This window comes from Amblyomma americanum, chromosome 1, assembly GCF_052857255.1.
Source record: "Amblyomma americanum isolate KBUSLIRL-KWMA chromosome 1, ASM5285725v1, whole genome shotgun sequence".
Lineage (NCBI taxonomy): Eukaryota > Metazoa > Arthropoda > Arachnida > Ixodida > Ixodidae > Amblyomma > Amblyomma americanum.
In genome coordinates this window covers 62780730-62852002 of record NC_135497.1, presented here as the reverse complement: position 1 = coordinate 62852002, position 71273 = coordinate 62780730, and the positions used below count along the sequence as shown (strand labels likewise).

The window sequence follows — 71273 nt, the reverse complement described above, 5'->3', positions numbered from 1 at the left end:
TGTTCTTCACTCATATCCGTTGACAAAAGGCACATTCACCAAACACAAGGCAACGGCCATGTCTACTGTTTAGAGAGCCTTTTTTCATTTGCTTTGTTTACAACATGGCCGCACTGCGGGACTCGACGGTGGTTTCAGCAAATTCTGTTTAAGAACTTCAATTAAAGATAACACAAGAGATTAGCAAGTTGATTTGCCTAATATAGCTTTCAGCTCTTTTATTTTCGCTGTTTTCCTTCCATACTTTTTAACACAGAATGTTCAACTTCGAGCGTTTGTTAAACACAACCTGTTCGACTCTCCCATGCGCACGGAGCTTGCACCATTTAGCACAGGGCAGAAGCAACCCAGTAAATATTCCAGTAACAAACTAAAAGCACCAGAAAGTTTAATCGTACGTAGTCAAGGGCTCACAGACCGGTTCGCATGAACAACATTAGCTTAGAAAAATATTTTGCTAGATTGGTATGGAGACGTTCGCTTCAACGTCACCATGGCAACAGCTGCGCCGATAGTGGAGCTTAAAGAAACTAACTGCATCTTAAAAGAACGTAGGCGTCTGGATTCATTTATGCCTTTTCAGATACAGTGCGCTGTATGGAATGCTCTCATGATTCCTGAAACCACGGAGAAATCTCGTAACTTAGCTAATCATATAATCATAGCCACATTATTCATCCGAAACGTAAAGTCAAGAGCCTGAAGCGCTCGAAACGGGCAAACATTGATCATTTAGCAGAACTTGTCGCTAAAATTTATTAGAATATTAGAATTGCCAGGAAATGGTACTTCACAAAATGTCTCCCGGAAACCCTGCTCAGCACGGCTTTAGGAAGGGATTCTCTACCACTACCCAACTGATAATAGCCATTCATTATTTCAGTGCAGCTTTAGACAAGTCAGGCCAAATTGCTGTTTTATTTCTAGGTTTCGCCAAAGCCTTTGACAAGGTGCCACATAACAAGCTTCTTTTAAAACTGAAATTGATTGGTGTACCACCTCCGCTCATTGCTTGGATTGCAGCTTATCTACAACACAGAATGCAGCTTGGGGACATTGGCGATAGTTGTTCTTCCCCACTCCCTGTAACCTCTGGGGCCCATCAGGGAAGTGTGCTTGGTGCCCTACTTTTTTAATTTATGTAAATGATTTAGTTCCCGGTATTAATCCTGCTGTTAAGATTGCTCTGTTTGCCGATATTTTCATGATATATACTCCGGTATCTTCCGTTTCTGACCAGGAACATTTAGATAATGCTCTGCTTAGTGTCGTTTCCTGAAATGCAAAATGGGGCTTGGAAATAAATACTCAGAAGACTGTGCTCTTGCAGATAACAAGGAAGAAAAATCTGTTTTCCTTCAACTATTGCATTAATGGCGTTTCAGTTAAAGAAGTGCCAAGGTATAAATATCTTGGTATTGTAATAAACTTGCAACTAAAATGGAATGACCATATAGACCACATTAGATCCTCAGCTTTATGTAAACTTGGTTTCCTTCGCCATAAACTTAGGGGCGCACCTAGCAGCTGCGACCTATTAGCCTACAATACGCTTATAAGACCAAAACCCGAATATGCCGCCATCATTTGGGACCCCCATGCAAAAAAAGACAAGATAATTAGAAAAATACAGAGACGTGCAGTACGTTTTATATTTATTACGTACAATAGAACTGATTCGCCATCTTCGTTAATGCAGCAAATGATATTAAACCACTTGACGTCAGACGCAAGATAGCCCGCCTATCCTTCCTTCACCAACTAATTCATGGAAAACTATGCATTTCTCCAATCCCCTATGTGCAGTTTTCAGAAACGCGTAGAACTCGTCGTCATCGTAATCACACTTTAGCACCATACTTCGCGCATACTAACGCTTTTAATTTTTTTTTCTTCCGCGACGATTGACGAATGGAACGCCCTGCCTCTACGAATGATATCGGCCTGTTGGTTTTGACAAGGCACTCTGGGAGCTATTTTACATACGTGTACTAGATTAGACAATTTTATTGGTCAGTATTTTATGATGTAGCTGCTCTTGTATTGAGTGAATATATTTTTCTCCCCTCCCTGCCTGGACTCAAATGAGGGTCTGCAGTATTGTGGAAATAAAAAACAATATTACCATCTTTATTAACATTGGCGATTTCTGTGCTGTATTGAAGTATCGGCGATACAGTATTGAGTATGTGTATCGGAAATCAACTCTTTTTTCTGTACTCTGTCCGTATCTGAAATGCAATTTTTGAGGTTACCGGGTATAGGTGTCGAAGAGAGTTTTTTCAGCATCGTGCAAGCTGATTTCCAGGCACATTTTCCGTGGCAAGAACTGAGAAGAGGTATTACCGCAACCACTTGGCTGGAATCGTCATGTGCCATGCTTGCATCGGCGTCAGGCACAGCGGAAGATTCGGCGTCTGTGCCGCTCTGTGCCGCTCCGAAGTGATGTTGACTTGCCGAAGCTGCTCGGGAGTCATGCTAGCACCGGCGGCGGGCCTACCCAGTTATCCCGAATGATTTCCTGGGGCAGTCTTGCACATGGGAGCGTTGAGAACGTAGATCACGGGTGACGAAAAACACGATGGTGATAGCCCATCCATTCATGAGAGGCTATCCCAAAACTTCTGGGTCAAATGCTTCAAAAAAAGCCGGAGCGATGCGAACGTGCGTCCAATCGAGGAGACTGCATTGGCGACTGCTTACAGCCCCCCCCCCCATTGTGAAAGACAACGCGCCGTGTATATAAGCCCCGCTTTAACCAGACCCTCTGTGTGGCCTACCGGTTGCGTGCCTGACTCACCACCCAAGGTCAGGAGTTCGATTCCCGACTGCCCCAATTTTCCTTTCAGCGAACCCAGCCGCGGCGGCCGTGTTTCGATGGAGGAGAAATGCAAAAGTATCCCATGTGCTGTGATATCCAGGTGGTCGAAATTATTCCTGAGACCTCCACTACGGCATCTTTATTCTCTCACTCCCTCCTTTATGCCTTCCTTACGGCGCGGTTCGAGTGTCCACCGAGCTATGCGAGACAGTTACCGCGCCATTTCCTTTCCCCAAAAAACTAATTTTCACTTTCATTCCTGCACGTTTTATACTTACATATCCTAATGACAATCGAGTCATGTTACGAGCTTCTAATCAGTAGCTTCACGTGTGACGTAGCCACCTTTTCGATCAATCCGGATTTTCGGAGGCCGCTTTTCTTCAGATGGGACCCTGATGGGAACGTGCGGCCAACTCCTACAGCTCTGTGTGCGCGCGAAATGACACATCCCCCGGTTGTCCGATCTGTACTGCAAACGGCTGTCGGCATCCAGTGACCGAAGACGCCGATGCTGCCGAATCTTGGGGTATGCTTTCTTCATTGTCGGCCGTGGTAGGTATCGTCCGCTACGTTGTTCCGTCTTGCCGCACCTCCGCCAAGGATGTTACAGGGAAATACCATTTACATTTATTTACAAGTGTTGCTGGTTAGAATCAATAGTTCCTAGCAGGGAGCACCAACACGAACAGGGAGCTGCATTAACCTCCTCTTCATCCTTTCACGCGAGAGGCCACTTCGTCTTCCACTGCCACTTCGTCGTAACAATATATTTTAAGCGCTTGTGTCGTTCAATAGTTCGCCGTGGGTGACCTTACATACAGAGGAAGCCATAAAAAGCTTACTATGGCCTGAAAATTTGATGTCTCAACCCCTTTAAGGAATCACAATCCATTGGCCCCAAAGCCTCGGCCAGCCTCCGGTGGGCGCGACGTGCCGTCCTTGTCCTCGCCTCTCGCGACACCCCGCTCTGGCGTTACGATATTTAGTTTGCAACGGCTGCTCACTGAGGAAGGGGGAAACTGCCCGCCGGCGCCTAACCTAACCGTGCTCCTCAAAAGCATCGCACGCTGTGTGGGGCTGAGGTCTCTGAAATTCAGGCCGGAGTTTTGCGAGAACTTCGTCGTCGGGTTCGGGAACGGGATCCATCGTAACGCTGGCAAGACGCCGGTGCACACGTAAACGAAGCAACGGTAGCGACCACCCGATAGATGCCTTCAACGTGCGGCGCCGAGAGCTTTCATTTCGGCTGCTGCTAGACCGCACCGTAAGCGGCCAGAAATCAGTCTGCGTTTACGTCACGTTTTACGTCACTCCGTCCAATGACGCCATAAGAGTGCGCCGTGGCGTCATAAGAGTTTCCCGAGTTTGAATCGGAGCGGCGGGGAAAATTTTTTCAACTTCGAATCCAAATTTCTTTGAAATAAATGCATCTTTCGTGCCCGGACAAGCGGCAACAAAGCCATGAAATACCGAACTATAAGATTTTGCTAGCAAAAAAAATTGATAGAGTTCTTTTCACTGTCCCTTTAACATCATGCGTTCCATTGTTTTGCCAATGCAACTTGCGAGAGCTACATGTCTGTAGACGCCCTCGAGAAATGCGGAATTGGCGGACGTCAACATCACTGGATTGCAAGTTACCTTAGAAACCGGGCAGTCTACATGGTGACTGATCAAGGTGACACGACAGATCATCTTGTCACGCGTAGTGTTCCTCAAGGAGCAGTGCTAAGTCCCACATTATTTCATCTCATCCTAATCGACCTACTCATACAACTGCCAAACACAGTTTCGGTATCCGCGTACGCAGACAATATCTGCATATGGGCATCAAGTGTCACGCATCCCAAAGTGCAAGCGAGATTGTAACGTTCAGTGTCCATATGTCTGCGTACTTGCATCGTCAGGGGCTTGAGCTATCGCCAACTAAAATGGTCATGCTATCTTTTACACGAAAGGTGATGGCGTGGTACCCTGTCACAGTTGATGGTCAAGCCATTCCATCCGTGACACACTACAAATTCTTAGGTGTCTTATAGACAGGGACATGTGTCTTTGTACTTTCAGCTTTCTCAGCGCGAGCGATGTCAGTGCACACCCGTTTGTGCCGTGAAGTGAGAGAGTGCAGAGCCGTGTGCATGTGTGTTTGTGCGTGTGTGTGTGTGTGTGTGTGTGGTGTGTGTGTGTGTGTGTGTGTGTGTGTGTGTGTGTGTGTGTGTTCAGGTTCGCCGCTGTTTCCGTACTATGCTCAGTTTAATGTGCCGAAAAAGTGAGGTAAAAGTATATCATGCCTAAAATACGTTTTATGTTCGTGCGGAGCTACATAATTACTAGAGAGAGAGCTGATTATGAATCCGTTCATTATAACTACGCAAACTTTTTGGTAGTTGAAATCTGAATAGCACGATGCCCGATATTTTGTTTTACTTAATGCGCATACTCCATTTGTAAACAAGCTCAATCCTGGCGCTCTTGCAGATGGCCGCTAAGCGTGTACTCATTCACGCTCAGTGTGTGATGTGGCGCCATCTGTCGTAATTGAACAGAAACGCTATATTCGCGCATACAAAAGGACTTTTAAAACCGCGCGCTACAGAGGCGGTGATGCTTCATTTTTGATAATGACTGGTGGAAGGAAATTAAGATATTGATGGAAGGAAGCTTCCTTGTTACGGGCATACATCGTCCGTCCGTAGCGCAAAAAATACACAGAAGAACAAAATAATGAAAACTGGGTCCTCTAGTGGGCGCCTGCTCAGATAAGTACACAGGTATTCGATATCAATAGCTTGGGTCAACTGAGCAATATTTGCTTTAGGCTTTAGGCGCGCCATCTCCGCGTCCCGAGCGTCATGGGCTGGCCATGAGAAGCGGCCGCAGGCTCAGGCCGCGCTGCACGGGACGCCGCGCAAGCGCATCGCATTGCTGCTGCGCATTGCTGCTGCTACTGGGACTCTACCCCTTGAACACCGGCGAGCCAACCTTTCGACGACGCGGAACACCCGGCTCCTGCATCGACGCTGCCTTCGCATCCAGAGGCATCGAGGCGACATGGCGCCGATCACCATCTCTCTGGGGCTCGGATCATTACTCCATCCTAATTGAACCCACTGCATTGGAGACGCGCGCCAAACGTACCTACTCCATTCCCAAATGGAATGCGTTCAGGCGAGCGGTAGAGGACGCGGCGGCAGCTGGCGCCGATTTCGTTTCTAGTCCGAAGCGCCCTCGCAGCCACCCAACGAGCAGAGGTGAGGCCGGGGCAGCCGACATCTGATATGAAGCTGCTCAATCTGCGAGAAAAGAGAGATCGCGCAGAGCGACGGGCGCGACGGACTGACAGAGCCGCCGACTGGACTGTCTACAACCGCTTGGACGCGGCAGCGCGCTGCCACGCCAACAAGCTATACCGCCGGCAGTGGGCCTCACTATGCCAAAGGATGCAGGAAGACGTCAGCTCGCAGAGGCTGTTTGACACCATGCGGCGCATCACCGAACCACAGACAAACGTCAACCGCTGGCCGCCCTCGCAATCTCCAGAGGGCTCAGCTTTGAAGAGCTGAGCCCGCAGAGCAGCTTGCCGACTGGTTCGCGCTGCCCAGCCCCGTAAACGCAGCTAAGATAGCTGCTCCTGAGAGCCCCAGAAGCGACGCCAGTCCCCTCGCCCGTCGCCTCGGAAGGTCCATGGGATGCGCCGTTCACCGCGGCAGAACTAAACAATGCGCTGCAGCGCTGCCGCCGCCGCTCGGCGCCCGGATCTGACGGGGTGACATACCAGATGCTGCGAAACCTGGATGCGGTGCAACGACAGATCCTCCTGCAGCAGGTCAGCCTGGTGTGGGAACGCGAGGAGCTACCAGAGGATTGGCGAACCGCCGTCGTTTGTCACATCCAAAAGCCAGGGCGCCCACATACGGAGCTGAGGGAAAACGTTACCGTCGCGGCCTATATCTGATCCGGGTTCTCGAGCTCAGGAGCCGAGCACTCTAACCACCCTGCGGAGGGTGTCGCGGAAGCGCGTGCGAGCGCTGTGGCACTCAAAGAGCGAGAGGGACCTTATGAGTGCAGCGAGAGATGTTGAACGCTGTCACGTACTAAAAACAGAAGTGGGTGAACGCGGTGGCACTTAAGCCCCTGTAATCGACCTGCGTGACCAACTACAGACAGATGCCGGAGAAGAGGAGGTGGCACCAACACGCGCTACAGGCCGCAATCGCGGTCTCTTGTAGTTGCGTCGAAGTGGCTGCCGGCGGATCGGCGGCGGCAATGTCCGGCCGAGTCTAGAGTCACAAGTGCCCAACGTTCTCTGCACAGCATGCTGGCACCACCTTCTCTTCATCGGCACGTCGTGCGCGTTGTCCCCGCGAGTCGCTACGCACACTGGAAATGGCTGTGGGTTAGCTCTGGTTAAACCTGGAGTGACGCGATAGCTGCAGCTGGATGAGTGGAACTCGCTCAGTAGAATTGCAAATCTTTCGCCGCCCCGTTTCGCTGCGCGTTCTTTCTTCATCTTCGTCCCTGGACGTGGATTCACTGTCTCCCCTCCTCCCTCTCTCTAGCCCCTCCCCCCCCCCCCCCGACTCGGTTTCGCCGGCGCGCCGCGCCTCCGGCAGCTGATCCGCACCACGTGACCAACCTCGTGACCAGCCACGGCGCCGCACGGCGCCGCCACGTTGAAGGCTCGAAATGCAAGCGTAATGTAGCTCTGGCAACAAAAGCGGGGAAAGTCGAAGCAGTGTGTGTTGTGCAGCTGCGAAATGTGGCTGACGGAGGCTACGAAAGTCTAGTGCGGCTCCGTGTAGCTGGTGACGGAGGCTCCTAAAGACTAGTGTGTGGCTCCCACCATCTATGAGCCGTCCCAGATTGCACCAAGTATTTCTTCAAATTCATTTTGCGCTTACATCCACTCTTTTCGAAATACTCAATTTCTATAGCACCCTCCTCCGCTCCCGCTGTACTATGTGCGATTTATATCACAAACCCCGTAACGCAGGAGTTGGCGCATAAATTGGGAAGGGACATTTCACTTCCACAATGCCCATTCCGCAGCATGTACAAGAGACAGAACAGTCTGAACTAGCTGCCATATATGGGTACTTCACACTTAAACTCCAGTCTTTTGATGGGTGAAGTCTGTGTGGTTATTTATCATTTCCTCGGCGCAGCTTGCGATTGCAGCAGCCTCGTGTTGTAATCCCCATGCTGTGGCTGGAGTGGAAAAAGTGTGTTGCTCTGGATAGCATATTTTTTTAGTAAACTCATTGTTGGTTCATGCACCACTTGTGAAGCATACATTCCTCATGACTGAAGCAGCGATCCTGCCTGCACGATAAGCGTACCATTTTGCACACTTCGATTGCTCCCGTGTGCATTCCTAAACGCTCTTCACCATCTCTTTGCTGATCGAAAGTTCGGCAACAGTTTTCTCAGCACGGCAGATCAGTGTAGGCAGGTCTTCTTGATGTGCTTCTAAGCATAACAAATCACGAAGGAGGAAAGGTTCTCTTCTGCACGGTGGCTCAAACATGGCGCTGTACTGTGGGTGCAGCATGAAGAATTCTGGTGTAGCACCAGCATCCGCAAATTACTGCGAAATGCCTTCAGCTCTTCTTCTGTTGGGGGTGGCACAGGTGGTAATGCTCATGGTAGGCCTTCAGGTACGTGCTCAACGCCTGCCTCCGGGTGAATAGTATCCATACGCTGCTTCTTTTTCTTTGATGACGAAAAGTCAATGTGTGGATCCTCTCATTGCCAGCCCCAGAGCTGTGCGCTTGAAGCCACATGTTCTTTCTGTCCGTGCACACTCGTGAGTCTCTGAGACGTACTCTCGTCTCAACAGTGAACAATGTAGCACCAATGTGAGAGCAGGATTCGCCTGCACCTGCCATGCAAGTGCAGTGCGCTGTCACGATGGCTCCGGCAGGCTCAGCCAGAACCCCCACCTTCAGTGGTGCCTCCCTTAGCCTTTGTGAATGGGTGACCTGAGAAAAAATTACAAGTAATTAGGTGCTGACAGCAATCTACATCCTTCATAAGATGTCACTGATCTGAGGATTGCTAGTATGATTCCGGCCCCGGCATCCCTTCCCTTACGGCGCGATTCAGGTGGCCAACGATATATGAGACAGATACTGCGCCATTTCCTTTCCCCCAAAACCAATTAAAAATTAAAAAAGCCGCATTTCGATTGGAACAAAATGCAGAAACATTCCACCGCCCGAAAAAGTTAACGGGATGCGTGTCCTCGGGGAAAAAAATACTGTACACCATTGCCTCGCGACCCAGTTGCCTGGTAATGTTACCAGCTAATGAAGCATGCGCGTTCATACACTCTCTCGGCATTTCAGGTCAGTGGCATGCGTGACTCTACGGCATGACTAGTTGCCCAGCTGCAGCATAAGCACGTCAAACACCCAACCACGAATTTCATCGATAATTTAAGGCTACAGTGCATTCAAACATTTAATCTGAGGCTGTAAGCGTATGCCGATAGCTCCATTTCTTTCAATTGCAATAGTTTTGCACTCGCACGTACCCTACATACATGAACTTGTATCTGCCATTCGAAACAAAGCGACCGCACAGTCTAATGCGTGCTAAGGGCGGCACGTTAGCCACAAATATTAGAGTACAAATCGATATTTTAAATACGCGGACACACAAATGCTCGCTTCCGCGAATACATGCTTCGACGTTAAGGAAGCTAACCTCGCTCAGAACAACGACACGCTTCGATGGCACTCGCATCGCAGTCACACTTTTTACCCGTCCACTGGTGAAGTAATTATGGGCCTCAAGCGGCTTGTATGCCTTCATCTGCTGAAGAGACACGTAGCTAGTTGATAACACTGGGTAATTGATGATATCAACGTGCGTCGGGCTTGGCAGCAAGTCGGCATCGGGAGCGGAGTTCGTCCGAACGCGTAGTGTGTAGGGGTCGACGCCGCCCCCCATTTCCACCTTGGATTCGTAGCGAGCCCGCGTAGGCCCCACAAGCTCGTCGAAATAGGAGCGGCAAAACTCACGGTGGTTGGCGTCGGCCATCGTCTTGCGTGGAACAGAGGTGCGAACGAACGCGCACAGACGCCGCGAGCCCAGCCAGTCTAGAAGAGTACCTGGAATGGCGGACGTCCGGCGGAAGTGGCTAGCGTGACGTCACATGAAAACTATTTATTAGCGACATGCTAAGAGCGGCTTTCTCTAGCGTAGTGAAGCTTTCGTTTCGAAAGGAAACGTAACGAGAGCAGGCTCGGCTGAATCTGGCCTCATGAAGTATTTATTTATTTATTTATTTATTTATTTATTTTTTCCTCAAAGGTCCCTTTCGGGACATTACATGAGGGGTGGGGACAACACGGCAAAAAATATACATTAATGAAAAATGAACAAAAATTATGTTGATGAATAGGCTTCCTCGATAGTGGTCTTGAACAGTCGATGATTCATGATGGTGGCCACTTCGGCGGAGAGGTTATTCCAGTCATGGGCAGTTTTTAAGAAAAATGATTGCTGGAATGTGGTGGTATGTGCACGTTCAGGGTAAACAGCGTTCGGGTGGTTATGGCGGGAAGTGCGATGCACACGTGGAATTAATCGGTTGGCTTCTGGAAAGTTGTGAAAGAACTTATGAAATAAGCAGAGACGTGCTGCGTTCCGACGGGTGACTAGCGTAGGCAACTGCAATCGTGATTTCAGACCAGAGATGCTGGTATGATAGGAGTAGACAGATGAGATGAACCTGGCGGCACGATTCTGAACTGACTCAATGGTATTAATTAGGTTAATGTGATGGGGATCCCAGACAGAATGAGCATATTCAAGTTTAGGTCTGACGAAAGTCTTGTAAGCGAGCGATTTGAAAGAACTTGGTGCTAGAGCAAGGTTGCGCCGAAGATATCCAAGGACACTGTTTGCAGAGTTAGTTATGTTGGTGACATGGAGAGTCCACGTTCGATCATGAGAGATATGGACGCCTAAGTATTTGTAATGATTGACCGAAGAAATTGGGCAGTTATTAATAGTGTACACTGGCGCGATGAAGTTGGGGCGACGGTGAAAAGAAATCAGTGAGGTCTTTGAAACATTAAGAGACATGAGCCACGTGTCACACCAATGTTTCACTTGTGAAAGGTCTTGAAGAGCGACGATATCTGAAGAATTTGTTATGGGGCGATATACGACACAATCATCAGCAAACAGTCGGACATTTGAAGAAAGACTAAGTGGAAGATCATTAATATATATTAGGAAAAGAAGGGGACCTAGTACACTTCCTTGTGGGACGCCAGACTTCACGGGTGAAAGAAATGATGAGTGACAATTAGCATAGACGAACTGATGACGGTCAGTTAAGAAGGCACGAATACAATTAACGATGAAGGGGTACAGATTCAGACGGGAGAGTTTGTGTATTAAGCGGCCATGAGAAACTTTATCGAGCGCCTTTTCGAAATCAAGGAACACAGAGTCACATTGAATATTACGGTCCAAGTTCGAGTGTAAATTGTGTAGGAAAAGGGCAAGCTGTGTCTCACATGAGCGGCCTTTAAGGAATCCATGTTGATTAGGATGGAAGAAATTTACAGAAGTTAGAAAGGCAGCAACATGTGAGTACAAAATATGTTCCATGATTTTGCAGCAAACGCAGGTGAGTGAAATCGGGCGATAATTTAACGGGGATGAACGGTGACCTTTCTTGAACACTGGAATGATTTTGCCGATCCGCCAGTCACGTGGTAAAGATCCTGATGATAGAGATTGGTGAAAAATGAGTGACAAGATCATACTGCTAATATCTTTAGTATTATTGAGAACTTTAGAATTTATGCCGTCAATACCAGAGGACGAAGTATTGGTTAGCGACTCAATAATTTTGGCAATACCTTGAGGTTCAAATGATATGTTTTCCATGAGTGGATGGTCCAAAAATGGGATATCTGGAAGGTTATCGGCAGGTTCACTAGTGAAAACAGAAGAAAACGCACAGTTAAGGACACTCGCCACATCAGATTCATAAATGGGAAATCCGGAATTATAACAGTGGGTAATGACAGAAGGTTCATGAGGCATAATGGTTTTCCAAAATCGCTTGGGGTTATTTTGTAGCATTGATGGTAAAGTGTTTGAGAAGAAGGTACGTTTTGCTTGTGCTGTTTGCGTGTTGTAGTGTTTTTCGGCGCTGTTATATTTCGTCCATGCTAGGGGAGAGTTAGTGAGCTTAGCCTTTCGAAATAAGCGTTTTTTTTCTTGTTATTTAGTCGTTTTAACGATACGTTAAACCATGGGGAACCAGCCCGCTCGGTTATGTCTATGGGTGGTATATGTAGTTTTAAGAGACGCTGAAATTCCGATTTGAAAAGCATCCAGTTTGATTCGACGGAGCGAGAAGGAAACCCAGGTGTAAACTTATCTAAGAAGGTTGTTAAGTCGCGATTTATGCCTACGTAATTGCCTTTATTATAAAGTATAATCGTCTTTTTAATTTTTTGTGATTAATCATGCTGCAAGAGAAAGTAGTGTGAACTGCCAAATGGTCGCTCAGGCCATGCATACAAGTTATAGAGGAAAAATTCTCTGGATGAGTCGTTAGAACAAGGTCCAAAATGTTGGCGGAGTGGTCTGTTACACGCGTAGTAGTGGTAACTAACTGTGTTAAACCGAACGTAAGGCACGTGTTTAGGAATTCGCTTGGTAGTGTACATTTGGTTAGCATGGACGCTGTATCAGACCAGTTTATTGACGGAAAGTTGAAGTCACCAAAAAGCATGATGGTCGTGTTTTGGTGTGTGGTGATTATGGTGCTCAGTGCGTCATGAAAGAGGGGTACGAAGGAACTATCATAACGGGGCAGACGGTAGCAGACGCCAATGATGACGTTTGGAAAACTTTCGGTGCAAATGAGCCAAATAATTTCAAGCGGTGATGAGATATCTAAGCGGGAACAACGCAGTTCAGATTTCGTGGCTATAAGGACACCACCACCGCGCATGCTGTCATCTCTGTCTTTGCGAAAAATGTCACTACCTAGCACGACTACGTAAGCTTCTTAGTATTTTCTCCAAACACCAGAGGACGTAAGCGTGAAAATAAGTGCTCTTATTCAAGCGTACAAACTTCTTGGTGCTACGGATGATCGATGTGCGCAAAACAGCAGACAATATACGTACACAACAGAAACACAAGGACAGGTGTATGTGGATTGTCTAATGTTTTGCGCACATCGATCATCTGTAGTATTGTCACGCACCAACTAGGCCCAACAGAAGTGTTATTGAAGTTCTTGGTGCTAACAACACCCCTGTTTTAACTTACAAAGGGTGTCCAGGCTAACTTTAGCCAAGGGTTAAGAAATAAGATATTTCAGGTAGGCCAGGGAAACCACATACATGCAGCTACCAGCCAGCTTGCGCCTCTAGGCAATTTTTTGTATAGCTATTAATTAAGTAGTAATAATTATAATTTTTCAAAATTCGTAAATATTGACTTTAAATAGCAGATGTGAATAGCAAAGTTGGAGAGCACCTTCATAAAACCCCATTCTATTTATTTGCGACAAAGAAAGCCTCATGTATATCTTTTTTCCGAGCTCCAAAGAAACCCCGCGAAATGCAAAAAAAAATCATGTGACTCGCGCATTCGCGCGACACGATTGTACTGCTCTCAATCCTGGCTTGAGTGAAAGAAATCAGCTGCTGGTATGGCGCGACGACCCGATTGCTCTGGCAGGCCGATATGTCGACGGTGGTTGCGACGCCCGCGCGAGCCAGTCTGCAAGCGGAACGGTGCAAGATTCGCGAGGTCAGGGCGGACACCGTCTTTCGACGCAACGTGACCTAAAATTGTCAGTTCACGGGCAGCAAAGGTGTATTTATTTAAGTTCAGCTGCAGGCCTGCGTTTGTGAGGCATGTCAAGACGTGCTTGAGGCGACATAGATGCGTTTGAAAGTCGGCCGAAAAGATAACTATATCGTCCAGGTAGCACAGGCATGTCTTCCACTTAAGGCCACGCAAAACGGTATCCATCATTCGCTCGAAAGTAGCAGGAGCGTTACACAGGCCGAAAGGCATGACGGTAAACTCGTGGATACCGCCAGGGGTCACAAACGCGGTTTTGGCACGATCTGCAGTTGCCATTGGGACCTGCCAATAACAATGGCGCAAATCAAGGGAATAAAAGAGCTCCGCGACTTGTAGGCAGTCCACAGCGTCATCAATACGGGGCAGAGGGTAGACGTCTTTGCGTGTGATCTTATTAATGCGGCGGTAATCGACGCAAAATCGAACGGACCCATTCTTCTTCTTGACGAGGACAACCGGGGAGGTCCAGGGGCAGGTGGAAGGCTGAATAACGCCGCCCTGAAGCATTGTGTCTACCTGTTCTTCAATAACTCGTAGTTCAGTGGCGGAAACACGATATGGGCGCTGTCGCATAGGGGCATGGGCGCCGGTGTCAATGCGGTGCTCGACAGTCGACGTGCACCCCAAAACGCGTTGGTGGCAATCGACGGAGGAGCGAAACTCTTCAAGAAGCGCAAGAAGCTGGGTTCGCTGAGCTGGTGAAGAGTGGCGTCAATAGAGCGAAGGAATAGGTCGGTCAACAACGGGGCGGGCGCTGGAGTAGGTGAGCTGAGGGCGTACAGGGCGACCGGCGGTGATTATACGGCAGCGTCGGGGTAATTGAAAACAGAATCAAAGAGCTGCACGGTTCCGGCGAATTCTCTGCGGCGCAAAGCGAAGGGGCTTGAAAACGGGTTGAAGACCCACAGTGCGGTGAGGCCGGCGGATAAAGTGAGCAAGGCATAAGGCAGCAGCAGACAATGGCGGCGCAGCAAAGTAGGAGACGGCGTGAAGATGACACTGACATCGCAAACACAGTCACAGGAGAGGGGCAGAATCACGGAAGAGCACGCAGGAATATCGGTACTGTCGGCGACAAAAGCTTTGGCAGAAACAGGGGCACCACAAATTTCAGTCCCTGGCACGGGATTCGGCAACGTAGAGAGCTCTACTTGAGCCCGAGCACAGTCGATGACCGCGTCGTGGAGCGACAGGAAGTCCCAGCCCAAGATGATCGAATGCGAACATGACGGCAGAACGATGAACTCTGCCAAATATAAAATGTCTTCTCTGACTACTCGAGTAGTACACGCTGCTAACGGCTGGATGAGGTGAGCACTTGCAGTTCGTAGCGACAGGCCAGAAAGAGGCGTCTTCACTTTCCTTAAACAGCGGCAAAGCGCTGAATCCATGACAGAAACCGCCGCACCGGTGTCCACAAGCGCCATCACAGATACGCCCTCTACAAAAACTTCAATTAAATTAGCGGCAGACAAACGAGGCCTTCAAAATTTTGACGACAGCGCAGTTCTTGTCTCAGGAACTGGGGCACCTAGTTTTCCTCTTGAGTGCATGGTAGAAGGACGCCGTCGCATCGGAGAGTTGGAGCGCCGAGGTGGAGAAGGCGAACGGCGCCCAGAGAAGACGGTGCGCTCAGGAGACAGAGAACGGCTTAGGGGCGGTTCAGCAGGAGGTGAGTACAGACGTTGGGACCAGTAATAGCAAACTTCAGGAAGTGTTCGTGAGACGTTCATGCGTCGACGGCAAAGCCGCACCACACGACCTGGCAAGCCGCTGAACTTGGCAGATCGGGTGGTTGTCAGGCGTACGCCAGGAGTTTCCCAGTTGAGCAGGCGGTAGAATATTATCAGTCGTGCCCCAGGAGGTTCGCAAGTGAGCAGGCAGTGGATTAAAAGCAGCGGGCTCTCGAACTGGACCAGGAGGCGGAACATTGATAGATGGACGAGGTCGCGTAGCAACGTCCGCATATGTCAGCGGGGCCGCGAGCGGTGTGGGCTGAGGGGCTTGCGGGAGAGCCTCAGCGACCTGTTCTTGAATGATGTGCCGCATATTCGGAGTTATTTGTGGTGATGGCTCTTGATGGTGTGAAACAAGCGAGGGCTGCCGAGTAATTTCTTCACGGATGAAGCTCTTGATGTGCGGCAGGAGCGATGACTGGTCTCTTGCATAGTTCAGGCCAGCAAGCGAGTCGACGTTCGTGGTGTGCTCGCGTGTCAGAGCCCTCTGCTTGCGTAGTTCGTCGAAGCTCTGACGTAGGGTGACGAGTTCCGCGATGGTGCGCAGGTCACGCGCCAACAACATTTGAAACGCGACGTCATCAATGACCTTGAGAATATGCCTGGTCTTGTCGGCTTTGGACATCTGTGCGTTCACCCTCTTCCACAGATCGACGACATCCTCGATGTAATTCGAGAAGTTCTCTCCTACCTGCGGCGACCGCGCACGCAGGCGCTGTTCGGCACGGAGTTTTCTGACAGCCGGACGGCCGAGTACCTCTGAAAACTTTGCTTTGAAAACGGACCATGATGTAATGTCCACCTCGTGGTTAGGATACCACAGATTCGCCACGCCCGTCAGATAGAAAATCACACTGTTCAGTTTCGCTTCCGCGTCCCACTTGTATGCGCGCACCCGCTCATACGATGTGAGCCAATTCTCAGCATCATGGTCGTCCGTGCCGCCGAAGATAGTGGGGTCTCGCTGGCAGAGAGAACCAGCACAGACAACGGCGGCAGGGCTCACTTGTACGGCTTGGTGGCATCGCGGTAGGAGGTGGCGTTTGGCTGCGGAGTTCCAGGACGAGAGGATTTCACCCCGCAGCTCCACCAAATGTAAGGTTGGGTTTATTCGGAGAATCTTCTTAATGGGAGCAGAGCCAACAGCAGTCTGAAGGCAGCTACAGTCCAGTCAGGAGCGTGCACCAAGCGATGGCCATGCGGCTCGCGCATATGCCCGTCGTCTTCCTTACATTATTATTATTATTATTACTATTATTATTATTATTATTATTATTATTATTATTATTATTAGTTGCTCTTTACTAATAAAATAACAACGGAAGGAAAAGATATTCCAAGCCGCGACATCTGCCATCGAAACCTGAAGCACCTGAGCTGCGGCTAGCGTGAGAGAAAGGACAGGGAGGGGAGAGGGAAAGAAAAGGGGGGAGCGATAGAAAGAAAGGATAGGGGTGCTGAACTGCATACGCTTGTTTCTGGCTGCCTTTATACATTCCCCGGGTGCATTTGGTTGCAGTCACGCATGCAGTGTGGCAGAGGACAGCAAGCATGCCACGACTGGGGCCTGTGCTTCTGAAAGAAAAAAAAATCATTTCTGAACTTCTGCTCTCTCGTCACTGCCTCCTACTTTTAAATTGCGCATACAAGCGGCATTGAATGATCACTGATGCTAAGTTAGCCACCGCCTGTTTCATAGGCTCGTGACCAACAACTACCGCGAACGAATAGTTCACAAGGTGACTGTTGCCATTCATGCACACCATTCGTTCGAAAACGGGGCGTTGAGGAGTGGTCCGCAAGTCACCGTCGGACAACATTGGGTCGCTCTTCTCTCAAGTAATACAGAGGCTCCCCGTCAAACACCGCGTGACAACCCTACTCGGCAAACCCAGAATACCTGCGGGCTGTTCAAAAGAACCCAAAATATGGGTGTTTTTCCGAGACAATTTTTTTTTTGTAGGCTAGGTTGCGATGCTCAGCGCTGTGCCCGGAACTTTTCTTGAATTGGACTTGCGCACGCCCTTAGAGGGTGCAGACGGCGCAGTGTTGTCGAGTGCACCCCGTAGATTGGAGCGACCAAAGCTCAACTGGGCGAGGTAAGCAATCGTTGCGGCTTCCTTTGAATACCGTCCAAGACACTTTGTCCGGCCTCGTAATACATATGCATGCATATAGGGCATTGGAGACAGCAGCCCGCGCACGGGATATATAGTGGCAGATAATTGTGCAGCTTCAGGGATCTTCTATCACGCCATGCGCACGTGGTACCTTCCGCGTACTTGCAGCGTTCGGTTGGTCGTGACCCGTAGAAATAGGTGCGGAAAATTAGCATCTACCGAGCATGTGAACTGTTGCCTTCCTTGGGCTGTTACGGTTGCTATAAACCGAAGATTCAGCAGAAGCCAAAACGTAACTGTATTGTCGCGGTTATGTTCAGCCGTATGTCATTGTTTACCTATCAATTGCTGAGCGTTTATTCATATAAAGTATCGTGACATTTGCGGGCCTGACGAAGCCATTCAAAGGCTTGCGGGGCCGTGTCCAGCAGTAGGCATCGATTCACATACAGAACACAAACAATAAACAGTATATGGTTATTGAAACACAGATAAAAAAATGCGCACAATCAACTTTTTAGCTCATACAAACTAGCTTTTTGCGGCTATTCAGAGAAAGTACTGCAGCAGGAAGCTTACTGAAAAGTAAGGGAACCTATATGCACGAGTGCGTTCACCATATCTCGTTCGCACTCTCGGCTGACCACAACGATCACGCAAGGTTGCGGGCAAGCGTGTTGGAAATGTACAAATCGCTTTGTCTAAATGTACCTAAGCACAACTTCGGAGAATAACAATTCGAAATCGGTGCTTTTTAAATGTGAAAATATAATAATATTCTTATCTACACATGTACTATAAACAGGTTTTAAGATAGGTTGCTACATGCAATTAACCTTAATGCTCCAGAAATGGGAGCAGAAATAAAGGCGACATATCCCGTAGAGAACAGCACTACATGTACACTATTAACCTTCCATTAATTAACACCACAAATTGAAAAAGATACATCCCCTTGCTCCTTGGTTTCGGTGGCTGTTCGCTTCCGTCATGTATGCCATAACGAGCACCTTTTTTCCCTTCACTTGTATGCTTAACAATATAGGGGGCATTTATGATCTCTATTGAGCTGTGATCGTATCCTTTTTTGGTAGTCGCGATTGGTATGCCTCGGCTTATTCAAGAAACACTGCGTTTGGAAGCAAAATTTTCCTTAGGAAAGTTAGTCACAGTGTATCATCTCATGTTTAGAGCTGAGCATGGACGCATCCTTGCATTGGAATTAAGTTCTCATAAAATCGAACAGTGCGGCTAGCTGGAAAAGAAGTATTCACTCCCAAATCATGCACAATATCCACCAAATCTTGGCCACTCTGGGCGCGCAGCATTAGAAGTGAACTTATCCGACAGAAACATACCTACTTAGGCAAACTTCAAGGCGTGAAAATTGAATACAATTTTATTTCTAATGTCATAAACAAAAATTATATGTATTGCTTACGCAGAAAAAAAAGACATTTATTGGCAACATTTGAGACTCACACGAAAATAGACAAAAATATTAAATATATTATGAGATAAAACTGAATTACAGTTTTTTTAACATACTGAAAAGCGTTACTTGTCCAGAAGCCGCACGGATCGCGCACAGTGAGACATTTCGCGCCATCGTTCAAATCGAACGATTTGAGTAAGCACGGTAAGGAAAGAGTCGAGACATCTGCACGTCTGTGGGAACAACACCTGCTAGCTCTTTGTGTAGCGACGCAAGCGTAGTTTTACGGGCTTTCTGTCTCTAACTGCCGGAGCGGGTCTTCGTCCAACCACATATGCATGACGTCAGTACCAGCGGTTTTCTTGTCAATGAGCTGCTGCATCCGCTGTAGCTGCTCGCGCGTAAAATAGTTCTTGGAGTCTCCCACAATCCCTTTCCGGACAAAGTTCACTGTGTTAGTTTCCCGCTCGGGCGCGACGAATACTTTTCCAAACAGAGTCTTCATTTCGTCTGGCAACGCGTTGGGGTCCCTGTCAAGGATGCTCTTGAGTATTGCAGGGTCCAGCGCAAACTGCCGCTTCATGAAGTCCGCGCTGCTCTTGTCCAGCACTGCCAGCAAGCGCTCTTTGTTGTGAAGCAGCTCCTGCTCGTAGTGTGGCCCGAGAAAGCATGCTATCTTGAGCACGGTGGCGCGTTTATCCTTGGCCAGTTGCTCGTAGGTTATGAAGAACACGTTTGGCTGCGTCCTGAGCGCGTACCAGGGCAGCAGGTGGTCGAAGAAGCCCCCATGGTCCGTCTGACCACTCACGAACAGCTCGAAGAAGTCGTCGAACGTTCCTTCGCGAAAGTCCGCCGCCGGCAGCGTCTTGGTGTGGTGGTAAAAGGACACGCAGCAGTCCCAGGGGTTTCGGGCCACGTACACGTACCTGCATGTACAGTTAGCGAAAAGTTGTACCACTGCATCCGTCTTCGACGAGCTACCAATTTCTCACAGTGACCGTTTGGGTTCTCTTAGCTATTCCACGTATGTTTTTGACTCAGTACAACTGGGCAAGCACGGTGATGAAACTGAAGATTACTAAATATGAAAATGTCTGCTTACGAAAGGAAACATCTGTTGACTCTGCAATTGCCGACTTAAGGAATCAGGCGTGGTGGAGAGCGCGGGGACATCATAACTTTCTCGCGCGACCTGTAGTAATAAAACATCGATGCAGGTCGCCACAACATCACATTCATTCGATGAATTCAGGGAATATGGGAGGGGCTCAATGGCGGAACGTTAGGAAAAAGCAGGCTGAAGGTGCCACTGGGTTTGCTGTATTCTCTGGCCATGTTCGCGCGGAGTGCAGCACTGGAAAGCTTGCGACTTCACATGGTCTTGCTTCGAGGGGTCCCTGGCCACGCCAGAATTGCAGAAAATGAGCTGGTCAATCGGCTCACCCGAGACTTCATGCACCGGGCTATTGCAATTACCTGGCCTTTCCCGCCGACATGTGAAGGCACTCTTCAGTGCAAACAGAACATAAAAAATGCCATGTATGCCCTCCAAACACTGCTATACCCGCACCCAGCGCTACCAACACCACCACTGCAGCCTACTCCTCAAAGTACGATTAAATACATTACACACTCCCGCCCGGTCCTACCTATAGCGCCTGCGACCTACTCCAACCTGCCTTAACTACTGTGAATCCTAAGCAAACCTTTAATATTGCCTCTACACATCGCCCACGCCATCTATCCTCCCTCGCTTCCCTTAACCCCTCCCCCCGGTGTGCCCGGTTGACCTCGGACGAGGTAGAAGATCAACTGGCCTTGGAAGAACAAGCTCGTTCTCTCCTCGGCGACTGAAATAAGTTTGTCAAATAAAATGCTTTCTCTCTTTCTATCACACACCACATTTATAGAGGCAGCCCTAAAACAACCTCGGCCGTTTCCTTTTTCGTCTAGTCAAAGTAGCAGGTAGATTATAATTTAGAAAGACGTCCAACGCTTTCAAAACAATGTGCAAGAAACATTTCGCACAAATTCATCCTTAAAGATCCTACTAACAGCAAGAAAGACACGCTATGGAACGGTGAAAGGGATGGGGTTAAGGAGCTCGTGTCGCAGTAAAGCCGGTGTCGTCGACGTCGGCGGCGTTGGCCTTGAGCGAAAAAGGGTGCATCTTGGTGGACACCCATACCGCGCCGTAAGGGAAGGGATTTTCCTTCCCTTACGGCGCGGTACAGGTGCCGACCGAAATATTTGAGACAGTCGCCCTTTCCTTTCCTTAAAACCAGATTTCATTTCATTTTCCTTCCCTTACGGCCCGGTACGGGTGTCCACCGAGGTAACTGATACAGGCGTCATTTCCTTTCCTTAAAGGGAAGGTGAAGTGGTTTTTTTAAATGAGTTTCGAGCGGTATAGCGGTTTTCTATAGATTTCTGCCCTGCCGATTCGAGAGTGGTATTTAAATCGCCCGAAAACAATGACGTGGACATTTATATTCAAGAAATAAGGAGCAATCACCGCGGGCTATTTCAAGCGGGTAGTCTCCGCTCGTGATTGGTCGAAAGCTTATTGACGTCATCGTTGCCATCTACACTGTTCTTTCACGTGCTGGGAGAAGCGGCTGGTTTTCGCAGCTGTACAGTTTATTTATCAACATATATTCGTGATTATGGAATCTCCGTGCTCTCCGAAAGATCCTTGCGCTTCTCCGTATGTGTTCGAGCCCCCAGCTTCCACGCAGAAGCGACAAACACTGGAAAATGACAACTCGGACTCGACTGCTAGCCGCAGTGAGGTGGCAACGTTTTCTCACGTGGGAAGCACTGACTGGTACATATTTTTTTTCTGGTAAGCGTACACGGGCGTGTAAATGAACAAAGGAAAGCCAAATAATATATTACACAATGTTGAAAAGCTTGGAGTGCGTCATTGTCACGGGTCCCCGGAGAACGCTCGGGCCGAAAGGGTGGTCTAGGCGACAGGTGTACCCACACAGACGCAGCCTACGTGACACAAACACTAGCACACAAAACTAACAAAACTAACACAAATACCAGCAATAAGCAATACACACGACCCGGGGACACTGCTAATAGCGTCTCCTACTAGCGTTCTACTGTTAGTGGTCGGCGTTCGTGTTCACTGTTCGGTGCTGATGGAGCGTTGCATGCGTCCAGTAGCCGGCGTCGAGGTGGCGTTCGAAGTGCTCAGGCTGGCGTTGCTGGCAGCGTCGTTGGCGGCATCGTACGAGCTCCCGGTCCAAGCGCCCGTGAAGGTGATGCGTTTGAGCTCTTTCCTCTTGCTTTCTTCTTTCGACGAAAGCTGCTCTTGGTGGCGGCGACGCGCGTCTGTGCGCGAACACCGAAGGAACGACGCCAGGCTTGAGCCGAGCAGATTTCACTGCGATGCCCATCCCCCGTGTCAGTGACAGGTTCCGGTGGTAATCCGTGTCACGAAAGTGACCTGAGCAAAGCATGCTGTTCTTTGTGGGCCAGAAGTTCTTCCTTTTGACAGCTGCAATCCACCGTTTATCAAGAGCCTTGTCTTTAGGGAAGTGTTGGAATGCAACATCGTCACGGCCACTTCTGTTCCTGCAGCCGTACGCCGCGCAGAAAAACGGCATGCTGAGCGCTAAGCTTTCTTACCCTGCCTCGGCCACTTGTTGTAAGCAAACGTATCAAATACACTCGAATACACGTACAAAAAAAACGCGCGGGCGATGTCTCCTCAGCGGCGCTGGTCGCCTGCTCGCAGCAAAAGCACAGGGAGCAAATGGGTCCGGCTCAGCGCAAGTCAACGATGACATCCTTTCCGGTCGCTTCCACTTGGCTCTCCCGACTTCGGCCCGTTTCACATGCTGCGACTAGACCGAAAATATCCGGTGTAGTCGGTGAGGCCGCAGTGCGATTTTTGATCATTGCTTTCACATGCGACACCAACACAACGAATTCGGTAGGAAGAACCGGCAAGGTTCCTTGATGTTTGCATAGGCAGCCCATTATTAAACGCGACAGAAACATCACGCAGAATGTGTTGATAATTTTATGACCAGCGTATTTTTAGATGAAAGGCATTATTTCGTATGTTTTGATTAGAATAAACAGTTTTGCTTCTGCCGCGGCAACAGCTCCCACGTGACCGCACGTCGCACGCCGTCTCGGCGCTCCCCAATGGTCAGTCGCAGAGCGAACGCACCGACGCTGCGACTGAGTACCAATCGGACGGAACTCGATCGCAAGCCGTCTGCAACTAGAGCGACGGCCCTCCCCAGTCGCAGACCGACATAATTCGCAGTGTCGCAGGTGAAAATCTCATGCATGTGAAACGGGCCTTCCTCCGCGCTCCGCGCGCTGAGAGAAGCGGAGCATCAAGGGAACTTTATTCGAGCATTTTGTAATTTCTGCGTGAAACATCGCGTAAAAAACTTCGCAGACGTAAAATGTGATGTGATAACGTGCTTAATGTCAAGTATCTTCAAGTTCTATAGCCTCTTCACCTTCCCTTTAAAGGACCTTCATAAAATCGGTAGGCCCAGAAAACTAGCCAGGCGTAACAAGGCTCAGTACTGAGGAGGTCGAAGCCATTCCAGGGTTGTTCGTCTCAGGGTAGGGTATGCCAAAGAAGCCACATGCGAAACACTCAGCTTGGCTGCTGCGAAACAATAGCTGATCTCAGAAATTACAGCGCTGTTTCTTTCGAATTGAGCGCAGGACGGCAAAGGAAAACCGCGCTACAGATCAAGATTGCCGCTGATTTGTTTTTTTCTTTGGCCCCCTGAGCTTCACGCTGTTGGGCGTCTGCACGGGAACAGCAGTCGTATTCAGTTCACTTACGGGCGAACATCAGCCCTCTAACAACCACGTTCACACACGACCTGTTCGCTCAGAAGACGTGACTAGAAGCTGCCTATACGTGCTGTTGCCGCATCACACCCTCGCCCTGAACTTGCTTGTTGGATACGTACCTTGCCTCGTCCCGTAGCGCCAGCCTGGCCAGCGGAAGATGGGTCTTCATGAGGCGCGGCTCGGGCCTGTCCTCCAGGATGCGTGTGCCTAGGAGCTCGAGGAGCGGCGTCCTGGCCAGCCACTCGTAGAAGTTGTCCGCCGACCGGCCTCCGTTCACAATGAGCTGCAAGATCTGCTGGGCCCAGTGGGTGCCACACTTTGGGTACGTGACGAGCACCACATCTCCAGCGCGGGGCACGAACTTCAGAGCCTCTCGGACCGGCTCCGGGCTGAACTCGCTGGTAAGGCGAAGTCCCTCGATGTCCACGTACTTGGGAAGCCTGCGGCTGGCCATGTCACTTGTTGCGTGGCTGCGGTCGCTCGGGCAAGCCTGATCAAAAGGATCACTGCGAGAAAACAGGTCATAGCGCTAAGAAAGGGAGGGGAAAATTTCTTTTCTAACTTGATTAAGTCGCATTTAAAAAGAATAGAGTCGCGCCGGGGATGGCATGATACACGAGATGTAGGGTGTAACGCTCTGATGCTGCGCGTGGGCTATGAGGGACACCATGGTGGAGGACTCCGTGTCGATTTCGATCCCTCGGGACTCTTCAACGTGCACTAACATCGAACAGCACACGAGAATTTTTAATGCACGAATGCATTTACCGGCTAAATTTTCACATTTCTATGTCCGAAAAATTTTGCTCTTCCGTCCACACGCGGAAAGGGGTGGATTAGAACCCACGCCTTTTAGGGGCACAATATGGGTATATTGGCTACGCGGGGCGCTGAGGCTGTTTGCGCGTCGACGCGAACGTACGGTGCTGCTGCGCCTTTTACCTATAACATGCAGGCCGCGTGCAATATTTTGTGCAACACTTGCTCACGTAATAGTTAGCTTGCAATTGGTGCAGATGGAGACGACCCAAGAGAGACTCCTTGAAAACGTTGGAGCTTTTTACGCATTGGAAGGCGCAGTTTGTCCGTCCTAAAGGTTCGAGCACCCGTTCGTCAATTGCCTCCCTCGGTCGTACTCTTGTCCGCGTTTCGCACGTGTTTGTATGGTGCTCGAGTTTGTTCTAGTTGGCTACTCGGGTGCGTAAAATGTCTATAAACACGCTTGTGCCAAAGCTAGCGTCCTCGTTCCTTGCATCCGCCAGGGCGACCTCGCCTATAAGGAGTGACAACTGCTGCACAGCAAATGAAATTCAGAACAAATACATGTACCGAATAGCCCATAACCGGCGAAGATTTCAACTAAACAGGTCGTACACGCTACTTCATCGCTGCTGCTAATACGTGGCTGCTTGAAAGTGATGTAAAGAGCGCATAAAGGTTTAATGACAACCTTCCTTGTGTTGTTTCTTTTGTATGCATGAGATCAAAGCATTGAACAACCTTAGCGTACCACAGAATAGACCGCAATGTTTCTGCTTTTCCGCTCCATCGAAATGTGGCCGCCGCAGCCGATATCGCAGCCTTGGGCTCAACAGCCGAATTGCAAAGCCACCACGACGAGATCGCGCAACTGAGTTACATTGCAAAAACGCTGTCAAGGAAGTGCATATTTTCAGTGTTCTGAATAAGGATCAGCTCACGAATACGTCTACATTGTGAAGATGCACAACTTCGGAGAAAAGCTCCTGAGCTGTTCATACAGACAACCCTACCCAAGATGGACTGCGACTACAAAGGTGCACTCCATCCATTATGCACAGAAAATGGTCCAAATTGTTCTAATAAACCATACTGCAGTGTTGACGGCGGCCTGGAATAGAGAAGTGAGTCGTTTCCTTTGAACTCCTTCAAATAATTGACAATAATTGACAACATTTAGTTGAGCAGCTTGGAAACCACTGAATTAATTAAGTTAAGCAAAAATCTGCAATGAGCCGCGGTGGCTCAGCGGTTAGGGCGCTCAGCTACTGATCCGGAGTTCCCGGGTTCGAACCCGACCGCGGCGGCTGCGTTTTTATGGAGGAAAAACGCTAAGGCGCCCGTGTGCTGTGCGATGTCAGTGCACGTTAAAGATCCCCAGGTGGTGGAAATTATTCCGCAGCCCTCCACTACGGCACCTCTTTCTTCCTTTCTTCTTTCACTTCCACCTTCATCCCTTTCCTTAGGGCGTGGTTCAGGTGTCCGCCGATATATGAGACAGATACTGCGCCATTTCCTTTCCCCAAAAACCAATTATTATTATCATATCATTAAGGTGCCACGGGAAGATAGATTTCTGGAAAGACAGCTGTGTTCCGCGCATTTTTTTGTCTCGTTATGATCCGAAGCAGTCGCACAAAACTCCGGATCACAACGATATTACGCTCGCTCGCGAGCGCTGATAGGGCCCGCAATTGCGCAAACATTTGCGTGCCATGTGACCACCCAGCGCGGGAGCGATGACAGACTTATCATGCACGCAACCATCGGCTTTCGCACGCTCGCCTCCGCACGAAGCAGAGAGCTGCATTACGTTTCTACGTATACCCACCAAGCTCAATGCAACTTTGCCATAGTTTACAAAGTGCCTTAATTCCCGTAGAGAAAAAAATTACTTTGGGAGTCCGCAGAACCACTCGTGCACCGCCTGGCGTGCCTCTTCATCAGAACTAAACTTACTACCACCTGCAGTGCTTCTTTGAATGGTCCAAACATGTTTGGAAGTCGCTCGGGGAAAAGTCTGGTGAACATGGTGGATGAGGAAGGCACTAAAACTTCAGGTCTGCGATTGTCGGAACTGCTGCGTGGGCGGTATGGGGCCGTGTATTGTTGTGTTGCGACACCTTCAGACAGCAATCCATATTGTTTCGACTTAATGACACACCCGCGATGATATTCTAGAAGGCCAGAGTACGTATGATTCATTAGTGATAGTTGTCCCTCGCGACGTGTAAACCTCTAAGATGACGCCTTTTGTGTCGCAAAAGAGGGCCAGGATAAGCTTGCCTGCTGATGGTTGTCTCCAACTTCTTTGGTTTGGGTGATGAGGAATGGCGCCATGCAATCTTACTTGCTCTTTTCGCTTCTGGTTGGTGGTATTGAACGCAGGCTCTGTTCCTAGTGATGATTCATACAAGGAAGGCATCGCCGTTTAGTTCAACGCGCTGCAGGAGTTGTTCACACGCATCAACACGTCTCTGTTCCAATTCAGGAGTCAGCTGCCGGGGCAGCCATCTTGCGGACACTTTGCGAAATTCGAGTGCATCACGCACAATGTGGCATTGCTGAACCACGACTGATCTTTGCAGTTGCTGCAGTGCCATCCAGTGCCGCTCGTCGGTTCTACATTACGGTGGCTTCAACGCCTGCAGTGGTTTCTGGGGTCCCTGACCCTGACGTGAAGCATCGGCCACGGATCATAACGCGCATTGCGAACTTCTTTCTCCATTCGTGCATACAATTGCTTCCGTGAAAAACTTGAGTAACCATAGTGGATCATCATTTTGCGATTAATTTCGATACGTTCCACGCATTCACTGTGCTTGAAACTGATCGAATAACAGAAGGCTACTCCTCCCCGGTGCAAGTTTCTACTGGGCGACCATTTCACTGTTCCTGTGCCAATGTTTCTGCATCTGCTCAATAATGGCACTCAGTGAACACCGGGCACATTGTTGGAAACATGCCTAACAAATTACAGGCTACTGCGCCATTTTTTAATCTTTTTATTACACTGTTGTGGTTTTCATTTGACAGCATGACCCTAAAAAATCGCACATATTTTTAGAGATGCTATCTACAGGCGACCACTGACAAAATTCGTTTAGTTTCATGACGTTCCATCTTTTCATGTTTCGCTACCAACTATAAAAGGATACAGCTTTAAAAAAATAGCAGTTGGTAACATTGGGCCATGGTCCATGGTATCTAGTACTACTCCGCTAGCCAATCACAATAGTAAACGAAGTCAGCTTTTTAATATTTGAGTATATTAAACAAACAAGGTATCAAAATTCCAGACCTGTTAATTTTTTTCTTGTGATTATCTTCTTGTTTAGGTAAAAAGAAAAGATTTCACGACGGGCTACTTTCTTGTCGTGGAGGCATTCTGTGCGGCGGTCCTGAATGTGGTGGGGGTAATAACACTTATTGCCAAGCAATGCAGAGGGGGGCAAGCCTCGCCCCCCTTACATGGCACGAGGTAACCCTTAGGGGGCTGCCCTTAGCGGGCAAAGTCCTGAATGTGGGCGGAGCTTCTCTTCAGATGTAAGTTTTATCCGACTACAGCCCGCAAAAACTTCGTAATGTTTAGTTTTATTGCCACAACCTGTCTCAGGTTTTTCGAACATTTGGCTGATGTACTGGCTGGGCCATCCAGCGTGTTTATGCTGTGGACGCGAATCCCCTGTCCCACAGTAACGGCCGCGCGTGATTATAACGCGATGTTATGGGCGCGCCGTTCGGGAGGTTTGCGAGGGAGGGCACTCACGCCGCCCCCGCTTCCTTTCGCGCCCCCGCAGCGACACCGCCGCGGAGACTTTCCCTCTTTTCCCTCTTAGCACGGAGAGACCTCCTCTCCACATCCCGGGAGAAGGCACGGTCGCGCGGTTCTCCTGGGGCCCACTTGTCTTCTGGCGGGAGCCGCGCACACGCGCGGACGCAGATCTGCCACGGAGACCGCTGCCGTTATCGTGCGGCCACCGTGTGTGAACTGACCGCCGCGGGCCGTGAGCGAGGAGCCACGCGAGGTGAGCGGAACCTTTCTCCCCCACCATTTTGTGTGCGTTTCACACTTTTTGTGCCTTTCACCCCCGTACGCGGGCGGAACACTCCCTCGTTGCTTTGTTGCTTGCTGCTAATTGTATTGCTCGGGAGCAATAAACACTCATCCGAGTAGCATACTCGTGTTTGCCCCCTCTGGCCCGAACCCGCCGTGGTTGCGACTTTCCGCACCGCGGGTTGGGGGTCACAGCTCTGACTGCTAGGGCTGGCACGCTGGTGCTAGGCAAAGAGCGACCACTGCTTCTAGCCCTTTGAGCGTTATTACAATAATAACCCCCATAATACAGATATATTTATGCATACAGATATGTTATACACCCAGTATTTTATGCAGATATGCTTATCTACTTAAAAAAAAACATTTCACGCTCACACCATTCTCGCTGCAAAGCGCAGTTCACAGACATAGAAAATGTGGGAAGACGATAGCTGTCTTTTTTTTTTCTTTTTTGTATGCGTGCCTGCACTTTTTTACGCCGAAAAGAGGGTAGTCAGTCCTGAAGCACTTTTACGTCCCCGCTTTAAGACAGTCGTTTTAATCGCACGTCCCTCACTGGCTGTTTTTTTTTTTTTGCCACAGAGCAGAGCACGCAGCGCGCCAACAAACGGAACGCATGCTTGCAGCCTGGAAAGAGAAGCATTTTACAGCGAAAGCAGTGCTACAGTACCCGCCTCCCCGGGAATCTGATGTCTGTTGAGGTGAAGGCTCTAGCCGAAGCGAGGAGCCTAGACCCTCCACCTGTACCCTTCACCTCCACCCTACAGGAGCGCGACCCACCAACCACCCACTTACCTCCGCCCTCTTTCAACCTCCAGAAAAATTATGTCGAGTGTCTGAAGCATCGGCTTAGAGCAAAAGCAGCAAAGTAATAAAGTAACCATCGAGAGTGAATCCAACTGCTTTCGCAGAATTGTCGATTCAGATATCTCACCGACCGTAATTTTATCCCTCCTATTTCGAATGTCAGGACAGGGTTGCAAACTCAAGGGCAAAAAGCCCATGCGTTTACCGCTGTGTTACGCTTAAAACAAAGGGTGACGGCACACACGTCATGTAACGCGAATTCCGATGAGCCAAGGCTTAAATTGCACATTGTGAGAGAAAGCTACATAGGATTCCGTGCCTCTGAAGAGGACAGGGCTGGTTTTACGCTCACTCCTGGAATCTACATGAGAAGCCTACCACTCTTCGCCGATATAATATTAGCGACGGTGAAGAGCTTCGCTGCGTGTACTTACTTTAAAAATGTGGACACTGACGCCCGCACGGCACGACTTCAAGCCTGCAGGAGTGCGAGTGCTCACGCGCCGGACAATTATCATTTGTTTATGGCCCTCTGTTATCATGCATTTATGCTGGCGAGGCCGCACACGCTATCTGGCGACGAACGCCTCTTCTTTATCGGGCGAGGAGACTCGCAGCGACGAGGGCGCGTGTATCGGTTGCACGTGCCGCGACGTGTTTGGCGCTCTCTCGCTGGTTCTCCCCCGGACCATTACAAAAGTGTACTGGACCATTGTGAAGTGTGTCGGTGACGGCGCGGAGCAAATGTAGGCGGTGTGGTCGCCGCAGTGACGAAAAGCGTAGAGGGTGCTGGCAATAAGAGAAGTGTAGAGAAGTGCTGCCGTATCGCTCGCGGCGTAGACAGAGCACACGCGGCGTCAGCTTTTGCCCCTAATTTCATAGGTTGGTTTCTGTCGAATATCGCTGTTTTACGGTCGTGCCGTGGTGCAAATGTTTTCTGTGAAGAACTGCGGAGACACTACGAATTAAGCGAAACGGGACGTGCTTTGTAACGCGCCACAATAGCGGTTGCAGCTCGTGCAAAAAACCGAGATACATGTAGCCTATAGACGTGAAGCGTGGCCATGGTGCATAAAGAGAGAGAGAGACATTTATGATTTCGTTTGTTATCGTAAGGTAATTTGTGGACGATAAATACCACCCTACACCGCCCCAGTTCTTAGTGGCAACTAATGCTCAGATTAACAAGTGTATATTACTCCCTACCCCTATCCTTTCTTACTATCGCTCACCACTTTTTCCCCCTCCCTGTCCTTTTATTCCCGCTAGTCGCAGCTCAGGTGCTTCAGGTTCCGATGGCAGGTGCCGCGGCTAGCAACATCTGTTCCTTCCATTGTTATTTTAATAATAAATAGTCACTAACAACTCTAGTACTGAAATTTACCGCTCAGTGCTTGGACATACAAGCGTCTAAACAAGCTTACTTCAAATTCTATACTCACACACGACCATGATGGACAAAGTAAAGTTACGACATTGAACCTGTTGTGTTTGAATTCTTCCTGACCTAAAAGACCACAGAAAGTACACTCGGCACAGCTCGGTCTCTTCGAAGCTAGGTACGTGGCTCAGGAGGGCAAGAAGCACTGCTGATGCATTTGCACTGTGTCTAGTTCAATTGATGTTGCTATGATTGCATGTGGTTCAAGGGGGGGGGGGGGGGGGGGGCGAGTGGAAGCGTTTTTCGGCTCCTTGAAGACGCGAGTTGATTGTAAGGAAAGCTGTGCACTGGATGCCCCCAAGTTTAATTCCTCACGCGCACTGACATAGTACAGCACATGGGTGTTTTGGTGGACATTTCGCCTCCATCGAAATGCGACAGTTGGATATGAACCCGAATATAAATTAAAACCACTGAGCTAACGCGGCGGGTGTAAGAAAAATTGGCCATGGAAATCTTGTTTAACCATAAATCCTGAACTTGCAAAACTGGCATGCAGATGGGGAAAGGGTCTTCGTCATATTTAACTGAAAAAATAATAATATTGTGACTACCATGCACAACTTGGCGGTGCTTTTGCAAAATGCTGTTCCCAGACTTGCATGCTGCGCTCATGCAATGTATACCACGAACTTGAAGCTTCGTGCCGTCCAGCTGCGTTAGCGTGAAATTTTTTTAAAATCAAGACCACAGCTCTGAGACAGAACAGGTCAGTGGCCTCAAGGTAAGGAGACGTGAATAATGTATGTGGTCCCGCAAATATGTGTACTTGCTTTCATGTCCACTTCCATCCTGTTCTCCTAGCCCGTGCTTTCAAAATTTGCGCTTGCTCCCATGTGTTTGTTTCTTTCTTCCAGTGTTTGTTTTATATTTGACTGCTTTTGCTTGCGTTTGCCTTACCTCTTTACTTTTAAATTCGCCTTCATCTCAAAGTGCTGCAAATTCGCTCCTAACCGACGTGAAATATCACACGACCGAGAAGTTATAAATTTAAACCCCCGCCGCGCGCACGACCTACGCGACCGAAGGACGAAGGTTGTCATATATTGCGGCTATAAAGGCAGATGCGCAACAGAGAAAAAAACGTCGAAACAGTCGGAATACCGCAGATTGTGCAAGTGCCACAATGAAGAAGACTATGGAGCCTACTTGCTTCTCTCGTGAGTGAGAGCTAGAAATAGAGTTGTTGCAGACATAGATTCAGGAAGTCGGCCGAGTCCGGCAAATACGCTTTAATGCAAGCTTTAATTTGCTTAACACAATGTGGTAGAGTGGTTGCAGGTATGGATTAAGGAAGTCGGCCGAGTCCGGCAAATACGCTTTAATGCAAGCTTTAATTTGCTTAACACGATGCGCTAGAGTGGTTCAAGACGTGGATTAGGAAGTCGGCCGAGTCTGGCAAATACGCTTTAGTGCAAGCTTTAATTTGCCTAACACGATGCGGTAGAGTGGTTGCAGAAATGGATTCAGGAAGTCGGCCGAGTCGGCCAAATACGCTTTAATGCAAGCTTTAATTTGCATAACAAATTGCGGTAGAGTGGTTGCAGACATGGATTCAGGAAGTCGGTCGAGTCCGGCAAATACGCTTAAATGCAAGCTTTAATTTGCTTAACACGATGCGGTAGAGTGGTTGCAGACATGGATTAAGGAAGTCGGCCAAGTCCGGCAAATACGCTTCAATGCAAGCTTTAATTTGCTTAACACGATGCGGTAGAGTGGTTGCAGACATGGATTCAGGAAGTCGGCCGAGTCCGGCAAATACGCTTTAATGCAAGCTTTAACTTGCTTAACACGATGCGGTAGAGTGGTTGCAGACATGGATTCAGGACGCCGGCCGAGTCCGGCAAATACGCTTTAATGCAAGCTTTAATTTGCTTAACACGATGCGGTAGAGTGGTTGCAGACATGGATTCAGAAAATCGGCCGAGTCCGGCAAATACGCTTTAATGCAAGCTTTAATTTGCTTAACACGATGCGGTAGAGTGGTTGCAGACATGGATTCAGGAAGTCGGTCGAGTCCGGCAAATACGCTTAAATGCAAGCTTTAATTTGCTTAACACAATGCGGTAGAGTGTTTGCAGACATGCATTCAGGAAGTCGGTCGAGTCCGGCAAATACGCTTAAATGCAAGCTTTTTTTGCTTAACACGATGCGGTAGAGTGATTGCAGACATGCATTCAGGAAGTCGGTCAAGTCCGGCAAATACGCTTTAATGCAAGCTTTAATTTGCTTAACACGATGTGGTAGAGTGGTTGCAGACATGGATTCATGAAGTCGGTCGAGTCCGGCAAATACGCTTTAATGCAAGCTTTAATTTTCTTAACACGATGTGGTAGAGTGGTTGCAGACATGGATTCAGGAAGTCGGTCGAGTCCGGCAAATACGCTTTAATGCAAGCTTTAATTTTCTTAACACGATGTGGTAGAGTGGTTGCAGACATGGATTCAGGAAGTCGGTCGAGTCCGGCAAATACGCTTAAATGCAAGCTTTAATTTGCTTAACACGATGCCGTAGAGTGGTTGCAGACATGGATTCAGGAAGTCTTTCGAGACCGGCAAATACGCTTAAATGCAAGGTTTAATTTGCTTAACACGATGCGGTAGAGTGGTTGCAGACATGGATTCAGGAAGTCGGTCGAGTCCGGCAAATACGCTTTAATGCAAGCTTTAATTTGCTTAACACGATGCGATAGAGTGGTTGCAGACATGGATTCAGGAAGTCGGACGAGTCCGGCAAATACGCTTTAATGCAAGCTTTAATTTGCTTAACACGATGCGGTAGAGTGGTTGCAGACATGGATTCAGGAAGTCGGCCGAGTCCGGGAAATACGCTTTAATGCAAGCTTTAATTTGCTTAACACGATGCGGTAGAGTGGTTGCAGACATGGATTCAAGAAGTCGGCCGAGTCAGGCAAATACGCTTAAATGCAAGCTTTAATTTGCTTTACACAACGCGGTAGAGTGGTTGCAGACATGGATTCAGGAAGTCGGCCGAGTCCGTCAAATACGCTTTAATAAAACCTTTAATTTGCTTAACACTATGCGGTAGAGTGGTTGCAGACATGGATTAAGGAAGTCGGCCGAGTCCGGCAAATGCGCTTTAATGCAAGGTTTAATTTGCTTAACACAGTGCGGTAGAGTGGTTGCAGACATGGATTCAGGAAGTCGGCCGAGTTCGGCAAATACGCTTTAATGCAAGCTTTTTTTTTGCTTAACACGATGCGGTAGAGTGGTTGCAGACATGGATTCAGGAAGTCGGCCGAGTCCGGTAAATACGCTTTAATGCAAGCTTTAATTTGCTTAACACGATGCGGTAGAGTGGTTGCAGACATAGATTAAGGAAGTCGGCCGAGTCCGGCAAATGCGCTTTAATGCAAGGTTTAATTTGCCTAACACAATGCGGTAGAGTGGTTGCAGACATGGATTCAGGAAGTCGGCCGAGTCCGGCAAATGCGCTTTAATGCAAGCTTTAATTTGCTTAACACGATGCGGTAGAGTGGTTGCAGACATCGATTCAGGAAGTCGGCCGAGTCCGGCAAATACGCTTTAATGAAACCTTTAATTTGCTTAACACGATGCGGTAGAGTGGTTGCAGACATGGATTCAGGAAGTCGGCCGAGTCCGTCAAATGCGCTTAAATGCAAGGTTTAATTTGCTTAACACAATGCGGTAGAGTGGTTGCAGACATGGATTCAGGAAGTCGGCCGAGTCCGGGAAATACGCTTTAATGCAAGCTTTAATTTGCTTAACACGATGCGGTAGAGTGGTTGCAGACATGGATTCATGAAGTCGGTCGAGTCCGGCTAATATGCTTTAATGCAGGCCTTAATTTGCTTAACACGATGCGGTAGAGTGGTTGCAGACATGGATTCAGGAAGTAGGCCGAGTCCGGCAAATACGCTTTATTAAAAGCTTCAATTTGCTTAACACTATGCGGTAGAGTGGTCGCCGACATGGATTAAGGAAGTCGGCCGAGTCCGGCAAATGCGCTTTAATGCAAGGTTTAATTTGCTTAACACGATGCGGTAGAGTGGTTGCAGACACGGATTCAGGAAGTCGGCCGAGTCCGGCAAATACGCTTTAATGCAAGCTTTAATTTGCTTAACACGATGCGGTAGAGTGGTTGCAGACATGGATTCAGGAAGTCGGCCGAGTCCGGCAAATACGCTTTAATGAAACCTTTAATTTGCTTAACACTATGCGGTAGAGTGGTTGCAGACATGGATTAAGGAAGCCGGCCGAGTCCGGCAAATGCGCTTTAATGCAAGGTTTAATTTGCTTAGCTCAATGCGGTAGAGTGGTTGCAGACATGCATTCAAGAAGTCGGCCGAGTCCGGCAAATACGCTTTAATGCAAGCTTTAATTTGCTTAACACGATGCGGTAGAGTGGTTGCAGACATGGATTCAGGAAGTCGGTCGAGTCCGGCAAATACGCTTAAATGCAAGGTTTAATTTGCTTAACACGATGCGGTAGAGTGGTTGCAGACATGGATTCAGGAAGTCGGTCGAGTCCGGCAAATACGCTTTAATGCAAGCTTTAATTTGCTTAACACGATGCGGTAGAGTGGTTGCAGACATGAATTCAAGAAGTCGGTCGAGTCCGGCAAATACGCTTAAATGCAAGCTTTAATTTGCTTAACACGATGCGGTAGAGTGGTTGCAGGCATGGAGTAAGGAAGTCGGCCGAGTCCGGCAAATACGCTTTAATGCAAGCTTTAATTTGCTTAACACGATGCGGTAGAGTGGTTGCAGACATGGATTAAGGATGTCGGCCGAGTCCGGCAAATACGCTTTAATGCAAGCTTTAACTTGGTTAACACGATGCGGTAGAGTGGTTGCAGACATGGATTCAGGACGTCGGCCGAGTCCGGCAAATACGCTTTAATGCAAGCTTTAATTTGCTTAACACAATGCGGTAGAGTGGTTGCAGACATGCATTCAGGAAGTCGGTCGAGTCCGGCAAATACGCTTAAATGCAAGGTTTAATTTGCTTAACACGATGCGGTAGAGTGGTTGCAGACATGGATTCAGGAAGTCGGTCGAGTCCGGCAAATACGCCTAAATGCAAGGTTTAATTTGCTTAACACGATGCGGTAGAGTGGTTGCAGACATGGATTCAGGAAGTCGGTCGAGTCCGGCAAATACGCTTTAATGCAAGCTTTAATTTGCTTAACACGATGCGGTGGAGTGGTTGCAGACATGGATTCAGGAAGTCAGTCGAGTCCGGCAAATACGCTTTAATGCAAGCTTTATTTGCTTAACACGATGCGGTAGAGTGGTTGCAGACGTGGATTCAGGAAGTCGGCCGAGTCCGGTAAATAGGCTTAAATGCAAGCTTTAATTTGCTTAACACGATGCGCTAGAGTGGTTGCAGACATGGATTCAGGAAGTCGGCCGAGTCCGGCAAATACGCTTTAATGAAACCTTTAATTTGCTTAACACTATGCAGTAGAGTGGTTGCAGACATGGATTAAGGAAGTCGGCCGAGTCCGGCAAATGCGGTTTAATGCAAGGTTTAATTTGCTTAACACGATGCGGTAGAGTGGTTGCAGACATGGATTCAGGAAGTCGGTCGAGTCCGGCAAATACGCTTAAATGCAAGCTTTAATTTGCTTAACACAATGCGGTAGAGTGTTTGCAGACATGCATTCAGGAAGTCGGTCGAGTCCGGCAAATACGCTTAAATGCAAGCTTTTTTTGCTTAACACGATGCGGTAGAGTGATTGCAGACATGCATTCAGGAAGTCGGTCAAGTCCGGCAAATACGCTTTAATGCAAGCTTTAATTTGCTTAACACGATGTGGTAGAGTGGTTGCAGACATGGATTCATGAAGTCGGTCGAGTCCGGCAAATACGCTTTAATGCAAGCTTTAATTTTCTTAACACGATGTGGTAGAGTGGTTGCAGACATGGATTCAGGAAGTCGGTCGAGTCCGGCAAATACGCTTTAATGCAAGCTTTAATTTTCTTAACACGATGTGGTAGAGTGGTTGCAGACATGGATTCAGGAAGTCGGTCGAGTCCGGCAAATACGCTTAAATGCAAGCTTTAATTTGCTTAACACGATGCCGTAGAGTGGTTGCAGACATGGATTCAGGAAGTCTTTCGAGACCGGCAAATACGCTTAAATGCAAGGTTTAATTTGCTTAACACGATGCGGTAGAGTGGTTGCAGACATGGATTCAGGAAGTCGGTCGAGTCCGGCAAATACGCTTTAATGCAAGCTTTAATTTGCTTAACACGATGCGATAGAGTGGTTGCAGACATGGATTCAGGAAGTCGGACGAGTCCGGCAAATACGCTTTAATGCAAGCTTTAATTTGCTTAACACGATGCGGTAGAGTGGTTGCAGACATGGATTCAGGAAGTCGGCCGAGTCCGGGAAATACGCTTTAATGCAAGCTTTAATTTGCTTAACACGATGCGGTAGAGTGGTTGCAGACATGGATTCAAGAAGTCGGCCGAGTCAGGCAAATACGCTTAAATGCAAGCTTTAATTTGCTTTACACAACGCGGTAGAGTGGTTGCAGACATGGATTCAGGAAGTCGGCCGAGTCCGTCAAATACGCTTTAATAAAACCTTTAATTTGCTTAACACTATGCGGTAGAGTGGTTGCAGACATGGATTAAGGAAGTCGGCCGAGTCCGGCAAATGCGCTTTAATGCAAGGTTTAATTTGCTTAACACAGTGCGGTAGAGTGGTTGCAGACATGGATTCAGGAAGTCGGCCGAGTTCGGCAAATACGCTTTAATGCAAGCTTTTTTTTTGCTTAACACGATGCGGTAGAGTGGTTGCAGACATGGATTCAGGAAGTCGGCCGAGTCCGGTAAATACGCTTTAATGCAAGCTTTAATTTGCTTAACACGATGCGGTAGAGTGGTTGCAGACATAGATTAAGGAAGTCGGCCGAGTCCGGCAAATGCGCTTTAATGCAAGGTTTAATTTGCCTAACACAATGCGGTAGAGTGGTTGCAGACATGGATTCAGGAAGTCGGCCGAGTCCGGCAAATGCGCTTTAATGCAAGCTTTAATTTGCTTAACACGATGCGGTAGAGTGGTTGCAGACATCGATTCAGGAAGTCGGCCGAGTCCGGCAAATACGCTTTAATGAAACCTTTAATTTGCTTAACACGATGCGGTAGAGTGGTTGCAGACATGGATTCAGGAAGTCGGCCGAGTCCGTCAAATGCGCTTAAATGCAAGGTTTAATTTGCTTAACACAATGCGGTAGAGTGGTTGCAGACATGGATTCAGGAAGTCGGCCGAGTCCGGGAAATACGCTTTAATGCAAGCTTTAATTTGCTTAACACGATGCGGTAGAGTGGTTGCAGACATGGATTCATGAAGTCGGTCGAGTCCGGCTAATATGCTTTAATGCAGGCCTTAATTTGCTTAACACGATGCGGTAGAGTGGTTGCAGACATGGATTCAGGAAGTAGGCCGAGTCCGGCAAATACGCTTTATTAAAAGCTTCAATTTGCTTAACACTATGCGGTAGAGTGGTCGCCGACATGGATTAAGGAAGTCGGCCGAGTCCGGCAAATGCGCTTTAATGCAAGGTTTAATTTGCTTAACACGATGCGGTAGAGTGGTTGCAGACACGGATTCAGGAAGTCGGCCGAGTCCGGCAAATACGCTTTAATGCAAGCTTTAATTTGCTTAACACGATGCGGTAGAGTGGTTGCAGACATGGATTCAGGAAGTCGGCCGAGTCCGGCAAATACGCTTTAATGAAACCTTTAATTTGCTTAACACTATGCGGTAGAGTGGTTGCAGACATGGATTAAGGAAGCCGGCCGAGTCCGGCAAATGCGCTTTAATGCAAGGTTTAATTTGCTTAGCTCAATGCGGTAGAGTGGTTGCAGACATGCATTCAAGAAGTCGGCCGAGTCCGGCAAATACGCTTTAATGCAAGCTTTAATTTGCTTAACACGATGCGGTAGAGTGGTTGCAGACATGGATTCAGGAAGTCGGTCGAGTCCGGCAAATACGCTTAAATGCAAGGTTTAATTTGCTTAACACGATGCGGTAGAGTGGTTGCAGACATGGATTCAGGAAGTCGGTCGAGTCCGGCAAATACGCTTTAATGCAAGCTTTAATTTGCTTAACACGATGCGGTAGAGTGGTTGCAGACATGAATTCAAGAAGTCGGTCGAGTCCGGCAAATACGCTTAAATGCAAGCTTTAATTTGCTTAACACGATGCGGTAGAGTGGTTGCAGGCATGGAGTAAGGAAGTCGGCCGAGTCCGGCAAATACGCTTTAATGCAAGCTTTAATTTGCTTAACACGATGCGGTAGAGTGGTTGCAGACATGGATTAAGGATGTCGGCCGAGTCCGGCAAATACGCTTTAATGCAAGCTTTAACTTGGTTAACACGATGCGGTAGAGTGGTTGCAGACATGGATTCAGGACGTCGGCCGAGTCCGGCAAATACGCTTTAATGCAAGCTTTAATTTGCTTAACACAATGCGGTAGAGTGGTTGCAGACATGCATTCAGGAAGTCGGTCGAGTCCGGCAAATACGCTTAAATGCAAGGTTTAATTTGCTTAACACGATGCGGTAGAGTGGTTGCAGACATGGATTCAGGAAGTCGGTCGAGTCCGGCAAATACGCCTAAATGCAAGGTTTAATTTGCTTAACACGATGCGGTAGAGTGGTTGCAGACATGGATTCAGGAAGTCGGTCGAGTCCGGCAAATACGCTTTAATGCAAGCTTTAATTTGCTTAACACGATGCGGTGGAGTGGTTGCAGACATGGATTCAGGAAGTCAGTCGAGTCCGGCAAATACGCTTTAATGCAAGCTTTATTTGCTTAACACGATGCGGTAGAGTGGTTGCAGACGTGGATTCAGGAAGTCGGCCGAGTCCGGTAAATAGGCTTAAATGCAAGCTTTAATTTGCTTAACACGATGCGCTAGAGTGGTTGCAGACATGGATTCAGGAAGTCGGCCGAGTCCGGCAAATACGCTTTAATGAAACCTTTAATTTGCTTAACACTATGCAGTAGAGTGGTTGCAGACATGGATTAAGGAAGTCGGCCGAGTCCGGCAAATGCGGTTTAATGCAAGGTTTAATTTGCTTAACACGATGCGGTAGAGTGGTTGCAGACATGGATTCAGGACGTCGGCCGAGTCCGGCAAATACGCTTTAATGCAAGGTTTAATTTGCTTAACACAATGCGGTAGAGTGGTTGCAGACATGGATTCAGGAAGTCGGTTTAATGCAAGGTTTATTTGCTTAACACAATGCGGTAGAGTGGTTGCAGACATGCATTCAGGAAGTCGGTCGAGTCCGGCAAATACGCTTAAATGCAAGGTTTAATTTGCTTAACACGATGCGGTAGAGTGGTTGCAGACATGGATTCAGGAAGTCGGTCGAATCCGGCAAATACGCCTAAATGCAAGGTTTAATTTGCTTAACACGATGCGGTAGAGTGGTTGCAGACATGGATTCAGGAAGTCGGTCGAGTCCGGCAAATACGCTTTAATGCAAGCTTTAATTTGCTTAACACGATGCGGTAGAGTGGTTGCAGACATGGATTCAGGAAGTCGGTCGAGTCCGGCAAATACGCTTAAATGCAAGGTTTAATTTGCTTAACACGATGCGGTAGAGTGGTTGCAGACATGGATTCAGGAAGTCGGTCGAGTCCGGCAAATACGCTTTAATGCAAGCTTTAATTTGCTTAACACGATGCGGTAGAGTGGTTGCAGACATGAATTCAAGAAGTCGGTCGAGTCCGGCAAATACGCTTAAATGCAAGCTTTAATTTGCTTAACACGATGCGGTAGAGTGGTTGCAGGCATGGAGTAAGGAAGTCGGCCGAGTCCGGCAAATACGCTTTAATGCAAGCTTTAATTTGCTTAACACGATGCGGTAGAGTGGTTGCAGACATGGATTAAGGAAGTCGGCCGAGTCCGGCAAACACGCTTTAATGCAAGCTTTAACTTGGTTAACACGATGCGGTAGAGTGGTTGCAGACATGGATTCAGGACGTCGGCCGAGTCCGGCAAATACGCTTTAATGCAAGCTTTAATTTGCTTAACACAATGCGGTAGAGTGGTTGCAGACATGCATTCAGGAAGTCGGTCGAGTCCGGCAAATACGCTTAAATGCAAGGTTTAATTTGCTTAACACGATGCGGTAGAGTGGTTGCAGACATGGATTCAGGAAGTCGGTCGACTCCGGCAAATACGCCTAAATGCAAGGTTTAATTTGCTTAACACGATGCGGTAGAGTGGTTGCAGACATGGATTCAGGAACTCGGTCGAGTCCGGCAAATACGCTTTAATGCAAGCTTTAATTTGCTTAACACGATGCGGTAGAGTGGTTGCAGACATGGATTCAGGAAGTCGGTCGAGTCCGGCAAATACGCTTTAATGCAAGCTTTAATTTGCTTCACACGATCCGGTAGAGTGGTTGCAGACGTGGATTCAGGAAGTCGGCCGAGTCCGGTAAATAGGCTTAAATGCAAGCTTTAATTTGCTTAACACGATGCGGTAGAGTGGTTGCAGACATGGATTCAGGAAGTCGGCCGAGTCCGGCAAATACGCTTTAATGAAACCTTTAATTTGCTTAACACTATGCAGTAGAGTGGTTGCAGACATGGAATAAGGAAGTCGGCCGAGTCCGCCAAATGCGGTTTAATGCAAGGTTTAATTTGCTTAACACGATGCGGTAGAGTGGTTGCAGACATGGATTCAGGACGTCGGCCGAGTCCGGCAAATACGCTTTAATGCAAGGTTTAATTTGCTTAACACAATGCGGTAGAGTGGTTGCAGACATGCATTCAGGAAGTCGGTCGAGTCCGGCAAATACGCTTAAATGCAAGGTTTAATTTGCTTAACACGATGCGGTAGAGTGGTTGCAGACATGGATTCAGGAAGTCGGTTTAATGCAAGGTTTATTTGCTTAACACAATGCGGTAGAGTGGTTGCAGACATGCATTCAGGAAGTCGGTCGAGTCCGGCAAATACGCTTAAATGCAAGGTTTAATTTGCTTAACACGATGCGGTAGAGTGGTTGCAGACATGGATTCAGGAAGTCGGTCGAGTCCGGCAAATACGCCTAAATGCAAGGTTTAATTTGCTTAACACGATGCGGTAGAGTGGTTGCAGACATGGATTCAGGAAGTCGGTCGAGTCCGGCAAATACGCTTTAATGCAAGCTTTAATTTGCTTAACACTATGCGGTAGAGTGGTTGCAGACATGGTTTCAGGAAGTCGGTCGAGTCCGGCAAATACGCTTTAATGCAAGCTTTAATTTGCTTAACACGATGCGGTAGAGTGGTTGCAGACATGGATTCAGGAAGTCGGCCGAGTCCGGCAAATACGCTTAAATGCAAGCTTTAATTTGCTTAACACGATGCGGTAGAGTGGTTGCAGACATGGATTCATGAAGTCGGCCGAGTCCGGCAAATACGCTTTAATGAAACCTTTAATTTGCTTAACACTATGCAGTAGAGTGGTTGCAGACATGGATTAAGGAAGTCGGCCGAGTCCGGCAAATGCGCTTTAATGCAAGGTTTATTTTCCTAACACAATGCGGTAGAGTGGTTGCAGACATGGATTCAGGAAGTCGTCCGAGCCCGGCAAATACGCTTCAATGCAAGCTTTAATTTGCTTAACACGATGCGGTAGAGTGGTTGCAGACATGGATTCAGGAAGTCGGCCGAGTCCGGAAAATACGCTTTAATGAAACCTTTAATTTGCTTAACACTATGCAGTAGAGTGGTTGCAGACATGCATTAAGGAAGTCGGCCGAGTCCGGCAAATGCGCTTTAATGCAAGGTTTAATTTGCTTAACACAATGCGGTAGAGTGGTTGCAGACATGGATTCAGGAAGTCGTCCGAGCCCGGCAAATACGCTTCAATGCAAGCTTTAATTTGCTTAACACGATGCGGTAGAGTGGTTGCAGACATGGATTCAGGAAGTCGGCCGAGTCCGGAAAATACGCTTTAATGCAAGCTTTAATTTGCTTAACACTGCGGTAGAGTGGTTGCAGACATGGATTCAGGAAGTCGGCCGAGTCCGGCAAATACGCTTTAATGCAAGCTTTAATTTGCTTAACACGATGCGGTAGAGTGGTTGCAGACATGGATTCAGGAAGTCGGCCGAGTCAGGCAAATAAGCTTTAATGAAACCTTTAATTTGCTTAACACGATGCGGTAGAGTGGTTGCAGACATGTATTCAGGAAGTCGGCCGAGTCCGGGAAATACGCTTTAATGCAAGCTTTAATTTGCTTAACACGATGCGGTAGAGTGGTTGCAGACATGGATTCAGGAAGTCGGCCGAGGCCGGCAAATACGCTTAAATGCAAGCTTTAATTTGCTTAACACTATGCGGTAGAGTGGTTGCAGACATGGATTAAGGAACTCGGCCGAGTCCGGCAAATGCGCTTTAATGCAAGGTTTAATTTGCTTAACACAATGCGGTAGATTGGTTGCAGACATGGATTCAGGAAGTCGGCCGAGTCCGGCAAATACGCTTTAATGCAAGGTTTACTTTGCTTAACACAATGCGGTAGAGTGGTTGCAGACATGGATTCAGGAAGTCGGCCGAGTCCGGCAAATACGCTTTAATGAAACCTTTAATTTGCTTAACACTATGCGGTAGAGTGGTTGCAGACATGGATTAAGGAAGTCGGCCGAGTCCGGCAAATACGCTTTAATGCAAGCTTTAATTTGCTTAACACAATCACTGCAGTGACATCAGCAGCAAAGCGGAAATTTGGGCGAGTTGGTAAGTGTTCATTTTCGCTCTCAGCGCAACACGAACGGGACACAAGACGAAGGACTAGCACAAACAGGCGCTGACTATCCACTGGTTTTTATTGAAGAACGAAAAGCGTATAAATACAAACAGTGAATTACTTATCTTGATTGATAAGTAGTTCACTGTTTGTATTTATACGCTTTTCGTTCTTCAATAAAAAACAGTTGATAGTCAGCGCCTGTTTGTGCTAGTCCTTCGTCTTGTGTCCCGTTCGTGTTGCGCTGAGAGCGAAAATGGACATCAGCAGTTACATCATGCTTGCAGTGAGTGCCCCGATAAGGAGCGTTTTTGCATTACGCCTCCATCGAGATGTGGCCTCTGTGGCGGGGATTCGTTCTCGCCTCCTTGGTCTCAGTAACTGAGCGGCGTAGCCCATAAGCCACCGCGGCGGGTCTGCCTGCAAATGAGCGTTAAAAAACTCTTGCCGAGGTGAGCGAAATGCACACCGCACTCGCAACACTGAGCAGGCCATGAAACCGTGGGCAAACGCAGGAATATTAGGGGAGAGTGACACGGACAGTGACGGTCAAGTTGCGACTGGCTGCAGAGGTTTTATGCACGGCGATCCCCACTGTGTGCGAACAGTTCGCCTTTAACATTCCCCGCCGCGTTCCGCTGTGCTGCGCTGCAAGGCGGCACGAGAGCGGGGCAATGCTCTTCTGCTGATCTTCTGCAGGCGATGGTATGGCTCAAGGTTGACGGAATTGAATAAACCCATTTAACTGCTATCCGCAGTCGCTGCGATAGCACAGGACGCGCGGGGATTTAATCCTTCAAGTAGGCAGGTGGAAAGATTTACAAGTTGATCTGCTTTGGCGGCGAAAAGGAGCGGCAGGGGAAAAGATGCCGAACAGATGCCCGTCTGCCGTCTTTTTTTTTTATCCCGCCACTCTTGCGTAACATACGCCGTTAGATATTCCAGCACCAGCGTGAGGGGCTTCACCAGTGTGGTGTCTCCGGAAGTTGAACACGCTATAGATACGCTCTCTCTCTTTTAGGCGCACGCAATAAATGACGAAGCACTTTGAGGACCTTCCTATTTACCGCGCAATCACCCGCCGGCAACAGCGCACTAGTAAGGTTTCTCCAAACCACTATTTAGACGCACTATTGCAACGCCCGCTGTTTATTTAAGCGTCATTTGCGACTGAACGCCACACTTTTCATGGGAATTCTGGTCACCGAGTGCGCACTAATCAGCAAAAGATCACATTGTCTATTGTTATTCACCACCACGGCAGTTCGTGCCGAATGTTCATCAGGCATTGTTGGTTGTGGTCCGATCGTCTAAACTGGCAGGAAGGCGAGACATGCCCTAAGCGCCATGCTGCCTTGGCCTTACTCTTGCCGCAAGGCGGTTCTCTCCTTCATCGAAGGAGGGCTCCACTGGGCGTCTCTGGACAATCAATCGGAACAGCTTGTTCCCGGCCGCTCGCTGCTGCTTATACTCCGCCTGGACATAACGAAACGCTCGGACATATTCCACCGTCTCTGGAATTCTTTTTCCGCTTCGTGCCTTACGCATTCACAATTCCCAGTCCCCTGCGCTACTCGGAGAGAGATGTACGCATACGGAATGACCGAATGAACGTAAGGGGGGGGGGGGGGGGCAGCATCAAGACTGTCACGGCTGTTGACGCATAGAGGCGAGGCAGAACGAACGCCGATAGCGGGCGGCGACCATTTTCAGGCCGGCCTTGAGAGCGGCGCCGAGGCTATTTATGCCCCTGGTTTTGCCGGCCAGGTATACAACGCCAGGACACTGGCGCTGCAGAGCGCATCCCAGCCGGCGCCGCGACGGCAGCGCTTCGAAACCGGCGAGCGACGCCAGCTCAAGCTCTCGCTGTAACAGCGTGGCACCGTAAGTGAGCGGTGCTTCTGTGTACTTGCAGCGGAGGAGCACCGCAGCTGGCGCGTATGGTATGCATGGTGTCTCACCTAAGGCTGTACGCAATTTTTTAAAAAATAGGCTTTTTGAGTTAGAACAGCGCTTTCTTCGGCATGGCATTGTCAGCGGTGTGTACATAGAACACATCTAAGACGTCCTAACTACCAGGTTGGTTAACCAATATTGAATAGTTAACTTTTAACTAATGCTATTAGGCTCCTTAATTTTTGAGAGGCGTGTAGTCCACCGTAAGTAATATCCATATCTGTTTTTAGAATTTCGAAAACACGGTTACCCTCGGCCCTGTGGCCCAACAAAATTTGGCTAATTCGACGAGTTATGTGCACTGGAGAGGTTGCTTGGCCAGCAAGCTTCTCGAAAGCGCATGTATTTTTTTCGCGATGTAGCCAATATCTGTTGGGCCTCTCAGTAATTAATGAGCCTAACATTAATAGTTAAAAGTTGACTGTTCAATATTAGCGAACCCGCCTGCTAGTTAGCCCGTCTTAGCTATATTCCGATGTATACGACACCGCTGACAATGCTATGCCGAAAAAAGCGCTCTCCTAACTCAAAAAATTGGAGGCTTATCAAGGTTAAGCCCAGTGGATGCGAAGCCGCATGGCTAGGCGTTCTTCATCAGTTTCCGCAGCACGCTGCAGCCTTCGTTTTGCATTCCTATTATTAACGTCCTTAGCGTTTGGAGGCATCTTGACCGCATACACGCCCGGCGCAAAGACGCTGGCGCGGTTGCGGGCACAGAGACTGACGCGACGGCGGGCGCGCGCCGCTTCATCCCTGGCGTGACGTCACATATCACGTGACGCAGCGATGGTGGCGCCGCCACCGCGTCGCGCGCGACGGCGCGAACCGAAGCGTGGAGGCCTCCGCCGGGCGACGTCCGACGGCGAGATATGAGGCCCCATCTGCAGCCGGTGTGACGTCATCACGTGACGTCACATCATGTGATCTCACTTCAGGGTCAATGGTGGCCACCGCCGGGAGGCGACCGACGGCGCGATATGAGGCCCCATCTGCAGCCGGTGTGACGTCATCACGTGACGTCGTGTCACCTGACCTACTTGAAGGTCACTTGAAGGTCAATGGTGGCCACCGCCGGGAGGCGACCGACGGCGCGATATGAGGCCCCATCTGCAGCCTGTGTGACGTCATCACGTGACGTCATGTCACGTGACCCCACTTCAGGGTCAATGGTGGCCACCGCCGGGCGTCGCGCGAAGGCCCGAAACCTACGTTAATATGCTTCGCATAAAATCCTTTTTTTAACATCGTGTAAAGTCTCAGGTGAAACACCCTGTATAGCGAGAGAGCCCGCTGTCAAGAAAATTTTCCCGGGGATCACAAAGTATTGCGCAACTAAAAGCACGCACAACGGCACACGGAAGCCCAACGACCGCCGCTCATTGAAGGCTTTCTGTTGTCCAGATTTTTCTCTCTCTGATTTTGCCTTTGCGCCCTGTATTTTTTCTCCCCTTTTATGCACTGTAAACGTACGCTCTCTGGCTCTGAACCAAATTGTGTGTCCTTAATTGTCTCGCTCTGTGAGATGAGTGGCGCCAAGTAATTCATCTGATGGCCGGGTAATTAGTGCGTAACCAGGGGCCGTTGTTTTTGGGACTGTGTGTTTTTTCGGAGTACCTGAGCTTTTAAAAGCTTGCTCCAGCATTGGAGGTTTCTTCTATATCGCATCGCTATCTAGGTATGCCCTCTGAAGTAAAGCAGAAAATAAGTCCGCACCGGTTGAGTCGTGTGCGCAGGGAAAACTGTTGCTTTTGCGCTACGTTCTTCGTATACCAAGAAATTAGTTAATTCTTCGAAATGGACAGGTTGGTACTGGTTAATATGGATTAATACAGCGCAGAGAGACCGGACAAAGAGCACGCAGTAGAAGCGGTCGAAGCAAGATTTTTTTATTCGAATAAGCATCACTTATGTGCTTTTTCAAACACAAAAATGCTGTATGGATGGTAAAACAAAATTCCGTTGGCCATCGGCAGTACTGAAGAAATGTAGGCGAACATTTGTCGTTCGCAGTTCTTGCGCAGCAGCTAAAAAGTTGTGACGGCATTTAAGTTGGTGTTTTATGGTATTATATGGCACGGTACGCTGCGGTGCGGTGCGGTGCGGTATGGCACGGTACCGTATTCTATGTGGGGAGTGACCCGCCAGAGTCAGACATGGGCTATGAGGGACGCCGTTTTGTAGAGAGCCCCTGATTAATTCCGACCGCCTAAGGTCCTTTAACGCTCGCTGACATCGCGTAGCTCGCATGCGTTTTTGCACTGAACTGACGTTCACTGCTACTGTATCAACAGTATTCACTTCAAGCGATCTCATAAGGGAAGAAATGTTGCCGTTTTGTTACGTGTATAAAGACGACTTCATCATTAGCAGAAAAGCAGTGAGCTTAAATGTCGGACTGATCCCTTTAAAACCTTTTTTTTTCACTGACGATCAACGGGTGGAAAGGTTACCTGCGGCGTCGTTGAATGCTGCACTGAAGATAGGTTTAGCACATTTATGGTGGATGCTTGACGTGGCGCGCAGTTGTCCTCTTTTGTGTGTGTTTTGGTTTTCTCGTATACCTATAACACCATTATATTTATACTTCTTGGCCTTACCAACACACTAAATATTTCTGTCGTTCCCCCTGCAATATTGTCTTCGGGCGCTGCAGGATTCTGTAACAAATAAATAAATAAATGAGACAAGGAAGCCGCAACTGAGACAGCTGTATGCACTATCTGTTCACTTCATATCTGATTTATTGTCCAAAAAATTGCTTATGACGTAAGGGAAGGCGCAGTAACCTGTCTCATGCACGGTGGGCATCTGAACTGCGCCGTGAGGGAAGCGTTGAGAAAGACTGAAATAAGGAAGAAAGAGGTGAACAGCATGCTCCGGGTCGATTTCGGGCGTTCGCCGTTTCCAGACTACTGCAAGCAAGTTCTGCAACAGCGTTACATAAATAAAATTGGGTACTCACTTCCGGAGACCTGTCCTGTCTGTCATCAGCTACGAATTGGCCCAAGTCCAATCTTTCTCGCAACACGCGAGCAGTAGAAAGCTTTTTACAGCCCCAGCGCGCATTTCTTGCAATTATAGCGTTCGCCAAGCAGGCGTCTTTTATGCTTGCTTCTGCGTATAGATGCTGTCAGAATTTAAGCTATGCATACATAAAAATATCTGGGCAAGCAGCACGAAGTGCGTCCTTGCGGGCATGCGTTTTGGTCAGATGAACAATGCAGTAATGACACCCGCAGGAACGTGGCCATTCAGCCGAAATGCGTTATGATTATTTCGATTGCAGACGTAACGGCCATAAATCTACACAGGAAAGTTAAAAATGGCTATTCTCTAAGGTTATTTCATTTGCCTCCTTCTCGAAGCGATAATGCGTTTCTGCACTCTGCCTGTCACATTCGTCTTCCAGACGGTCTAATGAGAGTGAATCCTGACCCAACGAAACTTCTTGATTTGAACGACACGCGTGATATCCGTGTTCATTCCAAGGAAATAATTGCATTTAATGTCCAGCGCAGCCTGAGCGCAGCCATGCTGTTTCGAAAGCAGGTTATGCAGCTTTGTTAAATCTTTGTGACAAAAAAAATGCGTCTTGAGCGGCGGCTCGAACCCATTTCCACTCCCCTCAATGGGGCTTTCCCTTACGAAACAAACTAATCAGTTGGTATAGTGCGGCTGGAGCCCGAGGCGGAAACGGTGTTCGACAAATGCTCCTAAGGCAGGTCTCGCCAAAGAGGAGCTGGTTTCAAAGAAAGATAATAATCACCTCAGCTGTATGGCTGCACGCGCTCAGTGATCATACGATTTGTTTGAAATCTACTCCACATTAGAGGATTTTTTTATTCGCATCACCTAACCCCCTTAGCTGCTTCTGCTTTTTTTTCTTTAGTTCGCCTGAATATGAAATCACATATAGGCCGTCCGCAAGGCAGCGTCACTCTTTGACATTAGCATGCAGATCGCATACGTCTGCTCATGTGGTGTAGGGTTGCGTGCCAAGTTAGATATTTCGAGGCGCGTGCTCAAGAGAGGAAAAGAAGGTTTAGATGCCGTCGTTTTTGGAATTAACTGCCTTAACATCCAGTTCCTTGTCCGTAAATTGGGGTTTAACAGTAAAACTACTTTTTGGGACTAATTAAGCTGTAACTATTTGTATCTCACAGTTGGATAGTTTTGATACATCAGAATGGCCCGGATATTCTATATGGGAACTTGCCAGAGAAGATTCATTTTTTGCGTACAGCTTTTTGAAATAGATATCGGAAAGCAAAAGCACAAGTATGCACGCACTCTACGTTTTATGTAGGTTTACGAAATTTTCGTGCAAATACGAAGCACGCATATCCATGCACTTCTTGCCATGTCCAGAAAAAGTGGTAACCTACGTTGCAAGGACATCACGTCCAACTTCAAAGTGCTCTCTTTGCATGCTTAACGGAATAATGGCGCAGATCAAGTGGCAGGACAGCAAGAGAGCACAAACACACACAAGCGCCAATTGTGCTCTCCTGCTGTCCTGTCACTTGACCTGCGCCATTATTCCGTTAAGCATGTCTGACCAACTTGCCCAATCCTTTACGCTCTTTGCATGCGACTCGACAGGCGCTCGTACCGGCTCCTTGCACGGCGCGAAACCTTACGATTTTTTTCCTTTCCGTCCACTGGCCTCTCAGATATCTGTGACGCAGTACGTTCGCCACTGAGCGCATGCTGTTCGTCAGGTTCGACTCGCGTGGCCAGCATCAAGCCTCTAGCGTATTGTCACGTAGTGCTGACGGCAGTCGAAGCAGCGATGAAGACGGACGAAAGGGTCTTCTAAAAGAACTGTTTATTGGGCTGACTTGCACCCAAAATGGACTGAATCACTCGGCGGCGGCGAAGCGACAAGCGTGCTCGGCGGTCGTCGAACAGAATGCCCGCCGCTGTCGGCCGTGCTCAATTTAAAGCTGATAGCGAACATTCGAGATAAAGGGCGCAAAGTTATTAGAACATTCCGGAACAACGTAGAATCAGCTTTGCCTGGCTGCGATCAATCGAGATAAATCTAGTCGCGTCTTGAGTCGCAAACAAAGCGATAAGGTGGTGTCGCGGCAGATTTGAAAAACGAACAAACACTGCAAATATTGGCGGCGTTACTCCCCTCTCAAAGAAGCATCGACCCGATGCATTAAAACAAATAATGCGACTAGTAAGGGAAAAAAACGGATTTTGCGAAAATAGAGCATGGAAATGCAGCGGCCTTTAGCGCGCATAATACGGCTTCAGACGGACTACATGGACAACTTCTGGTCGTACGCGGCGTCGCTGGGATGCAGTCATTGCGTCAGGGATGACTTCATAATCCAGTTCACCCAGCCGACGAAGAACCTTGTACGGGCCGAAATAGCGGCGCAAAAGCTTTTCACTCAATCCACGGCGGCGAATGGGCGTCCACACCCAGACTTGGTCTCCTGGCTTGTATTCCGCGTTGCGTCTTCGTAGGTTGTAGCGTCTGGCGTCGGACCGCTGCTGATCTTTGATCCGTAATCGGGCAAGCCTTCGAGCTTCTGCGCGTTGAAGGTAGGCGGCAACGTCGAAGTTCTCTTCTTCTGTAACGTTGGGCAGCATGGCGTCTAGCGTGGTCGTGGCATCCCTGCCATGGACGAGCCTAAAAGGCGTCATCTGGGTGGTCTCCTGCACTGCGGTGTTGTAGGCGAAGACGACGTAAGGCAGGATGACATCCCAGGTTTTATGTTCGGCATCGACATACATAGCGAGCATATCGGCGATGGTTTTGTTCGGGCGCTCGGTCAGTCCGTTGGTCTGCGGATGGTATGCAGTCGTCCTCCGGTGGCTGGTTTGGCTGTAGCGCAGGATGGCTTGCGTGAGTTCCGCCGTAAATGCTGTTCCTCTGTCCGTGATGAGCACATCGGGGGCGCCGTGTCGAAGAAGAATGCACTCCACGAAAAATTTGGCCACTTCTGCTGCTGTTCCGTTCGGTAGGGCTTTCGCCTCGGCGTAGCGGGTCAGGTAGTCGGTCGCTATGATGATCCACTTATTTCCAGATGTTGACGTTGGAAAAGGGCCAAGCAAGTCCATGCCAATCTGCTGAAAGGGTCTTGAGGGAGGTTCAATGGGGTTCAGAAATCCTGCTGGTCGTGTGGGAGGAGTCTTTCGTAGCTGACAATCTCGGCATGTTTTCACATAGTGTGCGACATCGGCAGACAGTCGGGGCCAGTAATACTTGTCTTGAATGCGGCGGAGGGTGCGAGTAAACCCGAGATGTCCAGCTGTCGGCTCGTCGTGTGAAGCCTGTAGAACTTCTACGCGGAGACAAGTAGGTACAACAAGGAGGTAGGCTGTTTTGTTCGCTGTAAAGTTCTTCTTCACAAGGACCTCATTCTGCACACAGAAAGAAGACAGTCCTCGCTTGAATGAAGCGGGGGGTGAAGAAACCTTGCCTTCCAGGTACTCGATGAGGCATTTTAGGTTGGGGTCCCAGCGTTGCTGCTGAGCAAAAGAGCTTGCGCTGATGGGTCCCAGGAAGGCGTCCTCATCGTCGTCCAGCGGCGGTGCATCTACAGGGGCTCGTGAGAGGCAATCGGCGTCAGTGTGCTTGCGTCCGGACTTGTAAACGACGGTGACGTCAAACTCCTGGAGACGCAGACTCCATCGAGCGAGTCGGCCAGAGGGATCCTTCAAATTGGCAAGTCAGCAGAGCGCGTGGTGGTCGCTGACCACCTTGAACGGCCGTCCGTAGAGGTAGGGGCGGAATTTCGACGTAGCCCAGATGATGGCAAGGCACTCCTTCTCAGTGGTCGAATAGTTAGCCTCGGCCTTGGAAAGGGAACGGCTAGCGTATGCGATGACCTTCTCCAGCCCGTCACTTTTTTGAACGAGAACGGCGCCTAGTCCCACGCTGCTTGCGTCGGTACGAACTTCAGTATCGGCGTTTTCATCAAAATGCGCAAGGATCGGTGGGGACTGTAAACGACGCTGAAGTTCCTTGAAGGCTTCTGCTTGCGGCGCTTCCCATTTAAACGGCACGTCTGCCTTCGTCAGTTGGGTCAGGGGCTCGGCGATGCGCGAAAAGGTTTTCACAAATCGTCGGTAATATGCGCATAGTCCGAGAAATCTGCGCACTGCTTTCTTATCGGCCGGCGGTTGAAACTGTTCAATAGCAGCTGTTTTCTGCGGGTCTGGGCGTACTCCTTCCTTGCTAACGATGTGGCCTAGAAACAGCAGCTCTTCGTAGGCAAAGTGGCATTTCTCTGCTTTCAAGGTTAGGCCAGACGACTTGATTGCGTCTAGTACTGTTCGAAGTCTTTTGAGGTGCTCTTAAAAGTTCGAGGCGTAGACAACGACGTCATCTAAATATACCAGACAAATCTGCCACTTCAGGCCTGCCAGCACTGTATCCATTACTCGCTGAAACGTCGCTAGTGCGGAACAGAGACCAAATGGCATCACCTTGAACTCAAACAGCCCATCCGGAGTGATGAATGCTGTCTTATCGCAATCTCTTTCGTCGACCTCAATTTGCCAGTAGCCGCACTTGAGGTCCATCGATGAGAAATATTTGGCGTTGCAAAGGCGGTCCAGTGTGCCGTCGATGCGGGGGAGGGGGTAGACGTCCTTCTTTGTTATGTTGTTCAAGCGGCGGTAATCCACGCAGAATCGAAGTGCGCCGTCTTTCTTTCTCACTAGAACAACCGGTGCCGCCCATGGGCTGTTTGAAGGCTGGATGACGTCGTCGCGAAGCATTTATTCGACTTGGTCCCGGATGGCTTGTCGTTCTCGCGGAGACACACGGTAGGGGCTTTGACGGAGAGGTCGGACGTGTTGATCCGTTATAATGCGATGCTTGGCAATTGGCGTCTGTCGCACCTTCGGCGATGTCGAAAAGCACTCACTGTAGTTTTGAAGCAGATTGCGGATCTGGTCTTGTCTGTTCCGGTGCAGGGCTGGGTTGATGTCGAAAGTGGGCGAGTTCTCTTGGTCAGGCGGATCTTCTGCGGAGGGGTCGGAGAGGGCGAAGGAATCTCGTACGTCAGATATTTCGTCGTAGAAAGCAATCGTCGTTCCTCTGTTAATATGCCGGTATTCTTCGCTGAAGTTAGTCAGCAGTACTTCGGCCTGGCCATTGCGGAAATGTGCGATGCCTCTTGCGATGCTGATTCCTCGGTCTAGTAGCAACTGCATGTTCCCCTCGATGATGGCTTCAGTGTTTATGGCTTTCGTGGCGCCTACGGTCACGATAACGCTTGAACGGGGTGGGACGCTCACTTCTTCCTCCAGGACACTTAGGACAACGTGATTTTCCCGAGTTTTCATCGAAGCGATGGCTTCGTCCGTCGAAAGCGTGATCAGCTTGGATCGCAGGTCGATGATCGCCTGATGCTCATTAAGGAAATCCATACCCAAGATCACTTCGCGGGAGCATTGCGGTAGCACAACAAAGGTCGCAGGATAGGTATGTCCTTTGACAGTCACTCGCGCTGTGCATCGTCCTGATGGCGGAATGAGGTGGCCCCCAGCGGTGCGAATTTGTGGGCCGTCCCAAGCCGTTGTGACTTTTATGAGCTGCGCAGCGAATGTTCCATTCATCACCGAGTAATCGGCTCCTGTGTCGACTAGAGCGGTAACTTTCCGGCCGTCGATAGTCACTGCTGTCGTGGTACGACCACAAAGACGACCCCAATGTTTTTGTTCCTCACTTACGAGCAGCTCAAGGCGGACGCGAAGACCTGGGTTCTCCGACTGGCCCACTTTTTCGGAAAGGAATACGCCGAGCCACTGAAGAAGGACCCCGACCTTTTGCAGCAGGTGCTGGACAAGAGCAGCGTGCAGTACATGAAGGACCACATTGAACTGTCTGAGAAGGACTTGCAAATGCTCTCCAAAGGTGGAGACAACCCTGCCCTGGAACCGCTACGGAGAATGTTCGTGCCTCAAGATGGCAGGGGCCCGTCGATACAGTTCATTCGAAAGGGCCAGGTAGGTGACTGGAGGGGCCATTTCACTCCTGACCAGGAGGCGAAGATGCAAGCCAGAGTGAATGAGAAGACCGCTGGAACAGACGTGATGGGCCTCAGGAAGGACTGATGTGTGTTTACCTCTGTTACCTCGATCAGAAGCGAGGACCGCGAAGCTTCACTTTAAAATAAAGCTTTATACGAAAAACTGAAGCATTAGCAATATATTTTACAGCGACAGTTGTACTAGCTTTGTACAAGCCATTTAATAGAAGCAATTTCGGGAGTACAACGACAGCTGTGTAATGCGCTAGGTGGACACCACCGACACTTACCTCCAAGCGCAATTGACGTGTCCACTTACCCAATGAGCCAGTTATGCCCCTTTCCTTTGCTCACAACCAACTGAAGGTTCAGACTGCGAATAAAGCAGCACTGGGAGCTAGACTATTTGCTGTGCGGCATTAATCAATATCTGTCGCGTTGATATTGGAGTCAACGAGTGAATATACGCTTCAGTATAACCTATCTGGGTTACATTCAGATACCATATCTGTGACGCGCTTGCTACAAGAAGGCTTTCAGATGAATAAAAAGTAACATACCGACTTGGTTATATAAAAATTATTAGATCTAAGCTTGCCGGCTTAGCGAATTAATCAGCTAAAGCTGATTGGCATTAGCGGCTGAGAGGTCTGGAGTGGCGGGCCCATTTTGACGTTTCGCAGGCGACGCGACTGCCCGGTTGGGCGTCTCACAGGCCCGTTTTGGCGTCTGCATGTGCGCATACTCAGCCTTCTGCCGTTTGCGGTCTTCAGTTCCATCGCGTTCCCGGCACACTTCACAGACTCCAGGGCCCGCTTCCGCGCGCGTGCGCGTGCGCGTGCGCGTGTGCGTGCGTGTGCGTGCGCGTGCGCGTGCGTGTGTGTGTGTGTGTGTGTGTGTGTGTGTGCGTGCGTGCGTGCGTGCGTGCGCGTGCGTGCGTGCGTGCGTGCGTGTGTGCGTGTGTGCGTGTGTGTGTGTGTGCGTGTGTGTGTGTGTGCGTGTGTGTGTGTGTGTGTGTGTGTGTGTGTGTGTGTGTGTGTGTGTGTGTGTGTGTGTAATGGACACCAAATAAAATAAGATCAGAACACACAGCAGGGCAATGGATTCGAAAAGTTCAGAAGAAAGCATGTAATTGTTGCTGAAAGCGCATTTTTAACACTACATATTACACGGCTGCATCATTACAAAAGGTCGTCACAGATAAAGGTATCACAGTTGTCGCCATCGCAATGACTTTTGCGGGTTGTAAATTTTTTCGGCGAACAACGAGTGATAGTGCACGTTAAACCCCAGATAGTCGAAATCACTATGACGTCTCTCGAGGCCCACGTGCATGCTTATTCACGGCATGACTTTCACTATAATTAGTTTAGCAACAGGCAACAGGAAATATGAGCAAAAAACAAAAGTGCACGAATTAATTTTTCTTTTTTATCACAAGAGCGCCGCATGGATTTTCGGTAAAAAACGCGGATACTTCACAGCTGTTCCCAGCGTAAGAACATCTTTCGCCACGGCTCTACGCCACAAGCTGTGGTCCCTGAAACTTGTCAAATCGTTAGCAATCCTGCTCGATTTAGTCCAGTCTGACGTATACGTCCCTGACAAAGCAAGCAGATAATGACCCCATTTTTCGGTTTCATAAAAAAAGATTGGGTACGATGAAGTCTGGAGCCCCGGAAACCAAGCCTGCTTTGCATATTTCAGGGTATCTGGTCATTAGCAGGACAGGCTATTATTCATTGCATCCCCAAGTAGTTCCAAAGAGCTGCTTGTTTGAGCATCGACATTCGTGGTCCGTCAGTATTCCGGATAGCAGTAATGACTTACACAATGTATCAAAGTATTCTCAGTGTGGTAACATATTTGGCTAAAAATCATCGTATGACAGGTGATGCATCATGAGCCCCGTATGGTGATTCGGCTCATGTACCGCTGTAGGCTACAGACCCGAAGCGCTCTCGCCATGAGTTTTATTATTATTATTATTATTACTGGGGTCCTTATTCCTACCCACCCTTTATTCCTTCCATGAGGGCACTCAAAGCTTTTCAGGGGAAAAATTAGGTCAAATGGAACTGACCTGCGCATTCGCATGCTTTAGTCAATAACCGTGAAAATGAGCCTGGTTTTGTATTCGCCATCGATTAGGCATCGCTATAGCGAAAGAGCATTCAGCAAAATGTTGTTTGCTGATCTCTGCAAGCTGTTTTCTAAACACCGACGCAGTGCAGGCTGTGTGCTTACTCGCCGCACAGTCCGGAAACGGCGTACGTCACTCGGGATACAAACGATTCTGCTCCCCGCGCTGTCAAAACAAATAGTTTGCTGACTTGAGCCCGAGCTTGACATGTCCGTTTACATATAGAATGCCGGGTGAATCGATTGCACCGGGTTCCTTTCCAGCCCCGTCTCTTCGCGCATACTCAGTCCCGTTCCTCCAATATTGCCTCGCGGAAAGGTCTTTGTACTAGCGATAGTTTTTTTATTATTATTACTTGGACGCTCATTCCTTCCCACCCTGTTTTTGTACGTGCGTATTTCGTATGCCGTTTCGATACCACGAGGCTGAAAGTAGGTAGGTATTCCGTCTATGTCGGCGGTAGCTGCACAGTCATCTTATTTCGTCCACAAGTACACGCGCAAAAAAAAGAAACGAAAAGAAACAAGCGGACCGCAAAAGATCAGCCGTACTCCGTAGGACAGTCGGGAGCGAGTACCCGGTTCGGAAGTATAGCCCTCGTGGCAGCCGCTATCACCTCCCTTTATTGCAGCAAGGGGGTGCACATTTTGTTGGTGGCATGGTATTCATGCCCGGTTCAGCCTCGCCACTGACCCACTGCTGCACACAGTGATAGATGTGGCAGATAGACAGGGATTCGATTCACTGCATAAGGGGTTCGATTCAGGAACTGTTCGGCTGGCCGACTCGCTCACCCAAGGCGTGCGTTTAGATGGCGTGCGTGTTTGGATCGGTAACTCGCCGCGGAAGTCAGACTTGAATGCCTTGCCGTGCACTCTCCTGTTTAGTAGTCACACATGCTGCAGCCGTTGCAGGAGTCGGTGGCATGTAAACCACACCATCAACTTCGTACCACGGTATTTAATAATGGGCAAGGTGCACAAGCTTCTTTTATGAAAGTACGACTTGCAACTTGACCGGCGGTTCCCTCGTTAGCTCTAACGATCATACTTATGTTTCATCTCTCAGAAAAATTTATTTAGACAATCTAAAAGATTTTGTAGGTTTTTCTGCTGCAATTTTTGCTGTGGGTTGCCGATGACGGTTGGCGCTTATAGTGGCCATTAACGCATCACTCTTGCATGAGAGTCCTATATGAACATGGACCCGACTGTTCTGGAATGCGTGTCGACATAGTAAGGGCAAAATAAAGCGCAATGAAACGAAGCAACAGCAAAAATATATCTATTATATATATATATATATATATATATATATATATATATATATATATATATATCCTCTCAATTTGTTTTCATCTAGACTAACGATTTAAAATCAGGACGAATGAGACTATACACTGACGGTCAACAAACGCGAGGAAAAAAAAAACCTAAATACTTGAACGCCTATATATGGGGAACGAGGCGCAATGTTGAGATCGTAATATCTGCCGGTTAAGAATGTTTTTTTTAGCGAATGACACACCAAGTACATTATGATATACGCAGATGACACTAACATTCTTTTCTGGGAAAAACTGTCAGGTCTTACAGGAAACGGCAAACGCTTGGCTACGACAACTTCCGTTGTGGCTGAAATCAAATGAACTAACATTAAACGTGGCTGAAACTAAGTACATTCTGTTCAAAGCAAAAAAAAGCATGAAAGTAAATAGCCAATTCTCTAGCTTATTTTAAAACGACCGTCTCACTCAGGCAATCTCGATAAAATTCTTAGGCGTGATGTTTGAAGAGCATCTTCTGTGGACGACTCACACGGAACACATTCGCACAAAGATCGCTCGATCTGTAGAGTTACTGTAGCACCGATCGAAATAAAGAGTTCATCAACAAAGCTTTATATTTGTGATGTTCTTTCAGCGAGCTTATAACAGCTAGCGGCTTTAGTGCGACGGTTGAGGAAAATTAAACCGATTACCTAAACCGATACACGACCGCGCAACCAATGAAAAAAACTTGACTACCCGTACGGCAACATCAAGCGGCGCATACTCATAAGAAACGCTATCGCAGATGTATCTTTTTTACAGATGTAAGGCCGCAGGAGCCCTGAATTAAAGGAGCCAACTCGAGCTCGAGCATTTCGAGCCAACTCCGCACTCCAGGATTTGTGAGGTGAGGCTCTTTGTAGTGAATTTGTGATATAGATAATCGCTTTGTTTAAAATTTAATTACCGCACGCTGTTTAAGTTTGTCTTCGCGTTTGCATGGCGTTGTGTGGACGTCTAAACTCGCAAGGAACTCTGATTAACGTTGGTGCATTCAGTGTGGACCTCTGCCCCCTTGTTTATGGGAATTTGAAATTGGTTGACGGATTTAATGACGGAAATTTAGCGTTCGCCGTTGTGCCAAAGAACTGTCGTCACTTCTTAGGGTTTTTTATTATTTTCGGCGTGCACCTCTTTTTCCAAGTGCGTGCTTTTGACCGGTCACAAACTCCTTCCTCCTGTTCTTTTGGTGCCTGTTCGGTTACAGTGATTGGCCTGTTCACGTTACGTAAATTTCCGCGTTCCGTTTGGCGATTCCACGTTGCTACAAGGTTTTGCATCCTTGAATATGACATGAAACTTGACACCATTATGAAGTAAACTGAATGAATTCTTTGCACACTGAGTAACGAATCCACTAAAAGAGTTTCAAAGCATTTTCACAGCCTATACAATGCGACTGCCTTACCGAATAGTTCGAAAACAACGCACTGCGATAGCTCATGTACCCTAATTATCACGAACTTAGATTATCCCATTTGCGATTTCTTTCCCTGCGGGATAAACTCAGAAGTTCTAATGTAATGCTGCTGAATACAGCTGCTAGGTGTACCTCTGCACGAATTCCAATAATCTTGTAGGAAACTTGAGAGGGAGGCGTTGAAGCAAATTTAAAGCATTCAAGCAATGTTTTCCATTCACTAAAATTTTCGTTGTTTGCTGATTGTTTACTATTGTTTGTTAGGCCCACATTGAAGAAAGCCAGTTTGAAACTGGCAGGTCTGGCGGCCGAAAGCTCCTCAAGTGGAATGCTGTTCCAACAATTGCTGCATGTGACAACCGGCAAAAACATGCGAAGCGAAAGGTTTCTAGGAGGCCAGGCAGTGATCAAGCGCATGGTATGGCATTTTGCTGATACACTGCTATATATCGTATCATGCATGACTTCGAAGATGTGTATCTGACTTTCTTGGCATTTCAGACACATTGGCTACCACCGAGGAGCTTGCTGCCTCTACCACATTTCCCAGCAATGTGCATGGTTGCGAAGTGCGGCTTCCTGCACCAGAGATCGAAGCTCAGCCTAATGAGACAGGTAAGCATATATGTGTGTGAAAGTGGATTTAGTTAAATGAGGCATAGGTGTGTGTAGGTGAGTTGGTAGTCTATAATTCAAACTCATGGCATGAAAAAAAAAAGACAAGTAACAGAATAGGGTACGTGAGGCATTGTGTCGTGCGCTTTACTCTGTTCCATCTTTTTTTGTGCAGTGAACGTGAAGTAAATAGTTGTCGACAGAATTTGGCCGGGAGTTGTGTTAAAGATATTTAATATTGAAAATTTGAAAGCGTTAGAGCTTTCCAGATATGCTTCCCATGGTAAGCTAGGTACTTCGTGGCTCAAAAGTGGCATCTTCGCATTGCGTGGCTCAAACTCATAGAAATCCTAAAACTTTTTTAGCAGGACGCCAACGTCTTTTTTGTCTTCTTTTGCTTCAAACTTGAACGTGCTGTATGCATTTCTAGCTTCTTCACCAACCGTCACTAGCAGTGTGGCTGCCTGCACCTCTTTGCTCTGCTTGATCAGCTGGGTAGCTGTAGAAAACAACGTGAACTCACTCTTCCACGTTTGCCATCCTAGCCAAGCGTTGCCTGATGTGTCCAAGGGCTTCGGTGGCGGAAGAAGAGACGCTGGCGTCGACTAGCGTCGACATGCCGACTAGGGACCACTGCCACCATGTGAGCAGGCTGGCAGTCAGTGAAGAACAGCGTTTATTGCCGACAAAAAACGGGTTTATAAAGAGACAGGAGGGTGACGTACTAGGTCGCTGTCAGCGGGACGTCAGAGTGACTCAGCTCTGCTACAGTGTGTTTAGGTGCAACTGTCAAATAATGTTAATCGAATCAATCGGACCAAAGCTGCTTTGCTGAGTGATACTGATGTAAAAAGTTGCGGTAAACATGTATTTCTGCTTTTTAGCACTGCCATACACCATTGAAGTGGTTGGTTACCCAAGGCTGTCATCTCCACTGGCAATGGAAGTAGAGGTCGAAACAAGTAAGTATTACGCTATAGAGTTTACTGATTTTCTACATCTTAGAAATAGGAACTCTAACACCACGATTTTGTCAGGCGCACTTGTCCCGGAAAAACAATACACGGATGCTTGGACCTAGCCAGGTAAAGTACCTACCATAGTATGAAAAACCAGTAGCCGTAATACCAGAGTAGTGGTGTTGCGAAATGTGGCAATAAATGTTTCATTATCATGGTCAGCCTGACTACACCCACTGCACGGCAAAGGCCTCTCTCATGTCTCTCCAATTAACCCTATCCTTTGCCAGCTATTCTGTCTGTAGGGTTAGACGCCCTCATGCTTGGATGTTTTTTAATCAGATCTTTCGTCTTCTATAATAGCTTGCCGGTATCCTGTCGAGCCATTCTGCTGCCTACTTCTATTGCGCACTCCGCAATGATAGCTGTCAGATTATCGTTCATTCTATCAGCATAAAGATCATCTTCGTCAGTCAAAGCTGAATATCTGTTCTGCAGCGATATCCTGAATTCCTCTAAATGTTTAAGGCCTGAAATTCGGTGCCATTGCCCCTGTATCCTGCCCGGAGCTATTGTACATGCACTGTATACTTTCAGCGAGCGGAGGGCAGTGCAGCTGTGCCACAACTAAGAAGCAGCAGGCAGTCTTGAAGATGCACCAAGGCACCCAAATGGTAATAAAAACAAGCGTGTTTGGAAACATAGAGTTTATAACAGAATAATGTGTTTGTTCTTTGGTTGCCCCGGCAACTGTGAACTTCGTATTAATGCGAACGCATTACTAGCCCCATTAAGCGAAATAATGCGTGTGTGTGTGTGTGTCTCTATGTGCATGTGTCTGTGTGTGTGTATACTTAAAAATGGTACAAAAACTAGTTGCAAACAACCTGGGCTCTAACAGTCCCTCGGAAAAAGCCGCCTGCCAAGGCAGTGGTGGATCACTTAACCACTGCGCTAGCAATTTAGTTTAGCGGCACTCCGTAACCGGTGTCTACATATACGCCACAGTGTCACGACTGTATGCGCATGCTTTCGCATTCATACACGTAAGCAGCGTTAAGTGTTTAAGTGTCTCTGCCAAATTTTTGGTTCCTTATCTCGGCTGCTGTTGAGTGAGCCTCTTCATGACGCACACAGTTGATTCTTGCGTGCCAGTGCCACAGATTTAACTAAACTTTTTCAACTAAAAATTATCGCTGCCAATATTAGCAATCAAAAAGATAGTAGAAAAGCTTGGAAAATATATCAGCGGCTGACCTATGATTTGCGGTTCCTGAAAACAGCAGACTTTATAAGAGTTTCAGAGCATGTGCTGTCAATACCTAGAGAATATGTGTATCGTAAAGTGCACCCTGCAGTCACTAAGATAAGCATTAAACTCATTTTAACTGTTGGTTCAATAGTTGCAGCATGTTGCTTTTTCCTTTGGCATTGTGCCATGAATCCAGTGGGTGCACAGTGCCATTTCCTTGTTATGATGCATTTTAAAGTTCGGTATTGTAACGAAGATTTGTAACCCACTGGTTAAACTGGGCTATAAAAGATATATATATATATATATATATATATATATATATATATATATATATATATATATATATATATATATATGCTATGTGCATAGTTATTGACATCCTAGATATGTAAAAAAACCTATGCAGTATTTGACGTCTGCGTCCATTAAAGTGCCTTGAAACCCTGCTCAAATTCCAGGAAGCAGCGTGCAGTCTTCATCAGTGCATCCATGAGGAGATGGTTGAAGACTTGAAGCGCAAAGTGGATTTGCTACAGAAGCATATCAGGAAACTGGAAACACAGCTGGATGGTGTTGTTGTTGAGCATCTCATTTTAAATTTCATTTGGATCTTGGTTCGCATGAGGCACTGACTGTATTAGTGGGCTTGTAGAGCAGCTAGCAGAGCTGTAAATAGTGCACAGTGATGCGATTTTCTCGAGTCCTTTTGCAGCAAGAAAATGAGATTTCGTAGCAGCCAGAAAGTGTAATTTGGAGCAGAAAAACAGGCATTTGCACCATCGGGACACACGCTTTGAAGGGGTAAACTGGCCTTCAGCGAAGCAGCATAATATAGAGTCACGAAATAAAATGTCTTTATTTAGTGACTAGCATAACCGATGTGAATTCAAAACGCGATTACTGAAGCAGAGGAAAATCCATTGACAAAAGAGTGCATGTTATGCTTAAATAACAATTTGTTAGCGCTCCTTATCAATGTACAAAGTTCGAGCACAACCACATCAAAGGAGGTCATATAATTGGCGTGCGGGAACAAGCTATCAGAGCTAGTGCCTCCGCTTTAGGAGGACTATCTTCATAACACGCGATGCTTGGCTGCATTTTTCCGAGACAACCGAGTGGGGAGACGGCAGGTGCGCTCGTGTCATCTGTCCTAGAGTCAATAAATAAAAATTTTATTTGTATTTAGTGACTCCAGTCTGTTCTTTATATTTTAATTTTTCTGTTCTGTTTCTTGCGTAAGCTTTTCAGACATGTTTTTTTAATGAATGCATGCATATGATGCAAGGGCTACACTAAACCATTCAGAGCTTGGCCGGTTAGCTTTGCTTCTATAAACCGTAAAAGCAAAGTTACATGCCTAGTTCACACAGATTATTTAAAATAGCTGGATGTAGCAGGATTTGCCTTTTGGTGCGATTGTCATAGAGATCACATCACTGAGGGTATGAGCATGAAGGCATTAAAGCTTACTGTGGTCTAAACAAGGGGAAAAATGGTATGCTAGTAGCAAAATTCCATCTCTGTACTTACGTTTTCAGCTGTACAGACATTTGATGGCATGAAGCCAATATATCAATGTTTGTGATCAGGTTTTATGTGTATATTTTTCTCATTCAGGTTTCATTTCTTGTACTAATTCTTTGTCATTTACGCAGAACTGACTCATTGACATGCAGTTTAATATGTTTGATAATCATTACCAGAGAGAATTAAAAATAATGCTCTACTCACATCTTTGAGTACTTCACTAGATGTCTTGGTCCTCCTTGGCTTAAGATGGTCTTGCATCACTAACGCACATATAATGTTCACCAGTTAATTCTCAGTGATAAGAATAAAACTAAGTGCATGGTGTGAATTTTTTCACTTCTTTTTGTTTTTCAGGCAACAAGCTTGCGCACCTTGCCCCCGACCAAGTCCACAATGTTGCTAATTGTTATCCACGTGGCAACAGGTGGACTAACAAAACTGTCCAGAAAGCCCTGCAAATCCGCTTGGCATGTGGCAACAGAGGTTACAGCCTCCTGAAGGAGGACGTTATTCCTCTGCCGTCAGAACGCACCCTGCAGAGGCGTATCGAGGAAGTCAAGTTTGAACCAGGTGTGTATGCAAACTTCACTGGCTCATGTTGCCACTGGCAACTACAGACTTATTAGGCAGTAGTGTAAGCACTACATGTTTTTTTTTTATTTTTAAGGAATTCTTCAGGAACTGCTGCCTCCACTCAAGGCCAAGCTCGGCACAATGAGGCCAGAAGAGAAGCATCGCGCAATCTTGGTTGATGAGATGCAGCTCACTGCGGGACTGGACGTTGACCCAACTGTCAAGAACCCAATTGGCCTTGCAACGGCGCCACTGTCCAATCCAGTGCCTGAGGGCGAGCTGACCTATGCGACACATGGTCTAGTCCTCATGCTTACTGGACTGTTGTCTCCCTGGAAGCAAGTTGTTGCCTACCACCTGACAGCTACGTCCAATCATACTTTCGAGCCTTTTAAGCCTAGGCGTGCAGGCATTTGGTCTCGCTGCAACGGAGCAAGCAATCTGCTGTTACATGGGAAGATGAAAGCGAGCGAACGCGTAGAGCAGCGGAGGATGAATGAAAGTTTTGTGAAGAGAGTGCAAGCAAGAAAGCGAAGGAAGTGGAGGATGAGGGTACCGAACGAGGAAACAACGCTGCATGAGGGATGATCTGTCGGGAGTGGCTAAGAGAGGTCTCTCATACCCTCCTTCCAGCTCATCCTATGTCAGAGCTGGTGTCTTAAAGAAGGCTGTAACGAGGAGAGTGCGCACTGCAGTGGGAGGCTGGGAGGGGTTTGCTGGTATGATAACGCAGAATGTGAGAGCAGCCCAGCACACCACAAAGGAATCGTCAAGGTATGCTTACAGGTGAGCGCCCTAGATTCAGTCACCCTCAAGGGAAGGTGTCGAGGTGCAGGAATTTATCCCTTCATAGGGCATTTCAGAACCCGTTACTCGACAGCCTGTTCGAATTTGCATTGGGGTTTTGTTCGTTTTGCCATCAGGTTGATTTCAAGGCATAATTGTCGCAGTAAGAGATGATATAACTGCAAAGAATATTTCAACAGCTGGGTTTGAAATTTGCACTACAAAAGGTGTAATTGTCAACCAGCCTTTTAATATTCCTGCATGTGGGCAGTGGAAGCCAAAGTATTGCAGCGTGATGTTGGCATTTGTCTGTTGTGATGCCACTGGGCTTTTTTGAACTAAGAGGTTTACTGAAAGGGAAACCCTGAAACTGCCTGAGAAGTACACAATTTTTTTTTAAAATTGGTTGATTTATGGGGTTTATAGTCCCAAATCTACTCAGGCTGTCAAGGATGCTTTTTCGAAAAGTAAAGAAATTTTCGCACTCCTCACCATGCATGAAAAAATTTCTCTTATCATTAAACTAGGACTTGTGTGACATATTAGCTGCCGGAGCATTCCAGGACGACTTTCAGCACTCAATATACTTTCCTTATGCTCTGGAGAAGCAGCATGTGAGGGCCCGTGGTTGCTTCTGTGGAGAACTGTGCCTTGCCAGATATTTGTAGCTGCAGTGCTGCTGTTCTTTTTTAATGCTGCTTTGTTTTTAACTTTTTTGTATTACCTCTCAGTCATCAGTTTCTCTGCCCACTGCTCTTTTCATTACCAACTGAAAACGTGACAGTAGCCTTGTTCACAATCTAAACCAGCATGCACCTCATCTTGGTACATTTTTTCCTCAGTAAATCAACATCAACCCATTTGACATTTTGTTTTCATTCTTTTGCAGGGGACTCCATCGATGGCAGTTTTTTGAGAGACTTCCTGTTCTCTGTGATTGAAAAGTGTGAAGCGGCGGTGTCACGTGGATGCTGTGATTTCTGACATGGGGCCCAGCAACAAGGCACTGTGGAAGATATGTGGGATCGCTGCAACTCGCTCAGTCAAGCCCGTGGTGTCGTGCAGGCATCCGTTTGCGGCCAACACTGACAGACAGCTCTACTTCTTTGCTGATGCTCCACACATTTTAAAAAACATAAGAGGTCACCTAGTGAGGGGCCAGTCATTCTTTCTGCCCGCTGCCATCGTGACCAAGTACGAGCTTCCAACTGACGAGGTGGGTGGAAGCACAGATTCCATACATTCTATGCCCAGACTGTCAGGGTAATCAAGCAAGCATTCTGTATTGAGGAACCTAATTCTGTAATGGTGGACTTAGTGGGTATGATTGAATGCCACATTAACTTGCATTTTACTTCAAACTTAAGTTTTGTTCAAAATCACATTTAACTGTGCAGTGTAACAGGGATATTGTGACATTGCTTGAGCTGAGGTCTTTTAATATATGGTAAGATTTAAACCATTTTCAAATCTGTTTTGTGCTTCTCACAGGTGTCTGTGAAGCACATCAGGGAGCTTGCTGTCATTGACGCAGAACGGGACCTTAAGTTGGCCCCTCACCTGAAGCCTGCACACCTGGACCCTGACCATTTTGCCAAAATGAATGTGGCATCTGCGGTTGCAGTTCTGAACCACAGTGTTGGTGCTGCTATGCGCACCCTAGTGAGTCTTCGGCTCCTGGAATCTGAGGCTCTAACCACAGCATGGTTTGTAGAACGCGTGTTCCGGTGGTTTACACGGATGACATCACGGTATATCGCCACTGCAATGTCCCTTTTCTAGCAGGATGCGCATGTTGAGGCAGTGGCTTTTCTCTAGGAATTCATAAATATTTTCGCACATGTTTCCATAAAATCCGGCAACGCGAAGGAAATTTTCAAGCCTGTCCAACCTGGTGTGCTCATCACAATGTCTAGTGCACTCCACATTCAACACCAGCTTCTAAGTGTGCACAAGTTCAAGTTTGTGTTGTTGTGCAGACTGTCACAGGATGCCCTGGAGAACCTCTTCTGCATTCGCTCAAGACACCCAGTGCCGAGGCCACTAGAGTTTAAACTGATGCTCAGGCTCATAATGTTGAGCCAGTTCTTTAAACCAAGCACCAAGGGCAACTATGGCATCGATGACACAGTAGACTTCATTGAGTTCGTTGAAATTAAAAAAGCAGCTTTGAAGAACAGTGTGAAGGCAGCAGGAGATGAGCTCTTGAACGACAGCCTTCTTGACGATGTTGCTCCCCCCCTTGATGAGGTGCAAATGGAGTCGCCGGTCTATGTGTCTGGGTACATCACCCATAGCATGACCAAGAAGTACAAGCTGTGCAACACATGCAAGGAGAGTCTTGAAGCAGAGCCTGTAGAACAAAACGACCAGCTATTAAAGCTGAAGTCGTATCGGTCGCAGTCGCAACCAAGCCCCCTCACTCGTCCTTCACGTCACGTTGTGAGCCTGCTGCAGCATGCCGATAAGGTCTTCCGTCGCCACGAGCATGAGGCCTTAACTGTTTCCCTCTCCTCGCTTACGAATGCTACCTTGGACACGTGCAAACTCGCATACAGCTTTCCACATTGCCATGATCGGCGAAGGCGCCTAACCCAAGCTTTCCTCATGCTGCGGCTACAAATTGCACTACGAAAGCTCAGCAGCAAGGCAAAAACTGCAAAGGCGAAATGTGGATCCAAAAGTGTCGGGATGAGGGCGGCTTTGTCTCATATTCGTTAAAATGTTAGTTGATGTAAGGAAGACGAGCATACGCGCTAGCCGCATGGTCATTGCCTGGTGCACGCTCCTGGCTTGACTAGCTGACCTCAGACTGCTGTTGACCCTGCTCCCGTTAAGAAGCTTCTCCGAATAAAATCCACCTTACATTTGGCGCAGGTGCCGGGTAATATCCTCTCGCCCTGGAACTCTGCAACCAAACGCTGCCCCCTACCGCGATGCCTAACCACCAAGCCGTACAAGTAAGCCCGGCCGCCATCGTCTCTACTGGTTCTCGGTGCCAGCGAGACCCCGCTATTTTCAGCGGCACGGACAACCATGATGTTAAGGATTGGCTCACATCGTATGAGCGGGTGAGCGCATACAAGTGGCACGCAGAAACCAAACTCACCAATGTGATTTTCTACCTGACGGGCGTGGGGAATCTGTGGTATCAGAACCACGAGGCGGACATTACATCATGGTCCGTTTTCAAAGCAAACTTCTCAGAGGTATTCGGCCGTACGGCACTTGCATGCGTGGTCGCAGCAGGTAGGGGAGAACTTCACGAGTTACATTGAGGATGTCGTTGATCTGTACAAGAGGGTGAACGCTCAGATATCTGAAACCGACAAGATCAGGCATATTCTCAGGTGCATTGATGACGACGCCTTTCAGATGTTGTTGGCACGAGACCTGCGCATCGTCGCAGAAGTCTTCAACCTATGTCAGAGCTTAGACGAGCTATGCAAGCAGAGGGCTCTGACACGCAAAACACCACGAACGTCGACTCGCTTGCTAGCCTGAACAATGCAAGAGACCAGTCATCGCTTTTTACGCCATCAAGAGCGATCACCACAAACAACTGCGAATCTGCGGCACATCATTCAAGAACAGGTCGCTGAGGCTGTCCTGCAAGTCCCTCAGCCCACACCTCTCGCTGCCCCGCTGACATATGCGGGCGTTGTTGCGCAACCTCCGGTTACTGGCCTCAGCGTTAGTACTCACCTCGTGCTGACCCGCCCCTAAGCCGTTCTCTGTCTCCTGAGCGCACCATCTTCCCTGAACGCCATTCGCCTTCTCCACATCGGCGCTCCATCTCTCCGATGCGACAGCTTCCCTCGGCCACACAAGAGGAAAGCTAGGTGCCGTAGTTCCTGAGGCGAGAACTGCGCTGTCGTCGAAATTTGAAAGGCCTCGTTTGTCTGCCGCTAATTTAATTGAAGTTTTTGTAGAGGGTGTATCTGTGATGGCGCTTGTAGACACCGGTGCTGCGGTTTCTGTCATGGGTGCAGCGCTTTGCCGCTGTTTGAGGAAAGTGAAGACGCCTCTTTCTGGCCTGTCGCTGCGAACTGCAAGTGCTCACCTCATCCGGCCGTTAGCAGCGTGTACTACTCGAGTATTCAGAGAAGACATTTTATATTTGGCAGAGTTCATCGTTCTGCCGTCATGTTCGCATTCGATCATCTTGGGCTGGGACTTCCTATCGCTCCACGACATGGTCATCGACTGTGCTCGGGCTCAAGTAGCGCTGTCTACGTTGCCGAATCCCGGAAATTTGTGGCGCCCCTGTTTCTGCAAAAGCTTTTGTCGCAGAATATACCGATATTCCTGCGTGCTCTTCTGTGATTGTGCCTATCTCCTATGACTGTGTTCGCGATGCCAATGTCATCTTCACACCGTCTCCTACTTTTCTACGCCGCCACTGTCTGCCGCTGCCTTATTCCCTGCTCACTTTATCAGCCGGCCTCACCGCACTGTGGGTCTTCAATCCGTTTTCAAGCCCCTTCGCTTTGCGCCGCGGAGAATGCGTCGGAACCGTGCAGCTCTTTGATTCTGTGTTCGACCATCCTGACACTGTCGCATAATCACCGCTGGGCGCCATGGACGCCCTCAGCTCACCTACTCCTGCGCCCGCCCCGTTGTCGACCAACCTATTCCTTCGCTCTATTGACGCCAGTCTTCCTCCAACTCAGCGAACCCAGCTTCTTGCGCTTCTTGCGCTCGTGCCTCGACTGGCAACGCCGCAAGACGTCCACTAACCGTACTGCTGGCAAGTTGCAGCCGCTATCTTGTCCGCCTCGCCCTTTCGACCGCGATGGCATTGATTTATATGCCCCCCCCCCCTTTTACTGCTTCTGGCAAACGATGGATCATTGTTGCTGTCGATCACCTCACGAGGTATGCTGAAACTGCCGCGCTCCCTGCTTGCCACGGAACAGGATGTGGCATCCTTTCTTCTGCATCAGTTCATCCTTCGACACGGTGCCCCTTGTGAACGCCTCAGTGACAGAGGTCGCGTCTTGCTATCTGATGTCATCAAAGCTCTCCTCTGTACATTCATCCATCGGACTTACACCGCTTACTACCATCTTACCAACGGCCTCACTGAACGTCTCAACCGCTCTCTGCGGGACATGCTGGCTAGGTACGTCGGTTCGAACCACACGAAATGGGACCTTATTCTCCCTGTTCTAGGCTTCATTTTGTCTGCCTCATGTCTTTAAATATGGCACAGCCATCTAAGGACGTGGAGCGAAGCCCCGTTGATGACCTCCAGAACAAAATAAAGCACATCAGGGTGCAGCTGCACACGTTACAGCAGACATTCAACGTGAGCAACGATCACGGACGAGATCAACAAGCCGATGGTGCACTACATGTCCCACAACTACGGCTTGAAGAGTCCGGCAAGACAACAAGCGGTGGCTACGGCCCTAGCTATCCACGTAAGCCACGACTCCACCCATGTAGAGACGAAGGCAATGGGACACGTCCCTATTCTTCAACTGGCGTCTTCAGTGTGATTGCAGAAATACAATGCCAACTCACCCAAGCTCTGATTAGGAACGCACATCCACTTCAAAAGCATTCGTTTGGAGACACGGCAACAGCAATTCGCACCTTTGAAGGTACCATGCAAGAGAGCCTGACGGATCGGCCGAACGTGTCACCGCCGTCGCGAACTGGATGGAACGTCCACTATGCTGAAGACCATCACGTGACTTTGCGGTGCAGCACTTGACTGGCACAATTCCTACAGAACTCACATACATGATTGGAACACCTGGATACAAGCAGTCGCTAAGTGATTCAAGCGCAAGGTGACATAGTGGATGTTATTGAAAAGGCCGTATTGGTGAGGCTGTTTGCCGACGATTGTGTTTTCAAAGACGTGGTAATCTACCATTACTTTCTGTGACTACAAAAATAGGTGGCAGCAAGTGCAGACTGGTGTGAGTGCTGGAGTGTGGGCATTAGGCAAGAGAAATCTGTATTGTTATAAATCACAAATAAAGGGCCCAGGCTTCATAGTTACACACTTCCCCATTGTCCTATTTTTTAGGTAGAGAGTTATAAATGCCTCGGAGTAA

General features: G+C 48.2%; 2 protein-coding genes and 1 long non-coding RNA gene across 5 annotated transcripts; 2 read left to right on the top strand and 1 right to left on the bottom strand.

Moving 5' to 3' along the window:
- Positions 1 to 17948: 17948 nt before the first annotated feature.
- On the bottom strand, positions 17949 to 29950 carry LOC144112880 (sulfotransferase ssu-1-like). 2 transcript variants are annotated; one of them, XM_077645703.1, is made up of 3 exons: positions 29875 to 29941; positions 23934 to 24304; positions 17949 to 19898 (listed from the first exon to the last, which is right to left on the bottom strand). In XM_077645703.1, exons 2-3 carry the CDS (start codon positions 24266 to 24268, stop codon positions 19256 to 19258), a joined length of 978 nt encoding a protein of 325 aa, XP_077501829.1. In that variant the 5' UTR covers positions 24269 to 24304; positions 29875 to 29941; the 3' UTR covers positions 17949 to 19255. The 2 variants fall into 2 exon arrangements, with proteins under 2 accessions (XP_077501829.1, XP_077501830.1); XM_077645704.1 differs by having other exon boundaries at positions 17950 to 19898; positions 23934 to 24320; positions 29875 to 29950.
- Positions 28353 to 63428, top strand: LOC144112882 (uncharacterized). 2 transcript variants are annotated; one of them, XR_013310521.1, is made up of 8 exons: positions 28353 to 28601; positions 58807 to 58908; positions 59746 to 59899; positions 59983 to 60096; positions 60981 to 61058; positions 61134 to 61181; positions 61653 to 61729; positions 62769 to 63428. It is a non-coding gene; the product is annotated as an uncharacterized LOC144112882 (long non-coding RNA). The 2 variants fall into 2 exon arrangements; XR_013310520.1 differs by lacking the exon at positions 61134 to 61181.
- Positions 63429 to 65002: 1574 nt separating this feature from the next.
- Positions 65003 to 67898, top strand: LOC144112881 (uncharacterized). The gene is made up of 3 exons (XM_077645705.1): positions 65003 to 65202; positions 66092 to 66418; positions 66694 to 67898. The coding sequence occupies exons 2-3, from the start codon at positions 66188 to 66190 to the stop codon at positions 66982 to 66984; spliced, it is 522 nt and encodes a 173-aa protein (XP_077501831.1). The 5' UTR covers positions 65003 to 65202; positions 66092 to 66187; the 3' UTR covers positions 66985 to 67898.
- Positions 67899 to 71273: the final 3375 nt, after the last annotated feature.

What these genes read in the sequence shown, in the direction of transcription:
- LOC144112880 (XM_077645704.1), bottom strand. Translation starts at nt 24,268, where the DNA reads ATGGCCAGCCGCAGGCTTCCCAAGTACGTGGACATCGAGGGACTTCGC. An exon ending in GCGCTACGGGACGAGGCAAG is followed by an intron (nt 19,899 to 23,933) that starts GTACGTATCCAA and finishes CTGTACATGCAG; the next exon opens with GTACGTGTACGTGGCCCGAA.
- LOC144112881 (XM_077645705.1), top strand. Translation starts at nt 66,188, where the DNA reads ATGGGGCCCAGCAACAAGGCACTGTGGAAGATATGTGGGATCGCTGCA. An exon ending in ACGAGCTTCCAACTGACGAG is followed by an intron (nt 66,419 to 66,693) that starts GTGGGTGGAAGC and finishes TGCTTCTCACAG; the next exon opens with GTGTCTGTGAAGCACATCAG.